The sequence below is a fragment of the Mus caroli genome, unplaced genomic scaffold, assembly GCF_978045245.1.
Source record: "Mus caroli unplaced genomic scaffold, Mus_caroli_1 scaffold_19, whole genome shotgun sequence".
In the NCBI taxonomy this organism is placed as follows: Eukaryota; Metazoa; Chordata; class Mammalia; order Rodentia; family Muridae; genus Mus; species Mus caroli.
The window spans coordinates 64,071,856-64,143,764 of NW_028227274.1; the positions used below are offsets into that span (position 1 = coordinate 64,071,856).

The window sequence follows — 71,909 nt, forward strand, 5'->3', positions numbered from 1 at the left end:
TATGTCTTCATCCAAAGGCTGCTAGTGGAAGACTGACTTCCAGGCAACTAGGGTGAGGATCTTATACCTACACCCACAGTGACACACCCATTCCAACCAGGTCACACCTATTCCAACAAGGCCACACCTTCAGATGGTGCCACTCCCTGGTCCAAGGATATACAAACCATCACACCTCAGTACAGGGGAACGCCAGGGCCAAGAAGTGGGAGTGGGTGGGTAAGGGAGGAGGGCGGGGGGGGGGAAGAGTATAGGGGACTTTTGGGATAGCATTTGAAATATAAATGAAGAAAATATCTAATAAAAAATGAGAAAGCTTAAAAGCTATCATCCACATATAAGAGAAAACATACTATGTTTGTCTTTTGGCGCCTGGATTACATCACTCAGGATGGCCGTTTCTAGTCCCATCCATTTATCTGCAAACCTTACAATCTCATTTTCAGAACAGCTGAATTACAGTCTATTGTGTAATGGACCACAGATCGTTGTTCAGCTATCAGCTGGTGGATGTCTAGGTTGCTCCCAATGTCTGGCTATTATGAATAATGCGGCAATGAATATGGGTAAGCAAATATCTCAGTAGTAAGACACGGAATCCTTGAGATATGCCCGAGAGTGGTATAGCTGGATCTTGAGGTAGATCTATATTCTTGGCTTCCTGAGGAACTGCCACGGTGATTTCCACAGTAGCTGGGCAGTTTTGCCTTCCCCCCAGCAATAAATTAGTGTCCCACCTCTATCTTTTTAAACAAGGAACACTAGTAAGAAACGACTGTAATCCTCTTTAATATCAGGTTTGTGGAAGGCATGCCTTAAACCAGCCGCTACTTTCCCTGTGTTGCAAATAGCGCACAGTGGTTTTTAGAAAACACCACTGTGTACTTAGGAGGGAAGGAAAAAACAAAACACAAGCATCCTAATTATATCACACAATGAATGCCTTTGTCTTATTATGAAAATAGTTTTGACTTTGCAGGTCCCTTGAAAGGCTCCCAGGGGCCTCTGGGGGGTGCTCAGAGCCCACTGAGGAAATCCCTGCTCCAAGCTGATATGCAAACTAACAGAAGAAAAGTCTTGCCTGTGTCCTCTGGATGTGGATGCACCAACTGTGGTCCAGTGGGAGCTTGTATTTCACATCACTGACCGGGATGGAGTATACCGAGAATAACAGAGCACAGGGATTTGACCCGGGAGTCCCTCCGAGAATTAAAAAGAGAGGAGAAATTTTCACTGTATAACACTGAAAATCTCAACGGATGCAAAAGCAGGCAGTGCATAAGTAAGCTACCACGACAGTGTAAGGGAAAGATACAGGGGGAAAAAAAAGCCGGAAGGCAGGCAGCAACAGGCCATAGCTGCCCAGGTGACCACACACACACACTCTTGTTCTAGGGCACTAGAACAAGGGCACTCTCTTGTTCTAGGTCCAGTTTGGAACGGGAAGAATCTTTGTCAGTTTTACCAGTTTACAGTGAGACATTGAGGCCCTGAAAGTTCACGTACTTTCCCTGCTAGTCCTGCATGGGCAGGGCAGTGGAATAAAACAAAGCCCCCTCCCCCAATCCACGTACTCCCCCCCACTTTCTCCCCCCCCCCCCCCAACTTTTCTTACTCTGCCGATTCTCTCATAGTCAAGGCTATGAAAATCAGTAGGTACTCAATGATTTCTCTTAACCTCCTCTGTGCCAAAAACCATGGACAAAACACCTCTGGTTGAAACAGCCGGAGACACATAAAAAGCCTCCCTCCTTTGGAGAGAGAAGTCCTCTCTCTGGGTTCTGAGCCTGTTGGTTTGAATAAAGAAAATAAACAATGTATCGGGAGGCTTCGCAGCATATGCTCAGGCAACCACAAGGGGGCAGCACTTGAGAGGGCATGGAGGACTGCCGGAGCACACCAGCAGTTTTCTAGGATGGTTTGCTAGTCTGGAGTAGAAGAAGGGGCAAAGGGTATGGTGGTTTCCTTTCAGATGGCAACAAGCCTACCTGGACGTGTAGTGTCTGAGGGAGGTCTGCACCCAAGCTTTTTGGAAATACATCTATGGTTTCTAATTCCTTTGTCTTTAGTCTGCCCGTGTTTGCCTTTCTTTTTCTGTGGGTCTTGAAATACAACATTGGGTTTTATTTAGTTCTTGTTTGCTTGCTTGCTTGAGGCACAATTTCACACTGTAGCCCAGGTTGCCTTTGAACTTCTGGCAATCCTCCTGCCTCAGAGTTTTGAATGCTGTAATCACAAGTGTAAGCCACTAGGCCTGGCTAATTTTGTGTATAGGTACGTGTGTGCATGTGTGTGTGTCACAGGGAGGTCAGAGGATTATCTTGGGTATCATGGTGGTTAGGTACCATCTACCTTTGCTTTTTTCATTTATTGTGTCTTTGTGAATGTGTGTATGTGTGCATGAGTATGCACATTAAGGAAGTCAACCTTAGATATTGATTCTCAAGAGTTGTCCACCTTGCTTTTGAGACAGGGTCTCCTGTTGGTGTTGAGCTTGCTGGATCAGGCTAGGCTGGCTGGCCAGTAAGCCCAGCAGAGCCATAAACTGTGTCCACTTCCCCAGTGTAGGGATCTCAAGGGCACGCTACCACACTTGGCTTTTCGATGTGAGTTTTGGGGATCAAATTCAAGTCCTCGTGCTTGTGTGGCAAGACTTTTCCTGACTAAGCTATCTCCCCAGCGTCACCTTGTCTTTTTGAGAAAGGCTCTGCCAATGACCCGGGGCTTACCGAGTAAGCTAGGCTGGCCGGCCACTGAGCCCGTCTCTGCTTCCCCAGGGCTGAGGTTGTGAATAAGTGTAAGCCCACTATGTGCAGCCATTTCTATGTGGACTGTGGGTGTTGAACTTGGGTCCCCATGCTGTCATGGATAGTGCTTTACTGACTTATCCATCTCCCCAGCTCCTTTTTTTTTTTTTTTTTTTTTTTTTTTAATTTTAAGATAAAGTCAGTATCTGGGCTCAGTAGTTCCATCCTGTAGTCCTAGAAGCTCAGGAGACGTTTGAGGACAAGTCCTGGTCCTACCTGGGCTGTAGTTTGAGTTCAAGGCCAACTGGGGTCAAAACAAAAAGGAGAAAGAGGGCTTTGTGTATAGTTATGTGGTTTAGTGTTTGCCTCGTGTGCTCGAGGTGACCCAGGGCTATCTCACCATTTGACTTTATGATACCACACTATCATTTACAAATTTCATGCTCAAGAGCCACACGATTGAGTCACACACACACACACACACACACACACACACACACTCACTCACAAAATAGCCTTGTAATGTTTAAGCATGTGGAATTTATCTTGACTGTACTCCTAGCTACTCTAGGGCACACACAGCTCTTGGGCTACATGTTGGACATGCCTACAAGGCCTTGGTCCCTTGGTTCCATTTCTAGTGCTACAAAAAGGAGAAGGGTAGGGGAAGAGGAAGGGGAAAGACATGAGAACAGCAGATCAGACTTGACCTTGAGGTCCCTGGATTCTTAATGCCCAGTACACCGGTCACATGTCTTCTGTGTTCCTCCCCAGTTCTACCCTTACAACCAGCTGAGGGACAGTGCTCGATGCTTGATGGAGATGTCCCTAGAAGTCCCTAACACTCCTGGATCGTAGCGTGGCTGGAAGAAGTGCTCAGTCCCAGCTTCACCATCATCTTGACTGCAGTCCACATACATCACAAAGCTCTGGACAAACATGAAGTCGGTACTCACTTCTGGAGCTGAGCAAGGCCAGTGTGTCTCCTGGGACTGGCTAGAGATCAGATGCTTAAGTCTTGCCTAGTAGCATCACCAGGCTCTCGGGCTGACTTCCACAGCTCCCGCTGGAAGCTCCCCTGCTGTGTGCTGGGGTCTTGAGTGGGCACACTGGCATTAATAGTGAAGGTCCCGGGGAACTGCTGTGAGTCAAGAATGTAGTGTGATGTGGGTATCATTGGCTAGAGCAGAGTGCAGAGAGAAAGGGTGGTCTAAGCAGGTCATCACTGCTGGTGCAGGCCCACCCCAGAGCTCATAAGAAACCCACCTGAGGACTTATAAGGAAGGTACTTCCTTCAAGCCCTCCACACTGGCGTCCGGGTCCTAGGCTAGGGTTGAGCAATCCCAGGTCATTCTTAAGTCTGGGGTCTGGTAAAGCAGGCCTTGCATTGGGAAGGAAAGGGCTGCTGAACCAGACAAAGTTTGGAGCATACAGAGATGATAAAATGTAGAAAAGAAAGAAAGCAACAGAAAGAGGAAGAAGAAGAAGAAGAAGAAGAAGGAGGAGGAGGAGGAGGAGGAGAAGGAGAAGAAGAAGAAGAAGAAGAAGAAGGAGGAGGAGGAGGAGGAGGAGGAGGAGGAGGAGGAGGAGAAGAAGAAGAAGAAGAAGAAGAAGAAGAAGAAGAAGAAGAAGAAGAAGAAGAAGAAGAAGAAGAAGAAGAAGAAGAAGAAGAAGACAAGCAGACATAGAAAGACCTTCTTTTGCCCCAGCTGGAGGCTGAGAAATGACAGCTATACCCACCTTGAGGTATTAGCCGTTCCCTCTCTGCCGTGTCAAGTTCATCTGGCTAAAAACAACTCTCGTGGCTGTGACCTTTTATCAGCTAAGATTACTCCCCTCAACGCCTCTGGAGCACACAGAAGAGCTGGTGGGCCACTGAGAAGCCTCACCTGCTCCCTACAAAAGCCTTCCCAAACACGGTGGACTTTCTGGACTTTCTTTTTTTATTGGGATTTCAGATGGCTGAAAGGTTATCCATCTCCTGTTCCTTCAGGGATCACAAGGAATCAGAAGGAGAACAGGTTGCGATGTTATCTGGTGTGTACTTTACTTTCTCAGCAGGGTATGCCCATCTGTCACCCGTGAGTGTATCCAAAGGGAGGGGGTGTCCCAAGTCCTTCTAGAAAATAACACCGGAGAAATAAGCTGGAGAGGCTTATGTATGTGCGTTGGGGGGTAGGGTGGAGGGGGCTGAAGGGCAGGGCAGCAGCTTCCCTGAGGGTGAGAGAGCTCTGGCATCTTTCAAAAATGTTTATTTCTCCTGGGTTTGGGTGGCTTGGCTACTAGAACTACAAGGGACTGCCTCATTCCTCAGTTTCCTTTTCTTGGACCTCAGAGCCGGTTATAATGACCCCTCCTACCATCTTTAGTCCTTCTGCCCCCCCCCCCAGCATATATGTTCTTTGGTTTTTTTTTCTGTGCTTCATGCATTTTTATGTTGTTATATATTTTTAAAATTTTCTTTTCGTACAGTAAGCCACTACTTTGCCTACTTGAATTCTTCACACTTACATCTTATAGCAGAGGGGAATTGCAAATCAGGAGACTAGATTTCTTTTTTTATTTCTTATTTTGAGGCATGGTTTCTCTCTGCATAGCTCTGACCGTCTTGAAGCTCATTCTGTAGAGCAGCCTGCCCTCAGAGATCCACCTGCCTCTGCCACCCGAGTGTTGGCGTTAAAGGTGTGCACCACCACACCCATCTTAGATTTTGGTTTTTTTTTTTTTTTTTTTTTTTTTCTTTTTAAGATAGTGTCTCATATAGCCTAGGTTGGCTTAGAACTTGTTATGTATCAGAGAGTAACCTTGGACTTCTGATCTTCTACCCCATAAGTTCTGGGGACATAGACACGTGCCACTGGGCTCCGTTTATGCAAGGCTAGAGATGAAACGCAAGGCTTCCTATGGGCGAGGCAAGCACCCTGCCCACTGGGATACCCGTCCCTGCTCACAGCACTGCATTTTTCATAATTTTATTTGTGAAAACACAACTACAAAGAAGCCACATATATTTAAGTTGTGGAAAAAAAAAGTAAATTGCTTTTTGGCAACAACAAAAGTCCATACGATTAAAGACATTCAGTCTGAATTGTTGCAGGAATGTTTGTTCACAAAGTAGCTACAGTATCTGAACTGACAATCCCGTTCTCTAGGCCGTGCTATGAAAGATGGAAACACAGTTCAATTAACACATTTTTTCAGTTATTTTATCCCTTTCCCTTGGTCTGCCCTAGATAGCGTATTCTGTCTTATGAGTGACACATTAGATAATACGAGTCAGCTAGAACCTGAGGAGACTCGTAAACACCAACCCATTGTTAAAATGTTCCATCTCAATAAAATGAGCCAATAAATGAAGCCTTTAAAAATACATTCGTATCCTATTGGCTTGACAAATGAGCGGCATGTAATACAGCAATCTAGGAATGAGCTAATTTTTTATGAAAATATTTGAAGTGGTTTCTTACATCACCTCTTGTTTCTGTCAGGATTTACTTTATGGTCACTGAAACATTTATTCGATGACAGTGAACATCTGGAATCCATGCCTTAGTCAAGTCGTGGGAGGGATTCATCGATCAGGAAAGCAGATAATTTGAGGTATAGGTATATAAAAACTTCATGGTAGGATACAGAATGATGTGAGCTCAGGGATTAGTGGATATAACATAGACTGAAGGGAAGGAAAGGGGGTGAAAATTGTGTTGTAAAATAAACACTTAGGATTGGGCTCCCTAAGTAGCCTTTTCTGTATATTCTGTATATGTATATGTAGACCCGTCTACTGACATGAAACCTTGTGCTTTTACTATTGAAAAAACTGAATTCTGATAATAAAGAAGACACTGGCTGAAACACACAAAGTGGGGGGTGTTTGTCACAACGTGTAGCAAGCAACTGCACTAGGTATTTCTCTATAGAACGAAGGAAACAGCAATTCGAACATGACCCTAGATGCTCTGCTCTACCAGTGCGGGCCCTGGGCTGCTTCAGCCCTACTGGGTGAGTGCTTAGAGACAAAAGTGCGGGCCAGTGCCTCTCATGAATTCTTAACTGCAGAGTTGGGCTTGAATGCAGCAAATGCTTGCAAAGTTTTCAAGCCACTTGCAAAGTTTTCCGGTCCCCCAAGGGATAAATGTTTGGTTTATAGAAGATGGATCATGAGTAAGAGTGGGGACAGGGCAGAAAGTGTCAGGCTGTACCTTTTTTTTTTTTTTTTAAATCTTTAAGAGAACCACTTGAACTGATGCTCAGTTTCCTGATCTGTGAAGCGCTCACCCTGTTCCAGACAGTACTATCTGGTTTAATCCCCACAGTAACTTAGAAATAGGTAATAAACGATCACTCCTCGGAGTTCATGGTTCTCCCTCATATTTTATAGTTAAGAGAAGTTGTAAAAGACCTGGCAAAAATGAAGATATTCTAAAGGGGAGGCACTGTTGTCTCTCAATTTGACTATTAAACAATGGAAACGCTCCTCAGAAATCTCATGCTGGAAGGAGGGGACGGTATCAGTGAGAGGGGAACTTGTCTCCTTGGAAGAGATTTCAAACAGTTCCAACAGCTCATTAGATGCTGAAAAGAAAGCGCTGAAGCCCAGACAAGGCTGAGTCAGCTGTGGGGTGGGCAGTCCCATGACTGGAGCTGTTTAGATATGCATATCTATTTAAACTTTGATCTTCACACAGTCTTTCTGCTTGGGAAGAGATAGAGTCTCAAAGTCATTTTAATTTTCATTTTATTGATGGCTAAGGATTTGAACACTTGTAAAAAATATTTAGTGGTTTTTTATGTTCTCTCTCTCATTTGAAACATCATCTCACTACACAACTCTGGGAAGTCTACAAATCACTATGTACACCAGGCTGGTCTTAAATTCCCAAAGATCCACCTAGCTCTGCTTCCTGAGTACTGGGACTAAAGTCATACACTACCAAGTCCATGTTTCTCATTTTGAGACCTATTTATTCATTTCAGTATTTCAGTAACTCATTGGCTTTTGGTGCTTAACTTTGCTGGAATTTTATAAATTATGGACATTTAAAAATACTTTAAAATTCTGGATATTAACTGCCTCTCTGAAGTAGTGTTGATCTCACTCCAGGATCCTAAACTGCAGTTCTCAACCTGTGGGTTGTGACCTCACAAGGCTTGCACATCAGATATCCTGCCAATCAGATACTTACATTAAGATTCCTAATAGTACCAAAATTATAGTGGTATGATATGATTATGAAGTAGCAAAAAAATAATTTTATGGTTTGGGCCACAACATGAGGCACTATATTAAAGGGTCACAGCACCCTAGGAAGGTTGAGACCACTTATCCTGAAGATGAACTTTGAGGATTTGCCGGGTCCCTTTGCCCATCTTCCTATTGAGGCCATATTGAATAAATCTCTTTTTTCTGCTTCTCCTTTTGATTTGACTCCTTTAGTTGACTTATTGAGGATAAGTGGCCAGACCTGACTTGAGGCACAGGCTGTGGCCCCCAAGCTCATTAACAAAACAATGTTTAGAAGGATTGAATGAGTTCCTCAGACAGAGCAACCAGCAGACCTGGGGCTCCTGCTAGGCAGTCTGCCCGGAGGCTTTGTCCTCAGAACTAGTTGGTATTAGCTTGGCATTAGTGGTTGGTTCCCTTTCAGAAGGAGTGAGGCAACATATGTAAGAATCTGCCTTGGCTTGAATTGGAAGGTCCTGCACAGACTCAAGGCTCCAATGCATGTTCTCCATCTAATGGCACTAAACCATGGAACAATTAGAAGGTGGGGCCTGGACCCAGAGGTCCTTATGGATGGACCATTGATGGTTCATACCTTGCCCTGGTTTTTACTGCTCCCTCTGCTTCCTGGTGCTTCGTGATGTGAGGTGCCTCCTGCTCTGTGCAAGTTCCAGGACAGCCAAAACTTAGTCACTGAAGGAAGTCACTGAAAACAGAAAGCTGGTGAAGATGTGGTTGAACAAGGGGCCATTTTCCAGCCCCAGCAATCAATAGAACTTGGCAGCTTTAGCTACATGGTTCTGGCTTTAGAGTCAAGAATAGAAGAAAAGCGTTATGGAATTTCCCTCAGTGACTAAGGAAAGTTGCTGATATCAGATGTGTGGCAGGGGTGTCCTTGTAGAGAGGACCCAAGAAACGACACTGTGTGAAGCTGTGAAGGTGAAGCCTAGATTGCCTTGGAGACCCCAAGATGTTAGAGATGCCAGAGCTTGGGATACCTTCCAAGGAAAGCTGTTAGCAGGGAGTGGAACCAGTCCAAGAGAGAGAAATGTGTTGCAGTCAGCAAAGCTGAAATGAGTTGGAGATCTGAAGAGCATTTTGACATCAGACATGAAGATTCAGTGTTTGGAGTTGGCCCAGCTGGTTTTTGGTCTTGCTTTGGTCCAGTGTTTCCTAACGATGTCTCCTTTTTCTATGTTTTGGAATGGTCACATATATTCTGTGCCATTGTATGTTGAAAGTATGTGATCTGGTTTTGGGTCTGATTTTATATGGGATTCCAGCTAAGAGATTGCACGAAAAGACTTAGAACTTCAGACTTTTAAACATTGTTGAGACTATGATAGACTATGGGGACTTTTGGAATTGAACAAAATGCATTTCACATTATGTTATGGCTATGAGCCTACGGGGGCCAGGGAGTAGAATATGGCGGTTTCAGTAGGTATAGCCCCCACAGACTCAAGTGTTTGAATGTTTGGCCCCTAGAGAGTGGCACTATTAGGTGTGGTCTTATTGGAGTAGGAGTGGCCTTGATGAAGAAAATGTGTCACTGTGGAGGTGGGCTTTGAGGTCTCCTATGCTCACGCTGTGCCCAGTGACATAGTCTCTGTCTGCTGCCTGTGTAGAACTCTCGGCTCCTCCAGCACCATGTCTGCCCGCACACTGCCATGCTTTCCACCATGATAAGAATGGACTAGACCTCTGAAACTGTAAGCCAGCCCCAATAGAGTTGGGTAATTTCCCACAGAACTCTCCATCAAAAAGATAAACCTAGTTAACCCTGAAATGACTGCAGCAAGAACACAACAAGTGCACTCTCCAAGGGCCATGGTTCACACATAGAAGTCATAGACAACTTTAAGTGGCATTTCTGGTCTTACCCCTTGTTTAAAGCAGGGTCTGTTGTTCAGTGCAATATACATCAGGGCAAGCAAGCTGGCTGTCGAGATTCTGGGGTGTTGGGGGAGGATTCCCGTGTCTGTTTCTCATCTCAGGATAGGCACACTGGGATTACAAATGCCAGTGACCACATCAGGTTATATGTGGCTTACAGGGACCTGAATTCTGGTCTTCCTACTTACACAACAAGTGCTTTTTCCACTGATCCGTCTCCTCAGCCTCTGGGATAAGTTAATTATAGTTATAAGTCTCTACAGCATCACAGCCTGCCCCCAGATGGTAGTGGAATGAGCTGTCTGTGACTGTAGTGAGAAAGTGGGTCATTCTCAGGCCATCTTGGCCTCCATGTTAGGCTCACCCATTTATAGCTTCTGTTGATGAGTTTGTGCTTCATGTTGGTAAAACTGCTTTCCATTTTTGCCTATCTTAACTTGCCCACACTGTTTACTGAACTTGATAAGGCAAGCTAAATGGAATCTTAAACTAGAAACGGGTGATGGAAGGTGGAAGCTCCCTCCTGCCTTAAAAGATACAGCTTCCTGCCTTCTATGTGTGGGTGGTTTAAGCTTTTTGACAAGTCATGTGTTAGTGACTTTTGCATTGCTATGATAAAGTACCTGACAGAAACAACATATAGGAAAAAGATTTATTTCAGTTCATGGTTTCAGAGGGGTACAGTCCATCATGGTAGGGAAAACATGGGAGATGGGGTTAGTTCATAGCAGTATGTCTCAGTTTGGGTTTTATTGATACGGAGAGACAACATGACCATGGCAACTCTTATAAAGGAAATCATTAATTAGGGCTGGCTTACAGTTTTAGAGGTTCAGTCTGTTATCATCATGGTGGGAAGCATGGCAGTGTGCAGGCAGACATGGAGGAGCCAATAGTTCTACATCTTGATCTACAGGCACCAGAAGGAGACTGTGTGCCACATTGAGCATAACTTGAGCATAGGAGACTTCAGAGCCTATTCCCACAGTGACACACTTTCTCCAACAAGGCCACACTTCCTCCAAAAAGCTACACTTCCTAATAGTGCCACTCCCTAAGGGCCAAGCATTCAAATACTTGAGTCTATGGGGCCATTCCTATTCAAACCACCATATTCCACTCTCTGGCTCCTATAAGCTTGTAGAAGTTGGAGATCAAGTGTCCGTAGAGTTGGTTTTTTCTGATGACTGGAGGGGAGTTTCTGGCATCTCTGGTGCTCCTTGTCTGGCATCTCTGGCGCTCCTTGTTTTGTAGATACAACACTCCAGTCTCTCCCTTTATAATTGTGTGAAACTCATTATGCATTTTCACACCTTTCTTTCTCTGTCTCTGTCTCTGTCTCTCTGTCTCTGTCTTTCTCTCTCTCTCACATACACACACAATTTATTTAGTCATTTATTGATTTTTCTTTCTTTCTTTTCTTTCTTTCTTTCTTTTTTTTTTTTTTTTTAAGAAAGAGGTTTGATATTTAGCCTTGGTTTATCTGGAACTTGTTATATAGATCAGGCTGGTCTCAAACTCATGGAGAACTGATGGGAGCCAGTTCGATCCAAGACTTTCTCAGGGTCTAGTCTGGACTACAGGCACTTCCATCCTACCCCATCCCACACCACATACAAAGAAGAAAACATAGGAACGATTCTTTTGGCTTATGTTTTAGTGGGTTCCATCCATGGCTGCTGTGTGCCTGGGAGGAGAATCGTGGCAATGGGGGTCATGTGGCAGAGGACATATATTCACTTCCTTGCTGACAGGAAATAGAGAGATACAGGAAGGAGCCAGGGGCAAGATAGCCTCCAAGACCTACCTTAATGACTTCCTTTTGGTGGGGCCATACAATTCTAACGTTTTCAGAACTCTCCTAAAAAGAGCACCACCAGTTGGAGACCAAGCATTCAATATATGAACTTATAAGGGACACTTGATAGTCAAAGGTCTCTACCTTACCTAGGGTGCTCTGAAGCTAAACACATCCGCCATGCACTGATTCTAAAGACGGTCACATTCCGTAGTATCGGGGATTTGTAAATGTGACTTTTAGGAGAACACAATCCATCCAGAACACTTTCAAAACTTTAGATTTCTAAGTAAGATGCTTTTAGAGTTTCTTTGAAACAATATTTCCTGCTGCTAAGAGCAGTGAAGAAAAGAAAGTCTTTCTTAAAAAAAAAAAAAAAACAGTGGAAACTACTGTCTATCAGCTAGCTGCCCTTCAAGATGTAAAAGCAGACAATTGCTCCACAAAGCTAGTACTCCCTTGGTTCTATGGGATGGATTGCCAGGCTTGGCATAGGGACTGAAAGTGCCTCCAGGTTCCATCCTGAGGTCTATTATGTTGTAATGAGTCTCAAAGAGGCAGAAGAGACAGCGGCTCTGGTGGGAACCAGGCCCTGCCCTCCTGTCTGCTCTGCTGGAGGCTACACGATGGCAGGAGGAAGGCACTCTGCTCTCCTCCCACACCTATGGACCTACCTCCCTCTTCAGCCTTTCTTGTCTTGAGGGGCAAGCTCTTCCACATGGTATGCTAATTGCTAACCATACGCTGTTGCTGGTCTAAAATGCGAAGTGGCCCCAGGAAAGCCTGTGGCATGGGATGACTGGGGAGACAATGGGAGGGTGGCCCCAAATGGAGGCCAAGAATGACTCAGTTTGATGTACCACACGGTGACTTGAGGATCATGCAGAAGGGACAGGCTGTTGATCCCTAGGCTTTCTACTTGGAAGGGTTAGCATGTGACCTGGTTTGTGGCACTGGTGACATTTCCTTTGGCTCGTCCTGTCAATCACACCACAGGGAATATGAATTTTCTCTTGTATAGTGCTTCTGGCTGACATTTCCCAGTAATGGCCTTTTCTGAAAACTCCAATCAAGGAGCTATGGAGGTGAAAGGAGAGACAGATGGGTAGAGAAAGGACTCCGTGGTGACGGGGGAAGCTCCACTCTGAGTAAGGGCACATGCGCCTGCTCACAGTGACCTTGTGTGGCCCAGGCAGGACCTGGAAATATTAAGGGCCAAAGTGAGGAGTGCAGCCACACCCTGCCCCTGTCCCTGTCTGTTGTGACATGGTCCTAGGATGGAGTCATGTGAGGGGATTTCTGAGTGTTTGTGAGAGAACTCCAAGAAACCAAGACAAGAGTCTTGTTATCCCAGTTTCTTCAAAACCATGGGTTGTTCTTGGTTTGTGTTTTTCCAGCCCCTCCCAGATGATGCAGATAGAGTTACTTTAGCTTATTCTTTATAACTGTCTATTTTTATTTGTTTATATACTTCCATAAAAAAAAAAAACACATTTTGCCACATGTGCCTTGTTCTTGTGACTTTACTATGTGACTCTTAATCCTGAGAATATTAATTGTCTGACTCTCTGAACAAAGTTGGCTGTTGCATGGGACTTTAGTCTGCCTGGTTTTCAGGCTCCATTCTCCCAGGTCCCATTGCCTTTAGAAGTAAACACCTATCTTTGCTTTTTAAAAACAAACAAACAAACAAAAAAACACCAAAAAACCCATCATGTCCAGGTAGATTCAGTGACCTGCTTTTCTCTCTTGTCTTGACCTTGCCCTAAGAAAGTTATACAGAATTCCTCTGGTAGCTAATGGTTTACATTAAGGTTAAGGGCTTCTGAGTTTTAGCTTTCAAGGCTATTCATCTATTCAGTGTTACCTTATATACCTCACTGGAGCTGGATCCAGCTGTCCCCTGGCTTTCTTTCTGCTTATTTCACAATGCTAGAGATGAGACCAAGGGTTTTGTAATACAAAGTAAAAGCTTTGATACTGGGATCCAGCATCAGCCTTTGGATTTTTTTTTTAAATTAAGACAGAGACTCACAATGGAGCCCTAGATGGTCTTGGAATTGCTAGGTAGAGCAGGTTGGCCTTGAACTCACAAAGATCTACCTGTGTCTGCTTCCCATGTGCTGGGATTAAAGGCACACACCACCACATCTGCCTTCCCTGACTTCTTGACTTGCTTCTCCTGAGTCCTGGGCTAAGTCTGACCTGCCTGTTGCTTCTCTTAAGATTCCTCATGGCATTTGCATCCTGTCTCTTTTTCTCCAGTGTCCATGTCTCTTGGTTGGGTCTGCCTCAATCATCTCCCTGGTTTGTGTAAAGCCTCTTTCAATCTAGTCTTTGCTGAGGAAAGGGTCTTTCTTAACTTTACATACAGAAAACCCACACCAAAGTTGAAACACTATGAAGCTGACTGGTTATTAGAGCTTCCCAATTGTACAAGTTGTCTCAGGCCATCTTTAGCCTGCCTACAGTCTGCTTACCACTCACTTCTGTGATCAACCTCATACCCTACCATCAGGCGAAACCTTTGGAAGGCACTCTTAGCAGATTATTAGCTTCTATCAATCCCAAAGCTAAGAATGGCATCAGTCAGCATCTGAGACTTGATATCTTAAGTCTACTTTGCTGCAACCTGCCTATTTGATGTTCCCAGTATATTTGGAAAATGCCTTGATTTATAACTGTCCTTTGTTCTGAAATGGCAAAAGCTTCATGAAACTGCTTCCACATTAGACTAAGTTACTCAGGGCAACTTGGATCTGTGTCCCCAGCTTGTGGTCACTCCTCTCTGGCATAAGAGTAAACTTGCTCCCTTTGAGGTGAGAGCTGTGTTTTGTGTCCATAATATTGACCAAGTGACTGAGGCTAGCAGACAGTCATCCCTGCTCATAGCAGATGTGAGGAGAGGGACTTGAAGGAAGATGGGGATTGAGCATGTCAGGGGGGCCAGGTCAGGTCATGGATGTCCCTGGAACAGACATAAGCAGAAAAGGAAACTGAAGCCAGTGGCGTCTAGAGCTGGGCTTGTGAGAAGCCACATGTGTTGAATTAGGATGTAATTGGTAGCGAGTCTCTTGCTGCAGTTAGGTGTACTAAATCAAGAAGTAGGGTTCACAGGAGGACATAGAATTAGCAGTCACCAAGCCCCAGGGCTTACAGAAGAGCCACAGAGCCTTGCATTTGGAATCGTGACTTCTGGCTATTCTTTTTTCATTATTTATGCCTGATTTAAATAATAAGTCCCAGGAACTTCACATAGTTAGTTTGCAGACATAGTATAGACTCTGAAGATTTCATCTTCTTCAAAACATTTATATTGGCTTTGTGATAGTGTGGAGTCTAATGAGTGATAGGCATGGTCTGGACTTTCCCTTGCCCTGATGAAGTGGAAATTTCTGGTTTCTTTAAAGACTCATTTGTGTCAAGTGATGTTTTTCTGGAAACTGTCTTATGAGAGGATGTTTTGCTAAGAACAGACGCAGGGTGTTTTTCTGGAGACAGCCTGGAAAAGGGGCATGTGACGTTTTGCTAGATCAGATGCTTAAGAGAATACACGATGTTTGGAAAGGATATAATTATAGCCCAATGGATAGTAGATGACACTGGATGGTATTGGTATGCCTTGCCAGTCTTTCCTGGTCATCATTGGGCTTTGCTAACACTGTTCTTCGCTGACAGCGTTGGGTGTTATTGGTTTGCCTTGCCATTCTTTGTTGGTCAATGTTTGTCATGACTTCATAGAGAGAAATGCACCAAAAAGACTTCTGGTGATGTTCGGGCAGCTTCGGGTCACTGGCAGATTCTTGCCGTGTTGAGCCTTGCGGTTTCTTCTGAGTCGACCTGCGGCTGCTGATTCGTGAATGGTGTTTGCAAGCAGCAGCTGCTGCTGCTGATTTTTGTGATCTGAACTGCTGATATCCTGATAATGCAGATTGGATTTGCTCCAAAGAAATATTTCTAAACAGGTCCACAGTCCCCTGCAAACCAGTGACCTCCAGGAGCAAGACTTGGTGCAGCTGATGAGCAGGAGCACGCTGGCGAGGGATGGGGTGACCCTCATTCACATTTCCAAGCAGAGCCTGACAACACAGCATCACCTTCCATATTTTATGTCAGTCCTTTGGCTTTCTCTTCCTTAGAGGAGGAAGGGCTGTGGGAGTGACTCTAAATTCCCCACAAGGCCTCGTGGTCAAGATCACCTGACACTTAGTACCTAGCCAAGATGTGAATGGATTTTGCTTTTTCTGACTTCAAGAGGGACTCATCTAGTGATAGAATAAGAATGTAGAAGACCGGTGAGAGTTTATTGGAAATGACTTTTTCACACTTAGGCTGCAAACAATGATCAAATTCACTGCTCACAGGTGCCCTCATGGAAAGATTGATCTCATTTTATTTTTTAAGTTACATGTATATGTATATGTGTATGTATACATGTGTGTGTGTATGGTATGTGAGTGGGTATGCATGTGCCACAGTGTACTTGTAGAGGTCATATACTTCCTGTGAGAGCTGGGCATTTTCTTCCCCCATGTAGGCTCAGGAGATTAAACTCAGCTCATCAGGTTTAGAGGCTAGCACTTTTACCTGTTGGCTCATCTCCTAGCCCCTAAACTCATAGTTTTATTACTTTTTTGAGATATGGTCACTCTATGTAGCCCTGGCTGCCCTGGAACTTGCTTCGTAGACTCAGTTGGTCTTGAACTCAGAGATCCACCTGTCTCTGCCTCTTGAGTTCTGGGATTAAAGATTTGTGACACCATGCCCAACTTATCTCCTATTTAAGAAATTACATAAACAAGAGTGTAATCTGGGCCTGAGAAACCTGCCCACGTGGCTCACCTGCTGTCGTGACCCAGCTTGTTTCTCCAAAGTTCACACGTTGAAGTTTTAACCCTCAGGAACTCAGACTTTGGTTGTGTTAGACAGGGAGTCACGGAATGTGTATCAGGCAGAGTGGCTCTATTTCAAAAGGCTTGTGTCTTACAAAAGGGGAAGCTTGGGTGCAGGGGCCTGTCTGTACACAGGAGAATGCCTGGTGTCTTAGTCACTTTTCTATTGCTGTGAAGAGACATCATGGCTAGGGCAATGCTTATAAAAGAAGGCATGTAACTGGGGCTGAGTTACAGTTTCAGAGGTGAGTCCATTATCTTTACAGCAAGGATCATGGCAGCAGGTAGGCATAGTGTGGAGCAGAAGGTTAGAGCTATTTCCTGCTTAAGAGCTACTTCCTGTGGGATCCACAGGAAATAGCTCAAAGCCCACCCCCAGTGACACACTTCCTCCAATAAGGCCACACCCCCAATCCTTCTCAAGGAGTGCCACTCTCTGGTGACTAAACATTCAAATATATGAGCCTATTGGGGGCCATTCTTACTTAAACCACCATACCAGAGCTGATTAAAGTAGAAACCAATATAAAATAGTGTCAGCACCCACTCAGGAGCCAGAGGCAGGCCTGGGACCAACTCTTCCCACAATCCCTAGAAGGAACCAGCTCTGCAGATACAACAATCTCAGATTTCTAGTCCCCAGAGCTGTAAGCCACCACATCTGTAACTCAGATCAACCCATTAGTGGTACTGGCGAATTGTAGAGAGAATGAATATCTTGTGTATTGTATGGATGCATCACTGGTCAATTAAAAATCCTGTGGCCTATAGCTTAGGCAGGAAATAGAAGGTGGGACATCTGGGAAAAGGATTCTGGGATAGAGCTAGGCAGGAGATTCACCAGGAAGTTATGACAAGATGGGCGCTTGGTACCTGACACAGGTAGTTTGGTACCTGAACACAGGTAACCAGACACATGGCAAAATGTAGATTAAAATAAATGGGTTATCTTAAGTTATGATTCTAGTCAGAGAAGAGCCTAGCTATATGGCCAAGGAATTTTCTAATATACTTTGAATCTGAATCTTATTTATGGGAGCATGGGGCTGGGAGAAAGAACCAGGGCCCAACTTCTGTAATGAATGAGAAGCCTATCAGAACCATCTCCTTGACCAGAAAGCAAACTAAGGTGGGGTTCCATTGGTCCCCTTCAGAGAGTGAGGTCAAAGTGGCTAATGTTTTCTGGGGAGTGAGGACAGAGCATCAAACAACATTTTGACAGACATCTCTGAGGGATTAGAAGGACTTGAAAGGAGGGAGACAGGTCCACTCAGCCCGAGGGATTCGGTTCCTGTACCTTCTGTTCTCCCAGCACTGGGACATACATGGTGGCTGCAAAGTTTGAAGATATAAGCCAATAGGTGCAGCAGGTATGTGGGCAGTGTCTTCTATATGAAGCACTCCTGAAACACACGCATACTCTAGGTTTCCAGACCAACAAGTCATTGCAATCCGAGTCACAACTGCTTTCTGCCAGCTGGACGTGTTCACTGCTTGCAACAGCTGGTCCGCGTTAACCTGACACTCCACACCAGGCGTGCTCTCCCTTTAACGAACTTCCTGGAGACAAACCGAGTTGGAATGTTGCTGCTCTCTTTGCCAGGTAAATAGATGAAAGGCTGTATTAGTCCAAAGGCGTCCAAGGGGCTAGGAACGTGAGTGAGGGACAACACATTCTTTTACAAATGAAAACAAGGCTAAGCTGGTTAGAGGAAGAGCCACCCCTCTGAGGCCTTGTGTGACTTAGAGCCTTGTTCTAGGGACAGATGCCCTTTCATCATTCAAAGGGAGGTGTCACAAGTCTGTCACAACACATAGCCAGTCTCAGGTAAGGTTGACTGTTAGGATAGAAGAAAAGTATGTTTCTCTCTCACTACTCCCTTCTCTCTCTTCCCCTCCCCTCCCCTCCCCTCCTCTTTTCTTTTTAAGACAGGGACTCCTTGCTATGTAAACCAGGCTCTCTGGAACTCACTCTTTCAGATCTTATTTGACTATAAGATCTCCCTACTTCAGCCTTTTGAATACAGAGATCACAGCTTTGTGACCCATGCCTGGGATAAGTGTTTTCTTAAGGAACCCTACGTCACCAGCAGAGTTCAGAAACAGAGAGCTTAAAATATAGATGGCTGTTTATTTATATACAGCTCATTGGGTAAAAGCAAATCGTTAACATTATCTCCTCAAATAGTTCTGGGGAGCAGAGTATGTGCTGAGGGGGGATATAAACAAACAGATGTTTCCATCTCTGAATTTCATTTAACACTGCCCCTCTGGGAGAGGCTTCTCGATGCATGCAATTTGTTAAGTTTTGATTTTGAATATGTGAACACAGATTTACCAAAAAAAAGCAAATGCAATTAAAATTAATTAAAAAAAAGATTGCCTGTGTATCTAAAATGCACAAACAGTTTCTTATCCCAACATTCTCCTTCCTAGGCTCTTTCCCAGTCAGCCTCTTCCTTCTCTTTGCCCTTCCTGTGTCCAGATGCATCTACTTTCTGGGCTGTGCTAAAGAACGCCAGGCTTCAACTCATCTGGTATCAAATCATTGCTGAACAATGGCCGAAGGCTTAATCCCAAATTAGACGGTGTGATGAATAGGTGAGCGAAGACACAACCATCGCCTGCAGGGTTTATTGAGGCAACACGTAGGCCAAATTACACGAGAATTAATGACGGCAATAAAGAGTTAGCCTTTCCTGACAGGAGGATTTCTCTTTCGTCATGCTTTTCCAGAGGTGAAGTCTCAGCCCTCGCAGTACCTCACACAACAGCAGTGTAGTCTCTGGGCTGTGACTACACTAGAGTCTAATAATGGGATTCAGTTGGATGTTTTGAGCCACACAGCATCAGCTTAACCTGGAGGTGGGGAGGGGGAGGCTGGAGCTGGAGCTGGAGCTCAGCTACTGGGCTGAAAAGGGTATGGTGGAATCCCCATAAAACCTCTGGAATCCAAGCTTGGCAAGCTGGCTTGGTTGACAGTATTTTGTACAGGGTCCCACTTGGAGCTTAGAAATGTCATCCAAGGTCACAAGCTGACAGGGTAAGACCTGGACCAAACACGAGAGGTCACTCCACTGTATCCTACTCCTTGAGCTGGAATATCACTGGGAAAAGCTTGCTTTCTATCAGCTCAGGGTGTGTGTGTGTGTGTGTGTCAGGGTGGGGAGATGGGGGCAGTGGGAATGTTTGGTATACTTTAAAAAAAACCTTTTTATTGATCTTTGTGAATTTCACATTGTGCACCTCAGTCCCGTTCATCCCTTGTCCCTTTGTCTACCTTCCATCCTTCCTCCACCTTCTTCTCAAAAGAAGACAAAACAAAACACAAAAACAACAATGATAACAAAACTACCAAAAAAAAAATCTCAATGTGGAAACTGCAATATGTCATGGTATGTCACACACTAGACCCCTTTGTCCAGCCATCTTTATTTGCAAATGTTCATTGCAATGAGTCCTTGGTCTGGTTCGAGGCCTCTGGCTTTTGCTACACTATCAATACTGGACCCTGGCTGGGATTCCACTCAGATATTTATTATGTTGTTGCCCAGTGTCATGGAGATCCTACAGCTTTGCATCTGTAGGACTGGCCCCTTCATGCTCTCTAGCAGTTCATAGATGGGGGAGACGTTGGGGTGGGCCAACTCAATGCCTGGGTGGTAGTTCAGCTGGTCAGCCTGCCAGTCCCCCACACCCACACCACTGGGGCCGCTCTCCAACTAGCTTACTCAATGCCACTGCTGGTGAGGGGCAGGGCCAGGCCTCCCTCTCAATCTTACACCCTTGGGGCTGGCTCACTTACTTGTACCCATGCCACCAAGGCCAGCTTTATTATGCTACCCTGAGGAGGTACAGGCCACTTTCCTGAGTGCTGCAGCCAGGGAGGGGCAGGGCCAGCTCTGCATTTCTTGGACATCAACATGGACCCAGGCAGCAGCCCAAACCAGGGACATTCTCATGGCCTCTGGTGGTAACATGGATCGGGGACATCAACACAGACCTCTGCTGTGCAGGGCCATGAACCCACATGTGGCCCTCAGTAGCAGCATGGGCTGGGACTTCACCATGACCTCTGGTGGCAGCAGAGGCTACTCACATCAGGCAGTTTCTCACCACCCTTGTGTTTCCAGTTCCTCCTCTCTTCATAGAGTTAAAACTGTTCAGCTTCTTTTTCTCTCCCATCTCTCCAGTACGTACTTTCATGTTGTAGTGGTGCCCACGGGAAGTCATGGAAGGGACCTGGAGGCAGAAACTAAAGCAGACCCCATGGAAGAGTGCTGCTTCCTGGCTTGCTTCTCATGGCTTACTCAGCTATCTTCTTATATGGCTCAGGACCACTTGCCTAGGAGTGACACCGCCCACAGTGGACTGTGCCTTCCCATACCAGTCCTTGTCTTAGTTATGGTTTCTATTGCTGTAATAAAGCACAATGATCAAAAGCATAGCGTGTATGAAAGGGTTTATTTCATCTTACAACTTTCGGGTCACATTCTATCACTGAGGGAAGTCATGGAAGGAACGTAAGACAAGACCCTGGAGGCAAGAAATAACCAGGAGTCGTGGCAGAGCGCTGTTTACTGGCTCGCTTATTCATGGCTTGCTAAATCTACTTTCTTATATATAGGCCATGACCACCTGCCTAGGAGTGACACTGCTTCTGGTGAGCTGGACCCTCTCACATAAGCCACTGATGAAGAATATGTTTCACAGGCTTGCCTACAGGCCAGTCTACCAGAGGCATTTTCTCAATTGGTGGTCCTTCTTCCTAGATGACTTGGGCTGGTGTCAACTTGATCCAAAACTAACCAGCGAGCATAGACATAACTCAGTTTCAAGTTCCACCTTGAAAGGTTTTGCCATTCCTTTTTCCTCTTCCAGGAGACCAGCAGGTCCCTGATAGGAGACAACTCCACAAACTCCACGAAGCCTTCCCATGGTTGAACATATAGCACCAGCAAGACGTGAACTATTGTACAGCACCAACATTTATGACCCTTTTGCTACGACAGCCAACCAGCATCAGCTGACTGATGTACCATCTCTCCTGTCTGCTATCCTTAGCAATAGCATTCTAACCATTTTCACATTGGTTAGAAGATGGCAGAATTATTCCAGTGTTCGTCTTCTGGCACGATGAGATTCGGAGCAAGAGGACAGAACTTCCATTCCAGACAAGAACAAGGGACGTCTCAGGAGACTCCAGTAGAACTTTCTTTCACCATAATGGCTGCCCAGGAAAGATGAAGGAGACCTACATTCTGTTAGAAAAGATGGATGCTAATGGAGGTCGTGGTGCAAATTGATTCCAGGCAGACAGCTAAGGAACATACTGGCCTGCCTGGGCTAAGGGTTGAGATTAATGTGTGTCTCCATAAAGACCCTCTTGGGTTGCCTAATGTTTGTTTCTCTGTGCCCAGTGGCTTGCTCTTCTGCAGTGCTTCAATTATTGGTGATAAGTAACTAAGAAGCCAATAGCCTACCACAGTATGTGCTTGAATTCATTCTTCCTAAAGTTATTTCTTTCTTGACTCAAGAAGAAATAGAAAAGGAAACTGCGTGTTGAATTAGGTGTTTATGTAACTGTCTACTTTCCAGGACAGCGATGTAACTCAGTGATTGGGTTCATCTCTAGAAGGTATGATGATGCTCTGAGTTTGAGCTACAGTAACACACACACACACACACACACACACACACACACACACACACTGAATTGTTTATGGATCTGTCTTAGGTTTTCTATGGCTGTGCTAAAACACCATGACCAAAAGCAACTTGTAGAGGAAAGCATTTATCTCATCTCTCATGCTCTGATCATGGACTTGTCATGAAGGGAAGTCAGAGCAGAAACTCAAGCAGGGCAAGAACCTGGAGGCAGGAGCTGAAGCCGAGGCCATGGAGGAATATTACTAACCGGCTCGCTTTTGATGCCTTGCTCAGCCTGCTTTCTTATTAGAACTCAAGATCACCAGCCTAGGTGGTGCCCGGTCCACAGTGAGCTGGACCCTCTCACACTAATCATCAATCAAGAAAACTTACCACGGGCTTGCCGATAGGCCAATCTAGGGGTGACATTTTTTCAATTAAGATTTCTCTTCCTAAATGATTCTAGCTCATGTCAGGTTGACATAAAGCCAGCCAGCATACGCTCCAATGTACCACTAATTGTCAAACTGTTGTTTGCTTGTTGCTGGAGGGCATAGCTGTGCTGAGAGGACTCAATCTTTCCAGACTGGGGTCTGCTGTGGGCTGGAGAAACACGATCAGACAAGGCACCAGTCCAGCTCTGCCTCTTGTTCTGTACAACAGAAGGAGCCGGCACAGTGGATGCTCGCTTCTGCCCAGAACTGCCTTCAGCCTGCGGGAATGATGGCTCTTTGGGGAATCGATTCTGCTACAGTCCTCCCTCCTGCTCACAGAGCTTTACAAAGGGAGTTCCAGCCTTGGCCACACAGAAGCCACACATACCAAACCAATTAGAACCCGTAAAAGTTCTTAAGTGATGCTTTTCTTTTTAAGGAGTGAAGCCAGAAAGGTGGAGCCCCTGAACTTCTGGCTGCTAGCCACTGGTCCCATGGAGAAACCCAGTGTCACAGATCGAAATAGATGTGTTTGGGACATGAAAGTCAAAGACAGAAGAAGGAATCCTGAGTCCTAAGCATAACCACCCCGTTCTTCTCCTAGAGCAGTGGTTTCAACCTTCCTAATGCTGCAATCCTTTAATACAGTTCTTCATGTTGTAGTGACTCTCCAACTGTAAAGTTATTTAGCTGCTACTTCATAACTGTTATTTTGCTACTGTTTTGAGTCATAGTGTAAATATCAGTTATGAAGGATATCTGATATTTGACCCTGGGCTCACAACACACAAGATGAGAAACACTGCCCTAGACTGTGGTGGGAACCAGAGGATTCTCTCTCCCTTTGTGTTGATCCAGGTACTTGTCACACAAAGATTAGGATAATTCCTAATCTGGATGATTTCCCAAGATGCAAATATGTTCAGCTAGGTGAATGCATGACAAAATTATTGTTAAATGACCCTAAGCTCAGGAATAGGGCTAGTAGAGAGACAGTTGACCCAGAATATATAGCTCTAGCAAAAACAAACAAACAAACAAAGGAACAAACATCATCAATACAGCCAAAGATGGAGAAAAATGGCCCCAGCGAGCATATTTGCTAGTGAGAGAATGAAAAGCCTTGAATCTGGCAGACCATACTCAGACTAGAGTATGAAACCTCAGATGGGAACGGGGCTCCTGCTGCCAAGCCAAAGTGTGTGTGTGTGTGTGTGTGTGTGCGCGTGTGTGCGTGCAAGTATATGTGCATGAACATGTATTGCACATGTGTGAGTGTGTACATGTGTGTACATGCATATGTGTGTGTACATGTGTGTGCACATGCATATCTGTGTGTGTGTGCTTGTGTGTCATGTGTGTGTGAATGTGTGTGTGCGCATAAACGTGTGTTGCATATGTGCAAGTGTGTATATATGTGTGCATGCATATGTGTGTGTGTTTGTGCATGTGAGTTACTTCTCCTGGGAACTTTGAACCCATTACTATTAGTTCATTATAAAGAATAACATTTGCCTCAAAGGACAAGAGGATCGCTATTAATGTAAGAAGATAACTATTTCTCATGGAATCTGTGCAAGGGCAGTGAGCCACTGCTTCACCATCACTGAGTGTAGCTAGGAGGAGAAGGAAAGATTGTCTGGTTCTTGTGAACTGACTACAAAGTGTAGAGGAGGTGGTTCGCTCTTTGTGGAATGAATGGGCATGGATAGTATGGGGTTATGGATGGTATAGGTGTTAAGAGTTCTCCTCCTCCTCCTCCTCTCAGAGACAGGGCTATTCTACGTAGAGCCCTGGCTGTTCTGGGACTCATTAGGAAGACAAGTCTGGGCTCAAACTTAGAGAGATCCACCTGCCTCAGCTTCCCGAGTGCTAGGATTAAAGGGTGTACCACAGTATGTCTGGTTGCAAGGACACTTCTTAAGCCTCCTGGGCTGTCACTCATCAGTAAAAGCTGTTCCTGCAGCACACCCCAGTCAGGATGGGGGTGGGCAGAGGACAGCAGCTCCTGGGACTTGTGCTGGGGAAAACCAGAAGACCATCTGTTAGGTGGCTAGTGACTCTCTCCTGGGCTCATGGGATATTGTTCAATTTTAACAAACACATGGCCCTGATGTGCTGGTACTTCTGGCAAGAACACATTTTGGCAAATAGAAATTTGCTAAAAAAAAAATTAACTCACATTTTGCATTGTGTAGCATCTGTTCCCCAACCCAAGGTACCGGCTCTGAAGTAACTTGGCACTTGTGCATCTTCTCAGGAACCAATTTCTGTGGGTATCCAGACAGGGAGTGCCATAGCCCATCACTTCTGTCTGCTACTGAAGCCAGCATCCTACCCACTTCCATTTTCATGATTCCAAAGAAGACCAACCATTACATCGCATGGATGTTTGGAATTGGTTTCGACTTTCCTGGTAGCCAGTAACAGAAATCGCATCCTGTTGAGCTTAAACCCAAGGTGGACTTCCTTATGGACACCAAGGCACCTTTTCAGAATCCAGGGTAGGAGTGAGTTTGTGCTGGATGACCTAAGGATCATGAAGCACACATGTGGTCAGGGTTCACTCCATCTCCATCTTTGTCCTGTGTGTCCATTCAGGGTCTTTCTCTTGCTTTGTCTCTACAAGCATTGTTTCTTCTCATTTGGAAACATGATTGTAAATAGATAGACTCAGCCACCAAGGGAAAGGCTGCCAGACTCCAAAACAGCTGAAAGATTTACTGTGCAGCTGGGCGTGGTGGCGCACGCCTTTAATCCCAGCACTCGGGAGGCAGAGGCAGGCGGATTTCTGAGTTCGAGGCCAGCCTGGTCTACAAAGTGAGTTCCAGGACAGCCAGGGCTATACAGAGAACAGAGAAACCCTGTCTCGAAAAACCAAAAAAAAAAAAAAAAAAAAAAAAAAAAAAGATTTACTGTGCAAGGTAACATTGTTACCCACTTCTGTCTGGAGTCTTCAAAAGCCGCGAGATAAGCACTACAGACAGCTAGTTGTGGCCAGGCAGTGAGGCCCTGGCTGGCTTCAGGATCCAAGTGTAGTGTGGTGGCTACTCTTGTAGCCATGTCTGGTAAGCAGATGGGCCAGTTATTAAAAAAAGGGCGGGACTGAGGATACAGTCTTAAGGATGTGCATTATACTGTCAGATTGGCCAGCATCCCTGGTCCATCCATGTTCCATTCTGCCTTACTTGCTGAGGGACTGCTCTGTGCTCACTAGCCTCTGTGCATGGTAGTGAGGGAGTGCACTGCACACGGTAGCCATCACCTTCATCAGCAAAGGGGCCACTACTGCAGGAGACCCTCAAGATTGGGCCTGTTGATATTGGTGTTCCCTCATAGAAGGAGGTTATGAAATAGGTCATGGGATCTTCACCTGGAATTTCGTCACTCTCTTCACGACCTTCTGGTCACTTCTATGTGATTCTGCCTTAATTACACATGGCCTCTTTGTCCAGGGAGATGCTAGAGTACACAGCCCATGAAAGGCTGGCTGAAGTGGAGACTGTCTATCTGTGCAGCTACCAGAGAGGGGTAAACCATGCTGGGGTGAGGCTTTCTGGTGCTTTGGCTGCCTTGGTGCTACATGTGGTCCTGCAAGTGGCCCTTCCCCCATGCTTTGTAAATAAGCCCAGAAGCCCATTGTTTTCCCAAGTTGGGCTTTAGGAACAGGCAGCTGCTTGTTTAGATCTTCCCTGTTCCAGGAGGCACTCTCTGCATGCTCCCTCCCCTTTGCTCAACATGCTCTCTAGTCCAACTCTTTCACCAGTTAGGTCTTAGAGGGACAGATACCTGTTGAGTGGGAGGGTCTTGGGAATTCTTCCTGACCTACCCTTTATCACACGTATGGATTCCACCTGTTGTTTCCAGCTTTCTGGGGACCAGGGACGCATCACACTTAACCAGAAACTGCTTTTCTTCTGACTGTGGATTGTTACCTTTATCATCCCTCTGAAGTGACAACGTCTACCTGCATTTTCTGGTTCTTTATTTTGGCATCTATCTTCCCCAACTGGTTTAAGGTAGTCATAATCCAGCCTGACTCCCTCTGGTGCACGAAAGTAGCATCACAGCCGAAGTAGCTCTCACACCTTTTATCCCCTGCCCCTTCCTACTGAGCCATTACATTGCAATCTTCCTGCTCTATTGTCCAAACTTTTCTCTTTCGTGCTGTTATTTTGCCAAGGGTCTCCTTAAAAAGCGGTGCCTGGCACTGGGAAACTTTGCTTTAGGGATCCATTCTCGGCTCTGAGAAGAGGTTCACGACCGACTGCTGATTGTGCAGAGAACACTGCTATTCACGGTTCTCACCTTGTGCCTTTTCCATCCCACTCATGATTACACGCAATTTTCAGTCCGTGAAAATGCCCTGACTGCTATGACTTAGAACTGGGCTCCCTGCATGTCCGCTCAACTTCTTCCTTTCCCAGTTTCTGACTCAGCCTCAGTCCAGGGCGCAGCATCACTTCAGTTAAAGGCAGGAGAAGCCCCATCCTGTGGACTGGTGCCGACTGATCTGGGGCTCAAGTTCTGACTACTGTTTCCTGCCTTAGATCTGAGTTAGCAACTGGTTCCTTAGGTGGGAACCAGTTTAAATTCCTGCTCCCAAATCAATCTCCTAGATCTCTGACAGGCAGATGAATTGCTCCCCTGCTGTACGCGCCTGGTCAACCAGCAACCAGGCCCCCATCACCTTCTTTCATCTTTGTTCTAGCATTGCTTCCTGCTTGGATGCCATACCCCGCCCAAAGCTGTGGTCTCTGGTACGCATCTGCAGTTCTCTCTTCTACCACTAGGGATGCCTATTCTGAACTGCAGTAGTTCCCAAGATCCACGCATAGGGTCTGAAGACTCCAAAAGTGTCCTGCTCCAGCAGGTAGGGTAGATTTATATTCAGATCTAAATCTTCTCCAGTAATATCTATGTTTTCAAAAGCTAAAAATATTAGATGAAATTAAAGAAATAATAATAATAAAAAACGAAAGTGTTTTTAGTACACAGTCTTAGAGCAGTAGTTCTCAACCTTCCTAATGCTGCAACCCTCACCTTGTGGTGGTCCCCAGCCATACTTCACAACTGTAATGTTGCACTATTTTATGACTCCTTATATATATATATATATATAAGTATATATATATATATATATTGTAAGTATATATATACTTATATATATATATAAGTATATATATATATATATATATATATATATATATATATACTTATATATATATATATATATATTGAGATAGAGATTTGCCAAAAGGGTTGCAACCCATAGGTTGAGAACCACTGGGCTAGAGTCTCTTCAATTGATCGTGTTTTATACATGCCTTCACTGTTCCTATACAGGGGAAGAGTCTGTTTTCATATCCCTCGAGCCGAAACTTGATCCCTTATTCTCACGGTACTCTAACTCCTACCCCTGCACCCAGCTTAGTGGAACAGCAATAGCTTTCTATATGTGGTCATAGCCAGTAACAGTCAAATTATCAGAGGCACTTTAAAAGAGCAACTTCATTGACTAGTGTACTGGTTAGTTTTGTGGTGTCAACTTGACACAAGCTGGAGTTATCACCGAGAAAGGAGCCTCCCGTGAGGAAATGCCTCCATGAGATCCAGCGGTAAGTGATCAAGCTGGGAGGGCCCATTGTGGGTGGTGCCATCCCTGGGGCTGGTGGTCCTGGGTTCTGTAAGAAAGCAAGCTGAGCAATTCAGTAAGTAGCATCCTTCCATGGCCTCTGCATTAGCTCCTGCTTCCTGACCTGCTTGAGTTCCAGTCCTGACTTCCTTTGGTGATGAACAGCAATGTGGAAGTGTAAGCTGAATAAACCCTTTCCTCCTCAACTTGCTTCTTGGTTGTGATGTTTTGTGCAGGAATACAAACCCCGACTAAGACAGCTAGTGAGATATCTCAGTGAATAAAATGCTTGTAGTATAAGCCCAATGATGTAAGTCTGATTCCTAGACTCACAGGGTCAGGTGTGGCGGCTCACATCTGTCATCCCGGTACTCCTGCGGCAAGACGGGAGGTGAAGGGAGGGGAATGACACTTCGAGAGTCTCCTGAGCCAGCCAGCCTGGAGCACACTGCCCAGCTGCGACAAAACATATCCTGCCTTGACAGGAGATGGAGAGTGCTGATCTTCCCACGATGTTCTCCACACACTCACTCACCCCTTGAAGTGATAAATCTTCAAGAAGGTTTAAAAAAACAAACTGAGATTACACTTTCAAAGACACTCCCCCACCCCACCCCTACACACATAACGCATTCATACACATGAACACAATATACGAGCAAATGTAATGGTTCTATTGTGTGACTCCACTCACAAACTCAAAAATCTGTGACTCCGCAAACAAACTCACATTTGCTCTGTCATGATGCTCTGAAAATACATCAATAGAACCATCTGACCATGGGCTGACATCTCTGGAACTGGAGCAAAATCAATCTCCTTTCCTTAAGCCATTTTTATGTTAGGCATTTGTCATTGGGATGAAAAACAGGCTACTAGGGCTTCATTTCTCTTAGGTGTCTTAGGGATAGAAACAATGAATCACTATCTCTGTTTAGCCATTTGGTTAGCTGATAGACAGCACCCCAAATGGCTTTGCCATTTTATATTTCCATGTGCAGTGGGCATTTTTCCTGACCCTAGGAGGGCACTCCCCTGCTGTCTCTTTCCTTGATTTCCTCTGGTGAATCTGTCCATGTTAGCATTCATGTTTTGCATGTCTGTAACTCTTAAAAATCCAAGACTCAGTCCTCAGTGCAACAGTCCTGGGGGCAGAGCCTTTGGAGTGATTACATCATAATGGCTCTGTCCTTGTGGATGTGATCGGTGTCCTGACAGGACGGGAGGGAGCCTGCATATTCCATTTTGCTCTCAAAAGTCAATCTTTCCCTCTCACCTTGTAGTGGTCTTGGAAGCACAGAGAACCTGGTTCAGTCCCTCTCTCTGCTGGTGTCTTCATTCGAGACTTCTAAGCTACAGGTGGTTCCATTTTCTTGGCCAGACCCACCTGGAACCTCTCTTCAGTCTAGCTTGAGTGGGGTGCTTTGCTTATGGTCGTCTGTCACATGCTTGTAGCATTCTTACTGAGCTTTGGCAGATTTTCTGGAGTAGATGTTTTTCTTCACTCACTGTGGTCTTTGACAATTCACAGAGACTCTAGTCAGTCATTTAAAATACATCTCATCGGTTTTGCTTTTCTTACTAGGAACTGGACTCCAGACCTCCATATGCTACCGTCTATGCTCTTACACTCCTAGTAAAGACCACAGTCTCAGGGTTTCTCATGACAAGAAATGCAACCCATGGGAAAGTAATGGCTTTTTTGTTTTAGTCCCCAGAAGCTTTGGTTTGAAAAGCAGGCGCCCAGGAACCTTGCCTGCTGTCTCTGCCTGTGTTTCCATTTCCTCCAGACTCACTAGACCGCACTAAACATTGTGCACATGTGTGTGTATGCATGCGCATTTAAGACATTGCACTTTTGATGTAATTTTTTGTTTGTCTTCAGTACTCCTTGGTTTATAAGATTTTCATTTTTAAAGTTGGTATTGGAGTCTAATGCCAAATGGCTTACCATTGGGTATTTTACCACTGGACTCAAACCCATATTCATAGGCTTTTAGAGGGCCAGGGCCATGGAAGGAGTTACAGAGACAAAGTTCGGAGCTGAGACAGAAGGAAGGACCATCCAGAGACTGCACCACCTGGGGAATCCATCCCATATACAACCACCAAACCCAGACACTATTGCAGATGCCAGAAAGATTTTGCTGACAGGACCCTGATATAGCTCTCTCTTGTGAGGCTATGCCAGTGCCTGGCAAATACAGAAGTGGATGCTCACAGTCGTCTATTGGATGGAACACAGGGTCCCTAATGAAGGAGCTAGAGAAAGTACTCAAGAGCTGAAGGGATCTGCAACCCTCTAGGAGGAACAACAATATGAACTAACCAGTACTCCACAGAACTGTTTCTCTAGTTGCATATGCAGCAGAGGATGGCCTAGTCAGCCATCAGTGGGAAGAGAGGCCCTTGGTCTTGCGAAGATCATATGCCCCAGTACAGGGGAATGCCGGGGCTGGGGCCATGAAGCAGGAGTGGGTGGGTTGGGGAGCAGGGCGGGGGGGTATAGGGGGCTTTGGGGATAGCACTTGAAATGTAAATGAAGAAAATATCTAATAAATAAAAGAAAAAAAGAAAGAAACTGTAACCTCTGGAGCTTTCTATAATCTTGTCCTTTGAATAAATAACTGAATAAATTCTGTAAATGACATCTTATTGTCCCTACCTCCCTTCCATCATCTTCATTTTGGAGCATGTAATTTCATCAAAATGCACCGTTCCATCTGATTTCCAATCCACGAGCAATGACTTCGTCCCGTTCGTATGACTTTCCCATCCTTTGTAGATGGCTCCTACGCTGCATCTTCACACTCTAAGGCTCTTTTCCATCTCAGGGCTTTTGTGATTGCTGATCCCCATGCTCAGAAGGTCTTCTCTTAGGGCACAGAATACCAGTCTCTCATCAGTTATAACATTTGAGAGAGTCAAAATGATTTTTTGTTATTATTATATTATTTTGCTTGCTTACTGTCTTCCTACTAGAATTAAACATCATGCAAGCACCCAAATTGCTGAATCCTCAGATTCTAGAACAATTTGAGTGGTGAGGGCACACCTCTATGTTGGGCTTTTTTTTTTTAAAAAAGATTTATTTATTTATGTAAATACATTGTTGCTCTCTTTAGACACACCAGAAGAGGGCATCGGATCCCAATACAAATGGTTGTGAGCCACCATGTGCTGCTAGGAATTGAACTCAGGACCTCTGGAAGAGCAGTCAGCTCTTAACCATTGAGCCATCTCTCCAGCCCCATGTCTGACTCTCTTAATACTGTTATTTGAACCCACTGAAACACTGTCCTAATATTGTCAGCTATACAATATTGTTTCTTTGGGAACACTGGAGTCTTGTGAGGTCTGAGACTCAGGTGGTGAATTTTTGATTTCTAAGGTCAAAGGTGCCATTCAGATGTAAGATTAAAGGGAAGTGGATGAAAAAAAAATACCTAGAATATTCCATTCAAAGCTCTTGTAGTTAAGTCACAAGGAGAGGGGTTGGAGGGACCAGGGAAGGTTACAAGCGCTGTCCTGGCATTCCAGCTGAGCCCCAAAGGTGGAACAAGCTATAAAATACCCGTCCTTTCTCAGACTAATGATTATTTCATGAAAGCGCATCATTCCGACCTGAGTGTGCCCACTGTTCAGCTAGTGTCCCCGAGCACAACAGTGGAGGACAGTATGATATAGCTGGGGTTTGGAAGCTGTCCAAGAAAGTGGCAGACAGAATGGGTCTACTCAAAGAAAGCCAGGGTTTCAGGCAAAGTCACCAGTGATTCTTGTGGGTAGGAGGACCAGATGCCCCAACAGGACTCTAGACACTCCAGAGAGGTAGCAAGGACATAATCCAGTGATTCAGACTCCCGGGGATGAAGTTAAACAGGTTACCCTTCAAAGGACCAGTGGGCACAGCGGAGGCGGATCAGAAGTGCAAATCTGGTACAAAGGGCTCCTGCCCTGGTGCCCTGCCACATCCCTGAACCTCTCTGTCACCTGGGAGAGAGGGCAGGGACAGGAGGAAACTTTAGTGTCATCCCACATGAACCCAGTGTTAGAACTGGCACTCAACTGCACTTGACTGCAGCTACGCAGCCAGCCGACTTGAAGACTCAACTCAGCTACAGGGAATGATGCTAACCTTTGCGTTGGTGGGAGGCCGTGGTTGTGAAACTTGGCCAGAGAGCCTTTGAGACTACAAACTTCTCTCTATAGATAAAGAAACTGAGGCTTAAGTGATAAGGTGGGTAGCTCGAGGCGACTCAAATCTGTATCACATGGGAGGGGACAACGTACGTGTAATATGCCTTGCTCCCTGAGATGCCGCCTTCTAATATCAATCAAATTCATGCAGGAAGTGCTGAGAATCATCAGTGTATCAAGTGTAAGAAAATGCCACGTTGGCATCTTAAAACCGTACACACACACACACACACACACACACACACACACACACACACACCAGAGTATGGCCTTGCAGCAAAAGCTTTTAATCCTAGCACTCAAGGGGCAGAGGCAGGTGGAGCTCCAACCTTGTCTACACAGTGGGTTCCAGGACAGCCAATGCTACAATGTGAGACACTGTGTTTTTTTTAAAGGCATTTTAGGCTTTGATGCCAAGTTGGAAGAGCTTTAGGCCGTTTTATGACCATGAAGTAGCATGGGTCTTTTGTTATTGAATGCCATTTTCTATTCTACACTCACCCCTTGCTACTTCTAACACCTTAAAAAAAAAGTAGTAAAACTCCTTGTAGCAACTCCAAGACAAGATGAGAGGTAATCAGAGCAGTTGGCTGGGGAAGGAGACAGTGGTAATTTGAGTAATGGCTCACTTTGACAAGAACACTTAGGCAGCAGGGTGAAGAGGGGCAGGGGAGGAGGGAGAGGCAGCCCGAATCACTTCTCCCCCTGGTATGACATCTTGGATATCCGTGTATGTCTTCTGGGGCTTATCCTTCTTTAGCAGTAGAAGATGGAGAAGGCAGAGGATGACTCAGAAGGCTGGTGTCTGGCATCATTAGCCAGGTGCCTCTGACTCAGACCTGAGATGACCAACTCCATCCTACTCATTGCTCCGGTCTTTCCACTCAGGCTGACTAACACCCCAGTCACTCATTAGCTGCCATCAGATTAGTGCTCCTTTAAGAATGGATCTCACCTTTCTCCATCAGGCACCAGCAGATCAGGACCCAGAGTTTCTGTTGCTGCTTGCGACCTTCAGCTGCTTCTGCTTCTGCCATTCTCGGTGTGCAGGTGCCAACTTGAACCTGACAACTGGAAGAGGACACTGCCCCCTCACCTCACCCACCCACTGTGTCTACTTAAGTGGTCCCTTGAGTCCCAAAGGGAATAAGAACCGAGAGGGGAGTAGATTAACAGTCAACTTGGATTTGAGTTCAAGTTCTAGCTTTGCTATCTCATAGCCTGCTATGTTGGGGAGGTTGTTGTGAACTCAAAATTATCTGTTATTTAAGATAAATGTATTTTATAAGAATAAAATCGATACTAAATAGAAAGGCACACTTGACTGATACAGAATTGCCCTGCTCAAAAAGCCCACAGGGAGGCGCTCAAGGGTTCTAAACTAGAGGATGTACCTTGATTAAGCCCTACCTACTTACTCTAGTGCTGTGTATGGCAATCATGGCTGCATGCTAGCGATCTGATTGGTTCTGAGAGCTGCCGTTTATCTTTGAATTCTTAGCAGATCATTTAATGCATTAAGGAGAGCTAAACAGCTGTGAGTGAGAGGTTTTTTTTTTTTTTCCTTTTTCTTTTTTTTTTTTTTTTTGAGAGTTCTTTAAGTAATTTCATTTCTGACTATCTCATCTGAGGGGGTCAGGGAATTATTAAAAAAGGGTATGTGGTGTCAGCCTATGTTTGTGGTGTTTAAATGCATGTGCCTATTTCCCCACAGAAAAAAAAGGAGAAATAAATAATATTGTGTTTCAGTTTAAAACCATCAAGTAGCAAGAGGGTATGTGGTGCCTGCTACCTGGCAGAAAACTCAAGAGGTGTGGGTTGTTCTGATGAAACACTCTGAGAGCAAACAGGGGAGGAAAGGATGTATTTGGCTTATTTTTTCAGGTCACAATCCATCATTGGCAAAAGTTATGACAGGATCTGAAGCAGAAGTCATGAAGGAATTCTTCTTGCTGACTTACAGGTTAATGCTCAGCTGGCTTTTACATACAGACAGGACCACCTGTCAGGAATGGTGCCACCCACAGTAGGCAGGGCCCTCTAGCATCAGTTATCCAGCAAGACAATCTCTCACAGACACACCAACAGACGAACCCGATTCTCTTAAATTTACTATTATTTCTTGAGATTTATTTTATGTGTATGGGTGTTTTGCCTGCATATATGACTAAGCACTACAGTGTGTGCCGGATGCCCATGGAAGCCAGGAGAGAACATCAGATTCCCTGACACTGGAGTTAGAGATGGTTGTTCACCACTATGTGCTGGGAACTGAACCCAGGTCCTCTGCGAAAGCAGCCAGTGCTTTCAACTATTGAGACATCTCTTTTGGCCCAGAAACTTGATTATCTTTGATGCCTCAACTAAGACTTTTTTCTTCCAGGAGATTCTAGGTTGTGTTGGGCTGAGGTTGTCAAACAGGACAGGTAGAGAGAGGAGACTGCCCACTGGGGTGCCAGTGTGACTCACCAAGAAGCCAGTTGCGGTACTGATAAAATTCAGTGCAGGCAGTCTATGGAATCATTATGCCATTATAACTTGCCTGGTGTGAGCAGGACACAGACTTCTGCCTGCCACTGGTTCTATACCACAGGAACAAAAACTAAACAAGTTCTCACTAAAAGGAGAGGAATCGCTTTCATCCTTCTGCTGGTGGCTGCACTGTGCCAGCTAGCAAAGGAGAAACGTTCCCAGGGCTCAGATCTTTATCACGCAGCAGGGCAAGTAAGAGTAGATTTGGAAAGATGACATAAACTGATAACAGGCCCAAGTCACTGGTTTACCTCCTTGGGCTCAGAGTGTTTACACTTGAACGTTTAGACAAAAATTGGGCAACCTTGCACTTCTAAATAAGAAGACACAACTGGGCTTTGCCTGAGGGCTGTTCCTACTTCCTCCCAAATGAGGACACTTACAGTGTGTGGGTGCACACATGTGTCTGTATGTGTGGGTTGTGGTAAGCATTTACTGAAAGCAGCAGACAGATTGAAAGCAAACTTAAACAAGAAATATCCCGTACATGGTGGAAGCAACCTGTAGACACAGGCTGGTAACATCGGTTTGCGCTTTTGACTGCTCTTCGGGGTCAGCTGAGGGTCAGTAAAGTTAACTTTTTCCCTTGTTAAAGATTCCTGTAAAAATAAATATAGAGCAACACTCGCTTTCAGGGTCAGTCAACGGGGTCAGGCATCAGACACATACAAAAGGCCAACAGCAGGCAGGCCACAGAGCACAAACTACAGCCAGAAGGAAGGCAGAGGAAGAGAAGTGGAGAATTCAAATTTGGGTTCATTCTTGGCCTAAACTACTGTAAGAGGGAGTCTTCTTCTTCATTCCATAATGTGACATTGACACCCTGTAATTTCAGTTAATCTTTTCTTTTGATCACAGACGAATTAAAAGGCACCCCAGATGCCTTCATACATAGTCATCTTTAGTCCCATTATGCAGCAGCAATCCCGGATTTTCTGTTGGTAATCAGAGCCAATTATTCCAGCCATTTTGATACGTTCTAGTTTGGAGGTAGAAGGAACAACAGGAACTAGACGGCTACTTCATCTTCTGTGTGCTCTTTGGAAGCATTCCTCTTTGAGGGACAAGATCTCCAAACAGTGGAGCTTGAGCTATCAGAACAAGAAGCAAAACTACTGAGAGTACATTATTGGGTTTAAGGGTGAGAAAGGACAGTCATTTTAATTTCTGGGCCATAGTTTCAGGCTGCAGACAGCATCATGCAACAGTCATCCAAGTAAACATTCCATGCTGGTGTAGAATCTCTCAAAAAACTTTGTTTTGAGCCATGGTCTTGCTATGTAGCTCAGATTAGCACTGAACTTACAATCCTGCCTCAGCCTCTTGAATGTGCTGATGATAGGTGTGTGCCAGCACACCCAGCCTTCCATCCGCCTTTATCTTCAGCCCAGTTGCTCATGAATGATGGGGCATGTAGTAAAAAGTGGTTTTCTGCACAGGCATGAACTGGTTTCTGTATGTCCTATTATATTAGATCTACCCCCTTGATCAGAAGCAACACTGATGTAGTATGGAGAGCCAGGACAGCAAGGCACACCGTGAGCCTACAGGTGGTGGGGCTGGCAGAAGCATCAGGGACAGGAAGGCAAATCCATAAGCAGATCATATGACGATATCTGGGAGCACAAATCTCTGCTCTGTCCACAATAGTATATCCAGTATAGTTGATCTGAGGGTAGGTGGCTGCCTAGTTCAACCAGAGAACCACCAGATCGGGGCTCATTGTTGGTCCCTATGGTTTTCAGACTAGGCAATCTCCAGTAGTGTTATTCAGGTCTGTTATGGAGGGAAGAAAAGCCCATGTTGTTAGCCAGTGTATAACCTCTGTCTCTCCACTGTGCCCACCTAAGTTATGGGAATATCGAGCAAGCACTGGAACAAGAGGAGAAATGGCTGGTATTCATGGATAATTTAGTTTTGTGGTTATATGTTTCTGGTATGAGACAGATGTAGCTGTTCACTTGGGATAGGCATATATTTGAGACCTTGTCTATTTTGGAAACACATGCCTTTCCCCAAACCTTGTCTCTGTTTATCAGTTTTCCCATCCCGATCCTTCCCATTCTCATCAGTCAGTCTGCAGATCACTGTAGCCTCAGGTGTCAGCCTCAGGCATTTCTTCTGTCCAGGGACCTACAGTTCTGCTAAGAGGGAAGAATTTCCTCTCGGATGTCTACATGGGGCTATGGTTGACCAGCTGTCTCTTTTTAGATAGTGATCTTGACTGAGCTGTTTTTTGTTTGTTTGTTTTGTTTGTTTCAGAGGTGCACTTAAAAGAGGGACTTGGAGGGAAATGAAGGTGTGCACTGAAGGAAAGGAGGCACTCATTAAAGAAGCCAGAGTCATCTGCTCATGCAAGACACCTGTTCCCTCTGGAGCTGCCTGGATGTGGTTCCTCACATAACATTTCTACTCCAGGACACTTAGCTGCTGTATCCATCCAAGCTAAGGACCACATGGGACATTAAACAGTCCCTGATAGGGAGCTCGGGTTGCATGGTAATCTGAGGTCCTACTATGTGAAGGACTCTAAAAGGCCCAAGCAGGGCAAACATGAAGCTACAGTTTCTCCCAGTGTCCTAAAAGCCTGCCTTCATTTGATGCTTGGTCGTTTTCATAGCTTTCCTATCTGCTAGAACACTTTGAGATGATGTTGCATCTTGAGGTCAAAATGCAGATTCTGTATAGTTTAGCTATATCTACCGCAGTAGAACCTAAGTTTTAACAGGGCAACTGTCTTTGCTTGTTTTCTTTATCAATGTTTCTCAGATACCTAGAGTACCACCAGGCCCATTGTAGCTGTTTGGTAAAACAAAGGATAAGCAAGTGAGTGAATGAGTAAATCTGAGATAACCTAGGCTCAGAACTGTGGAAATTCTGGACTTGGAATTTGAGGTCTATTCTATACTCCACAACTTAACCATGGCTATGGCACACACCCTTTCTGGGCCTGTCCTTCATCATGTATATAATAAGATGGTTACTTACTCATTCGGTGACTATCCGCTTTGATTAACATCTATAGTCGCCTCGGCTCACAGATTGCTCCATTGCAATTGTTTCAAGAGCTACTCTTTCACTGTGCAGAACCTCAGTTTCAAAACTCCCGCCCTTCACAGGCCCCACCCACCCAGCACGCCCATCTTTAGGCCCCGCCCCGATTCCTCACACTCCGCCTGCAGGGCAGAAGCCCCGCCTTCCCTAGCTGCAGTCATCCAATGGCTGAGATACACGGCTAGGTGAAAGCGAGGGTGCTTTAGGTGTCCGGCTGGCGCCTGACCAGAGTCTTAGAGTTCTGTTCTTCTTAAGCAGTCACTTCCTCGAGTTTCTACCTAGACACGAGGCTCACCAGCTACCTTACAATTTCCTAGAAGGGTCAGCTGAGGCTTCACAGCCCGCTCGCCACGCTTCCCAGGAGCCCTGGGTCTTCACTGGCCGAGGCTCTTTGCTCGAAGCATTCTGGAAGTTGTAGTTCTTCTTCTCTCGGTTTCTCCAGGTCCTGTGGGGGAGGCGACCCCACGAGACTACAATTCCCAGAAGCCCACGCAAGACCATGGTCACGTGGCCTCCAGGATGCGGGCTGGTGGGCGGGGCCGGCCGGTGCTCCGCAGCTGAGTGTGACAGACAGAGCCGGCCGGCCGCCTGGGCCCCCAGAGACCCCGCCATGGTTCGTGCGGGCGCCGTGGGGACGCATCTCCCCACGTCCAGCCTGGACATCTTTGGGGACCTGAGGAAGATGAACAAACGACAGGTAACAGAGGCTCTGGTGGGGGGCGCGTCCTGTGCACCGGGACCTGCTGCGGCTGCAGGAGTTGGGGCTTCCCTGGTGAAGCTCTGTAGGGCAAGGACAGTTCCATGTGACCAGAGCTCCCAGTCACCCAGAGGCCCTAGGTTCAGATCTTCCCAGACCCACGTGTGGGCAAGTGATTGCCTTCCTGCATGGACAAGAGGAAATTGGGGAGGGGGTGCGGGAAGGGGAGCGCAATGGATGTCATATGCGCTTGCGGAAGTGAAGGGAGATGACTGGAGCGCGAGTGACAGCTGTCTGCGCGTTTTGAGGGCCACTCACTGTAGAGGGAGCAGCTTTCCCTGTGGCGCTCCAAAGGCCTGGCTGCGCACTGTTGCAAGTGGCTAAGAGGCTGACCGAGGGGAAGGGAAGAACTTTCTTACTGTGGAGCTGTTCATGGAGACCTCCCAAAGGGGTTTCTTCTGAGTTGGGGGGGAGGTGGGGGAGCTGGTTTTCTTGTTGCGTTCATTGGGACTCAGTGTTGTTCCTGCATCCTAGGTGGTGCCCAGTCATCATAGACCGAATTAACATTCATAAAAGGATTTCAAAAGTTTCCTCTAACTTTCCGAATCCACCCTTCTTGCAGCACTGTCTGTAGAGAAGGCCATTAGGGCTAGGGGGTCCCTGGACAGCCTGGCTTCATTTTTCACTGCTCTGTAAGAAGCCCGCTGAGGCAAAGTTTCTCCCCCGCCCTCCTTACTGTGCACCATCATTTCCTCCATCGTCCCGGAAAAGTATGATCGGGTAAGCTTCTAGGGACTGTAGTTTCTTGACAGATAGCCATTCTTCTTTTACCAATGATGACACACTGCGGTTAGAAAAGTAAGGTCTTTCTTGAAGAGGGTTTGAATGTTTTTGAACATGGTGTTTTCATGATCTGGATGGCACCTAGAGATAGTTGTTCCACTATGTAGATATGGGAACTTTGGGAATGAGAGCATATATCTCCCCCTCCCTCCCTCAGCCTACCTCCTTTGTCTTTCTCATCTTCTTTTCCTCTCTTCCCCTCTTCTTCTATTTATTGCCCCACATCCCCCTCCCCCCCCCTTTTTTTTTCTGTAGAATTTCAGAAACAGGCAGCCATATGGGACAGTTTGGTGATTTGAATTTCTTGAAATGATTAAGATCTGGCTGTGGCCAGCTGTGTTGATGAACTTCCGTGGTCTGTGTGGTTAAGAAGAGGTTTAGTAGGGCATATCACTTGGCCTGGAACAGCAAAGAAGAATGCCCCCTGCTTGTAGACACTGTTCACCGGAAGTACAGCTTCATTTTAAATTTAGATTATTGGATAAAGTTTTTAAATGTTTGGTCCTGGTTACTAATGGCCGCCATGGCTAACTAGCAGGTGCGTGTGTGTCAGTCCCTCACATGGTCCGCCCATTGCGTCACTTGGGTCAGTAGCTTGTTGTGTGGCTTGTTCTGCTGGTCTACCAATTAAAATATAGAAGCTCAATTTCTGCCCTGCCTTTTTTATGGTTGGAAAGAAAATCCTTTTGTCCTTTTTTTATTTTTTTGCTTGCTTGCTTCTTATTCTTTTCCTCTCATAACCGGATCCTGTGATGCCTTGTCAGGCTTTGAAGCAGGACCCCCTTCCTCTACTGCCACCACTTACTAAATAAGAGCCACATGCAAGACAAGGGCTCTTTGTCTCTGCAGTGAGGAAAAGAGGAAGTAATACAGTGAATGGTGTTTTTGCTGCTCTGTGGCCAGAGTATCTGGCCCGAAATGGTTGCTTAAAACTCCTTGGAGCTTGCTGATTTCAGTGACTGGGTGTGGGCTTACTTTAAAGCTCACTTGGGGCCGTTATTTGATGAGCCAAAATGAGGAACAACACAAAGCGCCATGCTAATGTGATCAGGGTATATTTGGAAGGAGTCCAGCCTGTCTGTAGTTTGGTTAAAATTACATTTCCTGGTTGCCAAACCTGCACTCAGGTTTGTGGACATTTTAAAGGTAGGGTTTCAGAAGTATGGCCCGTGGGCAGTCCTGCCAGTTGTTAGGTTTTTGTGTGTTTGGCTTCCTCTTTAGCCCATATCAAAGGGAAGTGTTATTAAGGAATTGACTCTTACCTCACAATGATTTGTTTTCAAGCACAGAGAATCAGACTGGAAAATGTGGTTTTTGTTTGTTTCTTTGCTTTTGTTTGTTGTTGTTGTTTTTTGTTTGTTTTTGTTTTTTGTTTTTTTTAGAGACAGGGTTTTTCTGTATAGCCCTGGTTGTCCTGGAATTCACTTTGTAGACCAGGCTGGCCTCGAACTCAGAAATCTGCCTGCCTCTGCCTCCCAAGTGCTGGGATTAAAGACGTGCGCCACCAAGCCCGGCTGGAAAATGTGTTTTTAACTCAAGAGTTTTATTCAATAAGTGGTAAGAGCCTGTAACTTGGTTTTTGGCAAGAGAGACTGGTGGTCTGAAAACCTATTTAAAAAAAAATTAGCAGTCCTCATTTAAAAATTACGGTTTGGGACTTTCCCAACCAGATCTGTAGTCGATAATGAAACAGCCGTTGTTTTCACACACTGCCCTCTAAGTCAAGCAGAGCAGGTGGAGAGGGTTGGTAGCGAATGACATCTGCTGTAGAATCTCTTTTTTTCATTGTTTTATTTCGTTTTTGCTCTTCTGGGAATACTGTGATCATGCTTCCTAATGAGAAAATGGATACGATAGCCAAGTAGATAAACATGGCATGTGGCTTGAGTATCGAATCGTAGTTCTTTTTCTACTTTCATATCGACTGCACCACGTTGGAACAGTTCCAAGGATGGAGTTGTGTGAGAATTCTGAGTGCTTGTGAGAAAACTCCAACAAGACAAGCGTCTTGTGACCTCGGTGGTTTTTTTTTTTTTCGAAACACAGACTTGTGCTGGTATTGTTATGCTCTGCCCAGGTGCAGCAGATAGGAGTGACTTTACTTCAGCTGTTCTTATTCATGTGTCTTTCTGCTTCTGCAACATTGGACTTGGCCCTGTGATAGAACACATTACTTACATGATTCTCTTTAACCCTGGAATATAAATTGCCTGATGCTCTGAGTAAAGTTGGCTATTACATGGGACTTTAGTTCGTCTCATTTTTAGGTCCCACTCTTTCAGGTTCACGCCGCCAACTAGAGAGTGATATACAGCATCAAAACACCAAGGTTACTTTAAACTTCTTTTTAGGTCCTCCTTTCAGTTGAAAATTATGATCGCTTCAAGTCCCCTCTTTCCACCAGGTACTAATATTGGCATTTCCTTTGTTACATCATCTCAATGCATTTCCAGGTCTTACTGCTCCTCAAAGTGATTGCTTTAATGGTCACATATAAGATTCTGGAATCAGTCCCATGCTCACCGTAGGGATTTTGAAGAATTGCTTTAGTGTTTCTTTTGTTGTGATGCAACACCTTGATCCAAAGCAGCTTGAGGAGGGAAAGGGTTTATCTCATCTCACAACTTGTAGTGCATCGTACAGGAAGACAGGGTAGACACTCGGAAGCGGGAACCATGGAGGGATCCTGTGTACTGGCTTGCTGCTGCTGACTTTCTCAGCCTCCTTCTTTTAAACCACCCAGGACCACCCTCCTAAGGGTAGCACTACCCATAGTGAGCTGGGTCACCTCCCCCACATCGATCATCAATGAGGAAAATTCACCACAGGCTTGCCCACAGGCCAGTCTGATGGAAGTACTTTCTCAATCGATGTTCCTTCCTTCCTAATGACACTCCAGCCTGTGTCAAGTTGACATAAAACTAGCCAGCACAGGAAGAAAATCAAAGCTTGGGCCTGAAAAGATGGCTCCGTCTGGAAACTGCCAGCTTTACTGGGTTCCACCCCCGTTCTCCAGAAATCCATGGGGGAAAAAAAAAAAAAAAAAAGAGCCAGTGTGTTTTAATTTTAGGGCTGGGGAAGTAGATACTAGGCAGATCCCTGAAGCTCAAGTCAGCCTACCCCAGGCTAGTAAACAACCTTGTCTCAAAAAAAAAATCAAGATGGATGGTGTCTTAGTTAGGGTTCTTATTGCTGTGAAAAGACACCATGACCATAGCAACTCTATTTATAAATATTTACTTGGGCTGCTTTACAGTTTTATGGCTGGAAGCATGGCAGCACTCAGGCAGACATAGTGCTGGAGAGGTAGCCAAGAATTCCACATCTGGATTGGTAGGCAGCAGGAAGAGAGAGTGCCACTGGGCCTGGCTTGAGCATTCAAAACCTCAAAGCCCTGTGCTCCCCCCTCCCCCCGCCTGTGACATACTTCCTCCAACAAGATCACACCTGCTCCAACAAAGCCTCAGCTTTCTTAATAGTGCCACTCCCTATGACCCTGTGTGGTCCATTATCATCATCATCACACACACACACACACACACACACACACACACACACACACACACACGAGAGAGAGAGAGAGAGAGAGAGAGAGAGAGAGAGAGAGAGAGAGAGAGAGAGAATATGACTTGTAACTATGCTATCCTAAGATCACCTTTGGACCACCTCCTGTGCTTATAGTTTGCCAAAGGTCTTCTTGCAGTTGACATCTTCTCACTCAACATGCTTAATATTTGATACTAAAGTTGTTTACTCGCTATTTGAAATAGTGGAGTGTAATCTGCCATTTTCTACCTTTTCCTCATTATTGGAAATAAGACTAGTATAAATATCTGTGGACTCCCAATTTCCTATCTGTCGCTGTTTCTGATGAATTCTTGGAACAGGAACCCTGGGCTGATAGTAATCTGTTGATATTAATGTCAGTTGAGGGTGCTTACAGCAACTTGTATTCTTACACAGTGTAACCTTTGGTTCTATTCCTGGGTCTTAGCATTGAAGAAACTGAAACTTTAAGTTTCCTGGGAAGGTGAGAGGATTATGGAGTTGAGCCTTCCAAATGTTCACTCGCTGCTTATATTTTCTCACTGGAAAATTAGAGCTTTAAAGTCTTACCTGCTGTTGGCACGCTGGTTTCCTTATAGCTGGTTTGTTGGCGTTCAGTGTGTGTTAAAGTCATTCGTCATTATTTAACAAATGTAATGCTGACTGTTGCCAGACCTGTGTTGAATATCGAGAATGCAGTTCTGAACAAGGTGTGGAATGATCTCTGCCACTGTGAAATTCACAGTCTAGTGTGAAGACAAGTGAGTGAGTGTGTGCATGGCTGGTGGTGGTAGATGCTGCGAGGAGACGCGGGCTGCAGAGAACAGGAAGCGGGAAGGCGAGCTGCCCTGCGGCAGAGACTGGCAAGCTCCAGTGCTCTGCCAGCTTTTATAAAATTCTCTTGGCACATAGCCGTGCAAATCCTTTTAGATGTTGTCTGTGGCTACTTTCCCAATCCAACAGCAGGGCTAAGTGGCTTTGATCATTACTCTGTGGCTTATAAACCTAAACTATTTACTATCCGGCCCTTTAAATAGAAAGTTTGGTGACTCTTTGTTTCCCACGTCGGGGAAGGCTTCCCATGGGCACTGGTGTTAAAAGAGGGACTTGAGAACCAGTGACTTTTGGATATGCCAAGAGTCTAGGGAAGGAACTTTCTGGGCAGAGCAAGCCACTGGGTGAAGGGCTTGAAGAAAGGCACATGTACTGTTTGAAGAACTGATAGATGCTATACGTGTGGCTGGGCATGGTGAGTTTCACTAGGCAAAGCTGGAGAGTGGGGTATCTGTCAGGCAGGGCATCTGAGGCCATATTGAGAGAGCAGGCAGCAGCTGAAGGGGTTATGCATAGCACAGAGGTGGCCAGATGACACTGAAAGCAAGCCTAAGTGTGGAGTGGATTAGAAGACCTGTAGGAGGCTCTTACCCAGTGGGGCTCTGTTAATGACTTTGATGAGACTTATAGCAATGAGATTACTTTGGCTATTAGAAAAGGTAAAGTCAGCTGTGACTTGAAGCATTTCGGTTACCTTTAAAGATTCACTGAATTCCAGCACTGGGAAGAGTTAGCCTGATGGTACTGATGGCAGCGTTTGGAGGTTCAGGTGGGGGAGGAGGAACTGTCAGGAGGATAAGGTATCCAGAGAGTGGATGGAGTTTCTACCTGGAGCAGTGGCTCCTTTGAGACCTTTGGTGTGGAGGAGAAGGGATGTCAAACGTGGAGGGAGGCATACCATGGAGGAAGAGTTCATGGTGGAGTGTCTTAAGCTGACTGGATGGGAAAGGTGTGGGACGGTGGCCAGCTCCGACCCACTCATTCCCCCACCCACCCACCAGAATCTCTCAGCTAAGGTCCAGGGAACATGGATGCTGGTGTTTCCTGCCATGGATTCAGTTGAACTGCTTTCCTGAGCATTCCCGTGTGATTCCAGTGTGCAGCAGAACACAATGGCCCTTGAATTGTGGTCACAAGCCAGCAGCTTCAGTGTCACCTGGGAGCTTGTTTGAAATGCACTTCTCGGGCCTGCCAAATGATTGCAGTATGTGTCTGAAAGCTACAGCTGTGAAGGATGATACATGCTCAGATGTCAGGACCCTGTTAAGCCACCCAGCACTTCCCTGCTAGGTGTCCCTGACTGTCCTTGGCTGCATTTCTGCAGGCCAAGTGTATTTTGAAAAACGGTACTTTGATGTATATGAAAAATTTACACTTATTTTACTGTGTAGCTTTATGGGATACAGTGTGAAGTTTCAGTCATGTTTACATTGTATAATGATCAAACACAGTGATTAGCATCATTGTCACCTCAAACATTTATCAGTTGTCTGTAGTGGAGCTTTAAATACCTTGTCATCTCAGTGTATACAGGACACCCTACTGTGCTAGAACACCAAAAATCAAAACCAGTCTAGTCTGTTTCAGTTAAATATTGAATATTCGAGGAGGTACATGATCTGGCTCCTGTTCCAAACTCCAAAAGGAAGTGTGCAAGGCTGATAGATACTTAAGGTGGGCTCTAACTAGGCTAATTTTACTTCTGAAACACACTAAAAGATGTTTAGTCACCAACTATTTCAAGATAGGGAGTCCAGGCAAGGAAACAAGATTACCCAGGTTCTAGAAGCTGGAAGACAGAGTTAAAAATGGTAACTGAAGTAGCCTGAGAAGTAGAAATGCTGAGAGACTCCAGGGAAGCTCTGGAAAGATGCTACCCAGTGACATGGAATCCTTTGAGACTCAGTTGTAGCAGATACCTTTAGGGATGGAGAGAAAAGAGGACAGGCTGAAGTACATCTTCTTTGTCTGAAAGTTGAGATGTGTGAGGTCCCCACTCCTCCCCAGTCCTACCCACTCCACTGACTGGGGTTTCTTCTCCCAGATGGAAGACTAAAAAGATAAATAGGAAGTATGTGGAGTAAAGGCTGCCAGACCTGTGGAAGGTGTGGACACAATACTGTGCGAATGCTGCCTGCCAGGGGATTAGAAGCTAAGGTGAGGGGCAAATGTCCTGAAAGTTCCTGAAAGTGCTGCCCTCGCCTGTCAGCTTCTCCAGACATCTAAAGGATATGAGGCAGGGGAGAAGGGACCACATGGCCTTGGAGTAGTTTCCATTCCAGGATAGATGGTCCAGGGGAAGGGACGAAGGTTGCTGGAGCAGAGTTCATGTGGTTCTGCAAATTATCCTGACAATTGCAGGGCTTAGGGGAGGAAGGCAAAGGCAGATAGGTGCCAAAGGCAGGGCTTAGGGGAGGAAGGCAGAGGCAGATAGGTACCAAAGGCAGGTGCCTTCTTGCCTTGTGGGAAGGAAGGGCAGGACCTGAAGAATTCATCTCTTGGGTAGTGTTAACAAAGGTAACTTCAGACTCCCTAGGTGCTGTTGGAAGGGAGTTGGGATGTCTATCTGTGCTGATTTTCCCTTTAGTCCCCAGGGATTGGCAGGTATAGCAGGCAGCCGAGGCAAGGGAGTCTGTCTCTCCGCACATGTGCACATGTGCAGCAGCAAAGGAGCCAGGTGAGCCCTGTGGGTTGGAGGGAATTTCTGAGGTAGGGCTGGAAAGCTCAGAACCTTACTCACCGCTAACAGCAGCCACGTCTGTTGGCTTCTGGGACTCCTCTACTTGTGTTCTTAACCAAATATTTCCTCCTCCTCCTCCTCCTCCTCCTCCTCCTCTTCCTCCTCCTCCTCTTCTCTTCTTCTTCTTCTTCTTCTTCTTCTTCTTCTTCTTCTTCTTCTTCTTCTTCTTCTTCTTCTTCTTCTTCTTCTTCTTCTTCTTCTTCTTCTTCTTCATTTAATGTATTATTGATCATTTAAACATCCAGGCATTTTAATGCTTTGTTTCTAAACTTTTAACAGGTAAGTGTTGTTTTGTTTTGTTTGCAGAGGCCTACTGGTTAAGCCCTACAGTACTGTTTAGCTTCCATTTGAGGTCACCTTTAGTTGTGGGCTAGCGTGCAGTGTAGGTGAAGTTACTTTAGATGTATCAGAGTTCCAGGGTGAGAGCATGGGGCTGACAACTAGCTGATACTAAGCTGATGCTAAGCTGCATCTGTACAAGGCTGGAATGGAAGCTGCCAGTGGCTGAATTCTGGAAGGGAAACGCTTAGGTTTTGAAGTGCTGGGGAACCCCAGAGCTATGACTAGCTTTGTTGGGGAAAATCCCCAGTTCATATTTGAGAGACAGCAAGCAGGAATTTAGGATGCTCAAAATGCTGGATGCAGCATTTCTGGGGTCATTAAGCCCCACAACCCCCTTGTTATACAGGGGTATTTGAGGGCAAAGAGGCTGTAGCAGTCATGGCTGATCAATCCCACAGATAGGTGCTTCCTCCTCTTTTTCTCACTGACTGTGAGGTGATATTTGGAAGGCATACCCTGTGGATAAAAGTTGAAAGACTACCTGCCCTAGAATCACATCTTGTTTAAGTTATGTAAGCATCTCCGAGCCTTACCGTGTGAGTATTGACTATTTGGCCATCAGTTTTCACTTTGGGTTTGACCTGTTTTTGTTCCAGCTCTACTACCAGGTTTTAAACTTTGCCATGATCGTGTCTTCTGCGCTCATGATCTGGAAAGGCCTGATTGTTCTCACGGGCAGCGAGAGTCCCATCGTGGTGGTACTCAGGTAGGTCCTGATCCCAGCCCTCATCCTGCTTTCCCCTGAGATCCAGGAGGAAGGGTGCCTGGTGTGACAGCCATGAGGTTAAGACTGTCATTGGATAAACTATTCGAGACTCTTTATTGATGGCTCTCGAGAGTGTTTCGTTAATTGAAAAATGCTGTCTTTTTAAATGCTGTTTTAGAGCAGTGGCTCTCAGCCTTCCTAATGCTTCCACCCTTTAATACAGTTCCTCATATTGTGGTGACCCCCAACCATAGAATTACTTTTGTTGCTATTCCATAACTGTAATTTTGTTACTGTTAAGAATCATAATGTATATATCTGTTTTCCCGATGGTCTTAGGTGACCCGTATGAAGGGTTTGTTGGACCCCCAAATGTGTTGTGACCCACAGGTTGAGAACCACCATTTCAGAGCTTGTAGATGCTGGTGCTTTTAGTGTTCTAGGACAACAGTCCAGCAAAGTGAGATAATGTCATCTGTACACAAATTGGCCTTTATACCTAACTAATTTAAAATGTTAAGCCATACCTAGTAGATGGGGGGGGGTGTCCCTCCAGTGCCCGGCAAGTGTCACGAGATGTCAATGGCCACTACCTCCTGTTGTGCTTATGAAACTGTATCTGCTTTAGCAGAGTGGATATTGTCAACTTCATGCAACCATAAGTTATTCAGGGAGAAACCTTCAGTCCATTTGAAGCCAAATGAGCCTGCTTGGAGCCAGCAGGTGCACCAGGGTGCTTTGTCCGGTGTGTCTGACATCATGAAGTCCCATTGTTGGTAGCAATAGAGCCTCTTTGTTGTATGGGGGCAGAAGGGGAGCTATTGTAGTCACTTGATCAGAGTCATAGCTGACCAGTCCAGGAGCCAAAGCCACAGTGCAGGGCTTTTGCTATTTCCAAACTAGTGCCTTTCCTTGTACTGGGCTCTGCCGACAGATCACGAGGCTGCAGCTGTGTCTGCATTTCCCCAGCTACCTTTGTGAGACTAACCAAGGGGTGGCCTTGCAGTTTCCATAAATGTAGATGTCTGAGGACGTGTAGTTCACAGAGGAGTGTGTGTGTGTGTGTGTGTGTGTGTGTGTGTGTGTGTAAGAGAGAGAGACACACACACAGACAGACACACTTCAGGAGTGTCCTGGAATCCTGTGGTGCATTAGGAATGAGGAGGGCACCAGGCTCCTGGGTCCTGGACACCATGATCCTGCTTCAATTGCAGTAACTCCACTTTTGCATGTAGGTGGGTATAGTGCTCAGACGCTGTTTGAGGAAATGATTTTGTTTTGAAGGCTTGGGATGTCATTCTATGGTAAATCAAGTGCAGAGCACATTCAAGGGCCTGAGTTTTATCCTGAGCAAGGGAACAGGAGGGAAGGAAGAAAACAAACAAACAAACAAACAAACACGCTTTTTGGAAGAAGACCTAGGGATGTATGTCACTGGCAGAGTGTATTTGTAGTGTAGTTGGAGCATGTGTAAGGCATTGGGTCCCATCTTCAATGCAAGAGGGAGAGGATCTGGGTGTGTCCCAGACCTGGGTGTGCCCGCTCATGCACAGTCCAAGGCACACTGAGATTATCATGAACGCTTCAAGATTACCTTTGGTAGAACAACCCTGGATCTAAGATCACTAGGCTCCCTTCTCATCACACATGCGTACACAGGCATTTCTATGAAATTGCAATACCCAGGGACTTAAACAATCCTTTATAGTTTTAAAGCAGTCTGATTTAAGTCATGAGCTGGTAAAGTCCCTCAGTTGCTTGGGGGTTCCCAGCCATGATAGAAGAGACCTACAAGTTGATGCTACTGGACTTGGAGAGTTGCCGGATTTCGGTGCCCCCTCTCAGCCCTGGGACTTTTGGAGGATTATCTTTTGTCACCGCAGTCTGTTGTCACAAGAGTTTTCTGACACTGATTCCCAGACTGGTGGCTTTGGGAAATTCACTGAAGGAACGAAGATGAAGCCATCAATGGAGAAACAGGCATTTTAGCTGTTGTTCTGTACAAGAGAATAAAGTCGGAGGCGCAGCTCATCTTAAGAGGGGGCACAGTAGGGGCCCATTTTGGGGACCAAACTTGTTTGAACTTAGTTCTGTCATCAGCCCATTCCCCTTCTCAGTCAGCTTTCCTGGTTAGCATGCCAGGTCTGATCCTGCACTCAGAATTCGGGGTTCACTGTAACACAGAGCCCTTGCACATGCTTAGCGATAGGCCAACTTAGCCACACATCTCTTTCCTGCCTTCTGCCTGCTGGGAAGCTGGTGCAGTACCAGAACTGAAAGGCCCCAGAGCTTCAGCCTGCTCCTTCCTCCTTCCTGATAAACAGATATTACCAGCTCACCTTTGGTTCCGAGCTCCCACGCAGTCGACTTTGTAACTCTTATTCCTTTCCTATGTATTACATTTTAGCTTTCAAGTCCCCATAGCTTGCTGTTTACTTCGAATACATCAGAGATTTTGGCATAGATTTGAACTATTACCGTGAAGATTTCCTTATCCATCTTCTACACCAATAATACTTGTTGGCATTGGGCTCCTGTAGAACATGGTCAAAAAGTTGCCGCTGTAAGAGGCAAGACCTGGGTTCAGATTTTATCCCAGCTGTCAGCATGCTTCATGACAGGGCCTGCTAGCTAACTCTCTTCATTTGTTTTCTTCCCTTGAAAGCATCCTGCAGCATTGTGGGTGCTAAGGCTGTGCCATGAAGCGAAGAGATGGCTCTAGATGTTAACCAGAACTAACAGTGCGCAGCTCCGAATGAAATGCATCTGTGGACGCAGGCCTTCTTTTTTTTAAGGCCATAAGTAGGCAGCGTTTACCTCAGAGCGGACACTGTTCTTGCTTCAGCTCCAGTGCAGTACATTGTTCAAGGAGTGAGAAGGAGACGGTGGAGGGACGGGCTGAGAGAGGGAGCCCCTGGTGCTTTTCCAGGCATAAGCCTCACCAGCCATGTCCTCATCTGAGCTGGAGGGAAGCCCTCCAGGTCTGTGTGCAGTGCCTTTGCCAACATGGACTCAAGGGTGGCTAGGAGTTTGCTTGTACCACCCGATGGATCCTGGGACCCACTGACTCTGACTGTGTTTCTTTGCAGTGGCAGTATGGAGCCGGCCTTCCACAGGGGAGATCTGCTGTTCCTCACAAATTTCCGGGAGGACCCCATCAGAGCTGGTGAAATAGTTGTTTTTAAGGTTGAAGGAAGAGACATTCCGATAGTTCACAGAGTAATCAAGGTTCATGAAAAGTAAAGAAGTCTTACTTGCTTTCACTTTGGTACTGTAAAGTTTGCTAGATGCTGTTAAAGATCAGTGAGAAGTCACAGAGCCAGACTTGCTCTCCTTGGCACCAGTGACCTGACTTGGTCTGGAAACCAGGAGTTGACAGTATTTTTTTACTCACGATAACTCACAGGGTGATTATGAGGGGTAAGGGAGATAATGTTTACTAAAATGTGTAAGAAAGCCAAATGAAAACAAACCCAGACTGCTGCGCAAGAGCAAGGGGTCGGTTATCGTAACTGTTCAGAGGAGTCTCAAAGAGTCCCTCTAACCCCAGACTGACTGCTCTGAAACCAGGATCTCCTTCTGACATATGATAAAGCTAGCTGTTCTCTGTGTGACTTTAGCCAAAGGGGCGTTTTAAGCAGTGACTTCAGCCCTTACTGAGTAAAACCTCCTTCCATAACATGTCCTGCACTAGTCCTTCCCTGACAGCCAGACTTGCCTTCCCCTTAGGTAGCAGTGATGATGCAAGACCTTAATAATGTCTGGTTTTTGGAACAAAAACTTTAAATTCTAGCTCAGATCCAGAAAGCTTCCATGTGAGAGTGGGGCCTTTACATTTTATATATTCAGTGTGTACCCTTATCTTTGTGTAGCTTTTATAATAGCATTTTGTGTCCACAGTTTTATACAATTAAATTTGGATCTGTAGATCTGTCTTTTAAAAGAGGGTGGATTTTTTACCATGGGTTGGAGGAGGGAGAAGGATGAGGAGGGACTGAGGGTTTGATTCCTGGTATAGGACACTCAGGCCTTTCCCTGTTCCCAGGTCTACTTAAAACACTCACCTTATTACACTGGCTTTTACACTAATCCAGATTCTGTACACACTGCTCACAAACAGGCACTGTTGAGTGTTCACGTGCCCTCTGCTTGCCAGCCTCCTGAGCAAGCCGCAGGGAGGGCCTGACACGCAGCTTTCACCTCTGAAAGTTGTTTCTAAGCAAGGCGATGTGTTCAGAGCTGAGGCTGTGGTGGCTTTGTGCTGTAACTTCCATAAACTGTGACAGAGGGTGCTGCCCTCTGGAGTCTACACAAGCGCAGAGCAACCTGCTCCTTTAGACACGGGTTCCGATGCTTGCAGGCTTCGAGCCCCATTCTAAGGGGGCCTGAAAGATTCCCCTTCTCTGAAAGATCCCCTCTTCATAACTCTGTAGAGCTTCTGAGCTCTGTTTGTGTTCTCGGTGCCACCTTCACAAGTGACTGTCCTGGTAAGTCCCACCTGCCAGCTGACTATATCTGTCTTATGCCATTGATGACTATTTCCCTGAAAATGGGACTTTGCATCATGCTCATAGTGGTGAAGGAAGTGAAGAATTGGCAGTTCTGCACTTGGTAAGCCCGAGGGCAGTCACAAAGCATGGCCACAGTGCCTTATCCATACCAGTTCCTGTGGAGACTGAGGAAGAGTAAGCTCCATCCTACCAGACTTTCCCCTGACAACTGAGAAAGGATGAGAGCAGCGCAGGTCATTCATTCAGCCCCGCCTGATTTTTGACCGAGTCAGACTTGAGGGAAGCAACTGAGGCGTAAGTTCACTGCCTCTTTCGTTCTGGAGTGCTGTGAACCTGGACAGGACCTATTCCCATGATCCTGCCCATTAATGAGTGACACTGATACTCTTATTTTTTGATTAAAAACCAAGTTAAGGATTAGCTCTGTTTTTACAGAGGATGCCTGAGTGAGGAGCGATGCTGTGTACCAGTCGTTGCCTTCCCATTGCCTGGGGTTGCTTTGTGTTTTGGTTGCCAGGGTTACTTGAGTGTTTTGGAGTTTTCAGTCTAAGAAATTGTCATTAGATCTGTGCTTCAGCGGGGTGGTTATCTGTAAGCAATCAACTTAGTCCAAAGAGAGGTCAAGCCTTCCTCAACTGCTTTCTAAATGCTTGTGTCTGGCTGTAATGTCTGGGTTAAACTAATACGTTTTTAATGATGCTGTCCTGAAAATGATTTCTGAGAGGATGTCATTTTGCTTTCCAGAGATAATGGTGACATCAAGTTTCTGACTAAAGGAGATAATAATGAAGTTGATGATAGAGGCTTGTACAAAGAAGGCCAGAACTGGCTGGAGAAGAAGGACGTGGTAGGAAGAGCTCGAGGGTGAGTGTGAACTTGTACTAATCAGAAGGTTCAGAAACCAGGAAAACTCTAAAAGATGAAGGCGCTTGTAAGAGAATAGAGTCGTTTGTCACATGACACATCAGAAGTGCTGTAAGCAGGTCCAGACTGTGCTTTGAGACCAGTTAAATCTAAGCCTGGGCTAAGCAGTGAGACCCTGCTGTCTTCAACAAAACACTGTTTAGAACACTGGCTGCTTTCCCAGGGGACCCAGGTTCGATTCCTAGCACTTACGCGGCAACTTCAGTCCTGTGGATCTGATGCCCTCTTCTGGCCTCTTCTGGCACTGTGAACACTGGCACAGACATACAAACAGGCCAAACACCTGTACATATAAAATAAATACTATCTTTTAAATGAAAACTTAATGATATCCAAGGATCTAAAAGCTATAACTGAACTAGAATATATTACCTATACACTGTGTTTAATTCTGTTCTAAAACACACCTTCACCTAAAGATTAGTTATTGGGGGGTTTAAACACCAATGGCTAGAAACCCTCCCAGAGATGGCCTCTGCTTAACATTTCAGTGACGTCTGGACACTCTACTGATAGCCATGTGCACACATAACACACAGTTGTAGCTGGAAGGACGGAGTCTTTATATCCAGCAGTAAGTAGAGGTAGCTTTTTGTGTGTCAAATCTACATTTTTACCCTTTTAATGGCTAAATGCTGTTTGGTTGGCACCCATAATTTCATATGCAACCATCTCGGAAGACTTTTTGTAATCTACCTTTGGATTATTTTCTGTTTGCCTCTCATAACTAGAAAGCTTTATGGAAAATTTTTAAATGAATGATTATTTCAAGGATTAATTATGATTGACACCGCGCAGAATGTATCCTCATTTAAAAACTTAGCAAAGGAGATGTTTTCCTCCCTCAGTGGCTAGTTCATAAATGCTAGTCATAGAGTTTAAGACTCCTGTTAGAAACGTCACCTGTCTCAGCCACACGCAGCAGGGCAGATAGCTCCTGTGTGTAAGGTTATCTTTATTAATCGGGTGGTGACACGTGGGCTTCACACATGGGTGACACATGGTGACACCAAGCCTTCACCCTCTCCCCTCGACTGCACTCCCACTCGAGTGTCTGCAGGGAGGCAAGCCAGTCCTGTATTTCTAGTGCCTGTGGAGGCCTCTGACGGGAGGGAGACAGAAGCCACTGTGCACATGGCACCTGCTTCTCATTAGCATAGATAATGCTGCTGGCGCTCACCATTTACACATTGATGCTGACCCTGCGGCTAATCACTCGCTCTGAACTGTCCTCTCTGGGACCAGTGGTCGTATCTGAGTCTGTTAAGGGTGCACATTTGTGTTCATTCCTCAGGGAACTCATTTGTTAACTTGAAAAGCACTGACATGAAAATCATGACAATTGTTTAAGTTCTGGCCAATTTTCTGTGTGCTTTATTTGTTGTCTGGTTTCATTTCGGGTCGTGCAAATCTTATGCGTTTATTGTTGAAGCTTTTTCTGGGAGCTGTTTTTATATAGGCCACCTGAAAATACTTTCTTCCTAAAAACAAAACCAACTTAGGTTTTTGAAAGTTGCTTATCGTACTTGAGCAAATGGTTCAACTAGTTATTTCAAGGGTACCAAGTACAGCTAGATAGCTTTGCTGCTCAAAAACCATGCACCCACTTAAAACTGCCCAGCCTTTAGTGTTTGTTCGTATACTTCGCTGACAAGCCTTGAGAAAGGAGTGAGCCCTGACCTTGGGCAATGCTGTGCCCTAGGAAGACTGGTGTCCTGAGGTGTCGAGCAGTAAGTGTTGTGTCAACATACAGTAAACAAAGGTTATATTTTGTGCTTTCCATTCCTACATTTTAGGTTCTTACCTTATGTTGGCATGGTCACCATCATAATGAATGACTATCCAAAATTCAAGGTAGGAATTTCTGTGTGTGTATGTTTACTTAAGTTTTAAATATCGGAGCTTTGACCTGCGCAGTTGTACATAGGGAGTCATCATAAACTGTTTTGCCATCGATTTTCTGTGGAGCATTTGTAATGGCCTATAAATTAACTTAACAACCTAACTTATTAATATTTAAATTAGTTATTTAAAACAGCTTCTTTTACCTTTCACATTAGCCGGGTTCTGAAACGGTGTTTACAAAGTTGTTGATTATTATGGAAAAATTTTAGCATAATCTGAAGCAAAAGCCTGGTCATATTTATCAACCAACTTCAGTAGAAATGGCATTTCTATTTTTAAGCAGGCAGTAGGGAATGTACAAAGGAGTAAGCACCACATTAGCCGTGTCTGCCAGGTATTTGATCCCCAGTCATCAGTATATTTTTGGGTCTTTATTCAGTGTGCATTGAACGGCTAATTTAGAGAACAAGGCCGGGGGGAGAGAGGTCATCTTTTGAGCCTGTTCTCAGTCTAGCATTGAGCAGGCTTCATCTGAATACATTTATAAGCCCGAGTTCATTTGTTGACCTCGCAATGCTTTCTCACTGTGCTTTCTTTACAGTATGCTCTTTTGGCTGTGATGGGTGCATATGTGTTACTAAAACGTGAATCCTAACATGAGAAGCAGTTCCTGGGACCAGACCGAAGTAAATTCTGTTGAAAAAGAGAAAAGCTAATATATTTGAAATGTTCCACTTTCTGTATAAAGAGAAACCAGGTGGGGATGTTTTTGTCTTATCTAAATAAATGATTCACCAGTAAAGATGGCTTCCTTTTGTGGTCTTTGATTGGAGTCTGCCCAGTCTCTGCTGCTGGAGGCAGTGGCTCCTACAGAACATGGGGTCAGCAGAACTTCAGACACTGGGCCATGGGTTTGGGCCTGGCCTGTAGGAGGGGGCATGGCACAGCCCACATGCTACAGTCACAGTAGCTAGCTTCACAAATAAAGTTCCTAGCTTACTATGATGCATCTGAGGGAGACAAGCTCTTCAAAGAGCAGGACTTTTTATTCATTCAAGTGTAATCTGATAAACAAATGAAGTCTAAAGCTTTTTAGAAGGAACAGATGCAATCTGCTTTGTTTTTGTGATATATTTTGGGATGGTTTGTGCAGTTATTTAAAGTATTCAGTAAATTATAAAGACAGTGTGGAAGCTGGAGAGATAGCTCCATAGTTAGGAGAGCTTATTGCTTTAGCAGAGGACCTGGTTCCTAGCATCCACGTCAGACAGTTCATGCCCTCTGGCTTTCTCAGGGACCTGCACACACACACACACACACACACACACACACACACACACACACACACACGGTGCACATACATTCACATGGCAGATATGCATACACATAATAGATACATGAATACATATAAAACAATGCAAAACCTTTGAGAAGTGTTAGAATTCAGAAGTCAAAGGAAGTCATCCTTTCTCTCGCCCCTTTCCAACTCTTAGGGATCTCTTTGGTGGAACTGGCTCTTTCTACTCTAAATGGCCCTGCTTCAAAATCAGTCTCTCAGTGAAGTACTGAGCAAGTACCGAGACTCCTGCCACTGTCTAAGGTGCTGGAGACACACAGCCCGAGTCTTGATGGAGGTTCTGGTGTAGTCGCTGGAAGAGAGAAACAAATCCGGGGTTTCAGGTGGTGATCATCACTGTGATTAAGGATTTAGCAGGAGACACTAATGGACGTTATCAGAAGTTACTGTTAGACGGGGAGGGGATGCTAGCTCAGGCCCATAAGGACCAGAGTTTGATCCCTGGGCATGGATGTTCCTACACCAGTGTTAGCACAGGAGAGACAGAGACAGATGCGTCCCTGGGGCTTGCTGATGGAACAGCCTAGCTTGCTTGGAGAGATCCAGACCAGTGAGAGACCTTGTCTCCAAAAAGAACAAAAGAAAAGAAAAAAATGGTGGAAAATGCCCTTGTCTGAGGAACAAACACACCCGACAGACTGGAAGGCTCAAAGAGCAAGCTGGGCAACACCTGAGGTGGTCCTCTGGCCTTCACACACACACACACACACACACACACACACACACACACACACACACACGCATGTGCACCTACACATAGACACATCTACTCTGTATGTACAAACACATACACATATAAGAGAAGTTGCTGCTCACATGGAAAACAGGGAAGCTGCATTGATGTAACATTAAAGAAAGAAAAAAAAAAAAAGAGTGGTTTGAACCAAGATGGAGTCCAAATCTGAACTTTCCACTTCTCTCCATGTATCTTCTGTCAGTCTATAGTTTGTGGTCTCTGGGTTGTTTGTCATGTGTGTTAGTTCCTGTCCCTAACAAAGGGCTTAACTCTGTGTTTTATTCATCAGCACAGAAAAGATGGTGTGGGAAAGAAATAAAAGGAGTCCTCACAGAAATCTTTAACAAGGATGTTTTTACCAGGAAAGCGCTTACCTTACTGACCCGAGCTGATCAAGAATAGCACCCCCAACCACACACTCTCTCAAGCTATACCACTGTCTTCTTCCAACATTGTTTGTTTGTTGTTTGAGGTTGCTTTCAACTTGGCTGCTTTCAGCAAATGATTACCACAACCCACACCTACACCTATGCCTACACATGTACATTATTCTGGGTCTGGGACATGGAGAAATACATAATTAAAGCTATGCACTTAGGTTAAAGCTGATTACATGGGAGGTACAAGCCATAGCAAGGTTGGTTACATAACGAGAGAATGCTTAACGGCCAGTTAAAATTGAATCAGGCAGAGCACACAGTAGGACACCAGATTGAGTACATAATCTAAAATCAAGTACATAATCAAGGCATAGTTTTAATTTAACTGCACGGTCTGGCCAAAGTTGCCTCTTTGAAGGTGAGGGGTGGGGGGGCGTCTCTGCAAACACCATAGCCAGCAGTATCCATCTGAGAGAGACAAGAAGGCAGTTCGTTCAACATGACTCAGTAGCTGGTGTTGGTGTTCAATCTTTGAAAGTCTAACTTTGAGTAGTTTATTTCAGGCACATTTGAGCAGAGTTTCATCGTGATTATTTACTCAATTCCATGTGTACAGCAAAACTCAAGACATGACCACTTCAAAATGTTGTAATTTGACATCTTCCATAAAGATAGGTTCTATAGATTGAGAAACCAGTCTCAAGGGTCTGGGAGACCTGGCCACACAGATAGCACAAAGTCACCAAGCTATTATCCATGTCTGTTCCTAGCCGTCTGGGCAGATAATAGGTTATACATCTTTTCCTTTGAAAAGACATTCCTGTGTGTTTGACAGGACTGGTTCAGTTGGTGCTTATCTGTGAGTACAAGGGGCTACATGTCTCCTACATGAAGGCAAGAGGGATTTCCCAAAAGATATTACTGCAGCAAGCACAGGAGTCCTGGGGAAGAGCACTCCAGCATACAGGAACGGAAATTACAAAGCAGGCAGGCTAGTTCATCTCTTCTCAAGCTTGCTGGAGCCTGCAGGTCTCTGGCTGTGCTGATAGATTCTGGCTCAGGAAGTCTGGGGTCCTACTGTAACATGCTCCTGGCAGGGGATGCTGAGGTGCCCAGGCCACAGACTGCACAGCCAGTGTCACAGGAATGAAAAGAGCCTGTGGTGTTTGGATATACACCACTGTTTTCTGAGCACTGTGACATCCATGTCTAGGTGGGGATTCAATCAATCGCTTTCTTTCGCTCTTTGAGAATTCCTTCCATTCTGATCTAAGACTTTAAAATCTCTGAAAGCTCATTGGTTACCTTCATGGCCTTAGGCAAATTACTTAACTCCCCTCAGCTACAGATGGAAGATAACAAGCTGCTCTTAAATAAAGTAGGCCACCATAAATGAAGCTATAGGAGGGTGCTGACATGTACAAACTACACACTCGCCAAGTGCTGTCCTTTTGTCACTGGGGATGGAGACGGGGGAGGGTGGGTGATGGAGGCTGCAAGCCAGAGTCACAGCTCAGGCTTAGTTCATTGCCTTTTATGACTGTCTTCTCAGATGGTAAGAGGCTTTCCACCACATTCCAAGGAGAGGGACCCCCTTTCTTCCCAGTCCTCATGACTTTCCCTCTTTCTGGCCTGCCTTACATTGGCACTTCCCTTTCAGTGTGAGCCTGTACCTTGTTATACACCACTCCAGCCCTTTCTCCTGCAGGGACTCCTGACTTGTTGAAGACCAGCAGGGGTGCTCTGTTCACGGGGCCACCTGCCTTCCCATCCTGTTAAATATGTTGTTGCAACAATAATGAGGCTCATCCTGTTAAAATCAGCCAATTTAAAGGAAAAAACAGTGTTTACAGAATGCTTCCCAAAGATATTGTTTTCCTGTGCCTTTTAATAAAATGATGAAGGAAAAAAAAATCAAGTTTTCTCTCCTTACCGAAAATAGAAATTTAAAATGGTGGGCCAACACTTGGTAATTTTAGCATCTTCTTGGGACTCTAGTTGGTTACTACAACCTCTCTTATGATTGAAATACTAGGAGTTAGACAGATCCCTGGCAGGCAGGCAGACAGACAGAGAGAAGAGGCATTTCTCCAAGATAAAGACATGACAAGCTTTTTCCTACCAGAAAAAAAAGAAAAAACAAAACAAAACAACCCCCAAAAACAAAACAAAAAAACCCCAAAACCAAAAAACCAAACCAATCCAAACCAAACCAAACAACAACAACAACAACAAAAACCCAAAAAGACTATTTATTGGAATTGTCATGAGGGAGGATCTTGTGGTGGGAGTCAACCAGCCTCCTTCCCTTTATCTGAGGGGAGAAGAGATCTCATCACATCCTCAAAGATATGTAAAAATTCTGGCTCTGCCAGACAAAATCGGATTTCCAGTTCTGAATGCCCCCAAAACCTCAACCCTCAGCCTTGAATGCCAATGAGGGAATCCTCCTGCCTCTAACCTCCTTAAGCAAACATTATCAAATCTCACTTTCTTTAAAAAAAAAAAAATTACACAGATGTTGGGGATTGAAATCAGTCTTCATGCTTGCAGGGCAAGCCCAATCCTCACAGCCTCAGCTCTGTCAGGACTCTGCTGTGCTGTTGGGTCTGATCAAATGGAAGTAATGAGATTTTGTTCCTATTAGATTGAAATTTTTTTAACTTTGGGGCATTTTGGTTCCAGTTTCAATACCTGGAACACACCAATAAGCATTAGAACTCTCTAAGGCGGTCCTTATCCCTCAGGGAGATCTCCTGGCAGCTCTTTGATGGCATGTGACAGATTTCTCTTATAACCGGATGGACTGGGAAGTATCTCAGAGACAGCAAAGTAACATATAGGGCTGGCAAGACGGCTCGGCAAGTTAAGGTGCTTGCCACAGGCCTGGAAAACTTCAATCCCAGGACCCACATGTGGTAGAGGAGAGACCTGACTTCTTCAAGTTGTCCTCTGACCTCTGCAGTCAAGTGTGACTATAGTTTTAAAAAAAAAAAAGTTTTAATACCCACCACGAGGGAGGAAATGAAGTATAAAATCCAGGCACTAGATCACCTTCTATAGGCCAGTCCCCCAGGGCTCGAGGTTCCATTATGCATTTATATCATTTGTACACTGTGCTTAAGGTCAATTTAGATTTTTCACCCAAACTGTGCAAATCTACCGTGGAGCAAGCTTCTGGTTGTCCAAGAGGTTAGTGTGAGACTGTTCCCAACCCACAGGCCACAGCTGTGCCCCTCAAACCCTCCCACTTCAACACTCTCTGTGTTAATCTTATGCAAACTCCAGACAATGACTGAAGTGTGTGCTTGCATATACAGGCCAATGCCAGATTGCAGATACTGAATTCCTCTATTAAAAGTTTGGACGTATTGTGTCTCAACAAACCCAGGCAAATGAACCGTTGTGACAAAGAGGAATTTTGACCTTTAATATTTTTAATGTATCTGTATGTTGTGGGGGAAAGAATGCACACACCACAGCACATGTATGAAGGTCAGAGAACTCTGTGGGTGTTGGCCCTTGCTCTCCATCCTGTTTGACTCAGGGTCCCTTGTTTGCAACTGTGTGTGCTCCAGGCTCGTGGGCCGCTGAGCATCTGGAGTCAGTTGTTTCTCCTTCCCACCCTGCTGAAGGGAGATTGGAATTACAGATGAGCACTACCACATCTGGTTTTATGTGGTTCCTGGTGATTTTAACTCACGTCCTCACACCTGTGTGACAAGTGCTTTACTGAGCCATCTTCTTAGCTCAATTCTGGACCTTCCTTTCAAATATAGAATTTCATTTTATGTGTATGGATGTCTTGCCATCCTGTACGTGTCTGTGTAGCATGTGTGTGCAGGTACCCACAGAGGTCAGAAGAGGGTGTTGGCTCCAGTGGATATGGAGCTACAGATGTGGATGCTGAGAATCAAAACCAGGTCCTCTGGAAGAACAACAACAAGTGCCCTTAACTGCTGAGCCATCTCTCCAGCCTAGTGACCTTTCTAAATGCACCAAGTATGAGAATCTTTGGGCGAGGGGAAGCAAGCCTGGGCACAGGCTCCTGAAAACCCATCCCTAGGTGGCTTCTGTGCAGGACTGAGAACCAGGAAAACCAAACTTCTGCACATATTGGGAATAAATGGGCTTAAGTCACTTGGCTGTTCAGACCTTCCTTCTGGTCTTCATGAAGACATTTTAAGGTTGCCTGAGAGGAAGAAAAGGTAGATAGATACATTGTATCTCTCTCACCATATCTCCACCCAAGACAATGCTAACCTCACTATTAGGGATCATTCATTCAGTTTGCATTTGAGCATCACGTCTTACAGAGTAGCTTTTGGCCCAGTGCCTTAGCCAATCAGTTTATTCTCATTCTGGAATTCCGGGCAGAGAGCCATCCTTCACCATGCTCTGGGTTTAACTGGTTTCCTCTGTTTCAAATGAGACAAATGGTGGAGTGTAGGAGTGCGTAGAGAGAAAGAGGGCTCTTGGGTCACAACATAGGATCACAACATGACCTCTATTTACCACTGAGCAGTTGGTAACAACCAACTTGGCCCCAGTCCTTGTCTCCGGAATTAGGATCAGGGCCAAGAACAGATTAAGCATGTAGACTGTAGCAAAGCTGTACTCCTTTGAGACCCTCTGGAATATTCTTCTTTTTTTTTTTTTTTTTTTTTTTTTTTGGTTTTTCGAGACAGGGTTTCTCTGTGTAGCCCTGGCTGTCCTGGAACTCACTTTGTAGACCAGGCTGGCCTCGAACTCAGAAATCCGCCTGCCTCTGCCTCCCGAGTGCTGGGACTAAAGGCGTGCGCCACCACGCCCGGCGGAATATTCTTAAGTATTATCTTCGGTCATAAAAATTCCACTTATATTTTCTCTGAATGTTTTGCTTGCTTGTTTAGGTTTATTTGTGTTTTTAGTTGTGGGGGCTATGTGCCCAGGAACGCAGGTGCCTGTGGAGGTTAGAGGTTCGGGATCTGCCTGTTCAGGCTGTAAGACACCTAGTGTGGGTGCTGGAAACTGAACTCAGGACATTTAACTAGGGCTGACTTATAGTTCAGAGGTTTAGTTCATTATCATCATGGCAGGAAGCATGGCAACATGCAGGCAGACATGGTGCTGGAGAAGGAGCTGAGAGTTCTACGACTTGACCCTCAGGGTGCAGAAAAGGCTGAGCCACGCAAGGAGGATCTGAGATCTCTAACCCCACCCCCACAGTGACACACTTCCTCCAACAAGGCCACACCTCCTAATAATGCCACTCTCTATGGGCTAAACATTCAAACACTTGAGTCCATTTCTATTCAAACTACCACCCTGACCAATAGTAACTTATAGGATACTGGTTTATTTTGGTTCAGGAGTCCAGGCTCCAGCACATCATCACAGGGATGTAACTGTGGCAGGTTGAGTGTGAATGTGTGCGAATGTATACATAGATGCTCACCTCCTTGCTTGCTTATACTTGGCTTTATTTCTCATCTCTTATCCTGTTCAGGACTCCTGGCCTAGAGGACATACCCTAGGACATATCTTTCAAGTCTTTGCCCTTAACCCAATAATGCTTTAGGGTGCCATGAAAAACCACAACCTCTCCTGCCCAGCTGTGTGTCCTTTGGAGAAATGGGGTGCTGCTTCTGTGTGATTTCTAAGACCGGGTGTTAGACGTTAGGATTTCTTCAAGGCTTTCCGCCTCTTCCCTCTACTATCTGCCTCTTTTTAGGCTTTATGATTTCCTTACAAGGGTGTGGCCTCTCCAATACTGCAGAATTTTGTTTCTTCAATAAGGATTATTTTTAGAGCAGTTTTAAATTCATAACAAAATTTAGTGGGAACTACGAAGGCTTCCCACATACTCTGTGCATGCATGACATCTCATAGCAACATGCCCTGTCACCATGGCACACATACCACCCACAGTCAGTGAGTTTATATGATCTGCCATCAACCAAAGTCCACAGTTCATTCACATTAGAATCTTGAACATTCTGTGGGCTTTTTAATATATATGGAAAGATGGGTTAGGGCTGGCAAGATGGCTCTATGGGTGAAGGTGGTTGCTGGGTAAGCAAGTTGACCTAGTTTGATCCAGGAACCTGCTTATAGGTACAAGGAGAGAATGGATTCCATAAAGTTGTCCCCTGACCCCAACATGTGTACCATGTCACATGAATACAGGTACACATCATGTTTACACACAATGATAATAAATGAAAAATTCAAAAAGATGTATCTGTCATTAATCTCCTACAGTATTTTCACTGTGCTAAAGATGCCCACTCTACCTCCAACTCCTGGAAAATATTGATCACTTTGCTGTCCCCATAGTTTCCCCTTCCACAGAAATGCAATCACACGCAGTGAAGCTGACCTGCCTTGCTAGACAGGCTCCCTTCACTAATGCCACTCAGTTAAATCTCCTTCATGTCTTTTCGGTGGTTGGCAGCTCATTTATCTCTAAGTGCTGAATAATGTTCTGTCATCTGAATATTGCACAGTTTCTCTGGTCACACTCAGGAGGATAGGTTAGCTGTGGCTAAAGCTGCTACAAACATCATGCAGGGCTTTGTAGGGTGCAAGTTGTCAGTCCAAGGATGCGATTACTCGAGCCTATGCTAAGAGCGCATTTCATTTTCTAAGAAACTGTCAAGCTCTCTTTATAAACAGAGGCATTTTCTCTCAGTCCATATCTTTATCAACACTGGCTTTTTAGTGTCTTGGATTTTGAGTGCTCTAATAGCTAAGCAGTGGGTGTCTTGTATGTATGTAGTGTGTGTGTTCCATGCACATGTCTCTGTGTGTGTGTGTTGAGGCACGTGTACCCATCCTTGTATACATGGAGGCCAGGGAAAGATGTCAGCTGCCCTGCTCAAGCATTGCTCCACCTTAATTCCCCAACACAGGGCCTCTCACTAACCTTAGCAATGAACTGGAAGCCAACAAGCCCCTGTCTCAGCTCCCTTCTCCTTGGTAAGGCTGGGGTTACAAGCATGTATGTAGCCACATTCAGCATTTTATGTGGGTTAAGCGCCTATCCTCTGAGCCAGCACCTTGGCCCATTAAACAATCTTGATTTCTGATATCATATCGGGCATGCTTGTGTATTTATTACTCATCTAGATATTCTGTGGGGAAGTGTTCTGGTGGTTTGCTCATCTTAAATTACTTTCTTACTGCTAAGAGCCTTTTTACAATATTTTGATTGTCCTTTAAACAGAATTCTCTTTTGCAAGTATTTTCTCCCAGTCTCTTTTATTCTCTTGACATTGCCTTTAATTGTTATGAATTTTAATGACGCCCAGCTTACTCCCTTTAGGCCATCTCTAAACCTTCATCACTGCATCCAAGGCCATCTCCATATTCTTCTGTGTTGGCTTCTAGGGGTCGTACAGTTTTGCAGACTTCAGTGTGCGATTCATTCTAGTTAGCTTTCTTAGATGGTAAGAGAGGTGTGTGGATGCTTGTGTGGATATTTACTTTTCTTTTTTTTCACACACATGGAGATTATCCTCTCTTGACTGTTTTACCTTTCTGCCTTTGCCAGAGGTCAATTGGCCAAATTTGTGTGCTTCTATTTCTCCATTCTGTTCTATTGATCAGTTTTGGTTTACTTTCCCAGTGTCTCCGGGTGTGCGCATGTGTGTGCTTGCATGCATACATGTGTATATGTGCATGCGTGAGCCATGTGCACATGTATGTGTGTGTTTGTGGGGTGTGTGTGCATGTGTGGGTACGGAGGCCAGAGGCTGAGATCAGGTATCCCTCTTAATGCCTGTCTACCTTATTTTTTGAGATGGCTCTCTTATAGAATCTGGGGCTATGGATTCAGTTAGACTGACTGGCTAATGAGCTATCAAGATCTGCCCATCTCTAAGCCACCCACCACCTTACCCAGCACTAGTGTTACTGGTGCACACTACCGCTGGGTTCTGAACTCAGGTCCTTAAGCTTTGGCACTGGTACTTCCACAACTGAGCCAAAGCCTCAGCCCCTCCTGGTCTTGGTTTTCAATTGTTAAAATCCAGTACTATGTGTCCTCCAACTTTGTTCTTTTACCTTTAGTGCTGTGTTGGCCCCCTTGGGTCTTTGGGCACTCCGTATAAACTTTAGAGTCTGTTTACTGATGTTCAAACTGTTGAGTTTTTTTTTTGCTAAGAATTTGTTTGGGAGAACACAGCCTTCCATCGCCTTACTGTTGCAGGTTTTATTCTTTGAACTCATCTGTGAGGCAGAATTTTCCCTTTCACTGGAACTGGAGTTGATTTCATCTCCTTTCCCTGATTTGCCCACTGATATGGAAACATCTGATCTCTTCCTCCCTGGTAATTACTGAGAATTTCCTCTGTAATTTTTCTGATTCACCGTGACTTGCCTGCCATATTTTCCCAGCATCCGGTTTCTCTATTATGCTAGGTAGACGTCCCCCGCCTCCTTAGTGATCAGTTTCAAGCCCTTGTGATTAGATCAGTGGACTTAAAGTCAGATAGATTGATTCCATCTTCTCACTAGGGGAGGAAACGGTTCCTAACAGAATCAGCCCACTACTTAGCGCTTCTACCTGTGGCACTGAGTAGTCAGTTGGAGCTCAAGAGTGAATTAAAGACCTGAAGGGAGCCTGGTGAGTCACTCTCCAATCTAGCAATCATCCTGGAGATGGGATATTTCAGTCCCTGCCAGGGCAAAGCTACGTTATATGGTCCCACGTCATGCAGATACTGCGCAGTCCAGATGCCTTTTCAACCAACATGGGGGAACAGAAACGGAAAAGAGCGTTGAGAGACTATCTTTCACATCTGTCTAATTAAATGTCATGCTTTCGACTTTTTAATGTTTAACGTCTACAGATAAACCATGGTGAGAGAGATCTTTGAAATGGAACAAAATATCAGTAAAAATGTCTCTTTGTACGCATGTGGTCATGGTGTGCCAAGCAAACACTGGCTTGTTACTGGTTCTCTAGTTCAAAAGGAAGAAGGGAGCTTGCTGCATTCAAAGGTGTCAGAAGGAGCCTTGTCTAGGAAACTAAATGGAAGGACTGTGGATATAGCTTTATGGTAGGAGGCTTGCCTAGAAGGAGGGCTCTGTGTTCAATCCCCAGAAACACACACACTAAAATGGAGTAGAAATCAAATATAGTAATTGGAGGAAGTTGGTTCTCATAGAAAACATTCTCTGTGGTTTTAATTCTAATTCCAAAGAGCCTGTTGAAGCAGTCACTATGCTGGTAATTTTTCTAGCATGTTCAGCTCGTGAGGCGGTCATTTTCAGGACTCAGTTAGATCTCCCATGATACCCCACCCTCCGCCAGCCAAGTACTCTGGCTGAGATTCCAGAGGTGAAAGTTTTAGACAAAAGTGCCTTAACTCGGTCCATAGCAGTGGTAGGAACCATGAAGAGTCGTGAAACCTGGCACTTTCTCACTTCCAAAGTACATTCTGACGTGGAGAGAGTAGGTTCCATCAGCACAACCACGCACGGGATCCCCTGGAAGCATTCGCCTGGAGTGCGAGCTCACCTACTTCACAGTAAGTTCACTGTTTTCCAGACATGAAGACAACAAAACCCTGGACAGCAACTGCATTGAGAAGGTGAGTGGAAAATTCCATGGAGGAGCAGAGACCCCTGGACTGACTGGAAGAATAAAGGAGCAAAGGCTGATTGGGGGAGGTTCAGGGAGAGAGAGAGAGAGAGAGAGAGAGAGAGAGAGAGAGAGAGAGAGAGAGAGAGAGAGAGAGAGAGAGTAGAGCATAGTCATTGGCAGCCACAAAGGTGAGTGGAAACAGGAAAACATTTGCTAGGTTCTTATTGGTTGGGTAAGAGTTGATGTAATAAAGTCACGAGACAAAGATCATCATGTTTCAGTGGTTGAAGGGAAAATAGGCCAGAGGTCCCACAGTAGAAAAGCTTTATTGTGTGTTATATGCAGGGGTTAAATGAGCAAAGAAGCAATATTTCCAGTGTCCAGTCCAAGTTATTACTCCCACATACTTATTCCATTCATTCATCCATTCATCCCTCCCTCCCTCCATGAATTCATCCATCATCCATCCATCTATCTATCCATCCATCCATGGCCCCGCTCCATCAGTACACCTGGAATAATGACTTTAGCCCTAAACCTTGTACTGTGGCATTAAGGGATTCAGGATTTGGAGGACAGACCAAATGCAGCCACCTCAGCATGGCTCATCTGAAGACCACACTTCCTTTCCTCTTTTCTTCAAGCCACATGAAGGAATTTCCTCACTTAAGACTGTAAGGGTCATCCCTTGGAAGCTGTGGCCCATCTAGGAATGAATGACCAACTGTGGCCCATCTGTGAGTGAACAGCTGTGGCCCATCTGTGAATGGCAATGCTCATGGAAGAGTGATCCAAGCACACTTTCTTCTTCACACTTTATATTCCTGAATCTACATCTAATATTTTGAGGATTGCATTGACTTGAAGCAGGTTTTCCCTGGGCATCCTCGGAAGGCTTTTGGAAGAGGTGTCTCTGGGATCCCAGATGACCACATGGTTGAGGGAAGATGGCTATCATTGTTTGGGTTCGATTGGCCTCCACAGATTTCAGTCTCAGGTTGGTGGTGTTGTGGGAGGCTATGGAACCTTTCCTTGTTAGAGGAAGTATGTCACTGGAGCTGGGCTTTGGAGTTTTATAGTCTGAGCCCATTCCTTGTTTTCTCTGCTTCCAATGTGGGGATAAATGTGATCATTCCGCTTCTTGCGTTCATGGCATCCCACCTTGACCTCTTTTTCTGGACCTATAAGCCAAAATAAACCCTTTCTCCCCTCACTTGCTTGATCAGGGCATGCTATCACAGCAACAGGAAAGCAATACACTGACCTGTGTATACCTTTGACCTTGAGTCCAGCATCCTCTTGCTAATGGAGACTAGGGGATTTCGACTTAAGGTTGCCCCTGCCCCTCTCTCCCATGACATTTCCTAAGACAGTTAAGCTACCCTGATCAGGAGGCCTCGATTCTCAGGCCCACTAAAAGGCCATATATATGGATAGGGGATTTTGAGCTTCCCCAGGTAGTCACAGTAAGTGTCAAAGGCTAAGCCTGAAGCACAAGGAGCTGAGAAAGTCAGGGTGCATCTGTGTAGGGCTCTGCACACAGAGGCTGTGGCACTGACTTTTGTCATTTCATCTGAGGATTGGATGCAGTTGTCATTTATTTTTGATTTTTTTTCCTCCTCTCCCCTCAGCTTCTCAATACTTTGTGAGAGCTGTGGACGTTTATTGAGAGTCAGCCCTAAACATACAATAAAAAACCCCACTAAACTGAAGAGAAAATAGTTGAATATTCTCTCTATTCCCTGCCTGAGTGCATTTTGGGTCTTCTTGGACTCTCTACAGCTTTATAGTCTGCATGCACCTCTCATGAACAAATAAGCAAGATATAGCAAATGATGAAGGTTTAATGCCTACCCATCTCAGCAGAAGAGAGGAGGAGGGGAGGAGGAAGGGAGGGAGGGAGGGAGGGAGGGAGAGAGAGAACTTTCAATCATGGGAGTTTACAATAAAGAGGTCATTGCAGATATCTGGAGATCTGAGGCAGGGGAATTTGGGGTGTGGAAGCCTGTAAAGTCTTCATCTACAGAGTCCCTCATTTGTTTCCATTCACCAAAAGTAATTCCAGCCACCGAGGTGAATCTTAAAGGCTCTTCTGGATAGGCACACATATCTGTAGGCTCTGCTTCCTATTGTAGTGCCAAGGAAGTGTTAGTGAACCTTAAAAGACCAGACAGGAACTGATCCGATGCTGCGCATGAGGATCTTTACTTACAAGCTCGAGCTTGGGCTCAGCTCACCACCGACCCATAGTAGGATGGTTTTGGTGGAGAAGAGCCCTGAACACTTACTGGGTCAAGGTTGTATAGAAAGTGGCAAGAGAGGGGTGAGTGTTTCTAGCCTTTCAAGCAACTAATTGGAGAGCTACTGAGGTCTTTAGCAGAATAGACTGGTGCTGGGAGTCCTACCATAAACTTAACTTCTGCTCCCCTCTGCATTAGTAGTCGTTAGTCAGGGGCAGGCTTGTAACCTGGGGTGTGTGTATGTGTATGCAGATTTGTTGGGGTTAACCTGAAAATGCTGGATTTGTTGGGAGGAGATTAATCTGGTGATGCAGATCTTGTTGGGGTTAGCCTAGAAACTGGAGCTAAGCTCTGGTTTTGTTGGGGGGTAACTTGGAAACTAACACTAGGTACCGGTTTACCTGAGTTCAAACTTAGTTTAGGTTCATCTAAAATGGAGACTGAACTTAGAAGAGTTGGTCTTTCTCTATAGCCACCCAAAATTAACTGATGAAAAACATCTCAAAGCCTATGCTTCTTGCCACTATCACCTGTGGGTGTACACATGGGTGGGTATGTAAGTCGTTTTGAGGCATAGGTTAGTTTGAAATTTGGGCCCAAACTTGTCCAAAAATTAAAATAGCAAAAATTTATTTTATTTATTTATTTTTATTTTTGGTTTTTCAAGACAGGGTTTCTCTGTGTATCCCTGGCTGTCCTGGAACTCAGTCTGTAGACCAGGCTGGCCTCAAACTCAGAAATCCACCTGCCTCTGCCTCCCAAGTGCTGGGATTAAAGGCGTGTGCCACCACTGCCTGGAAAGCATCTGATAGGAACTTACAAAAGAAAGAAAGAAAGAAAGAAAGAAAGAAAGAAAGAAAGAAAGAAAGAAAGAAAGAAAAGAAGGAAGGAAGGAAGAGAGAGAGAGAGAGAGAGAGAGAGAGAGAGAGAGAGAGAGAGAGAGAAAGAAAGAAAGAAAGAAAGAAAGGAAGAAAGAAAGAAAGAAAGGAAGAAAAGAAGAAAGGAAGGAAGGAAGAAAGAAAGAAAGAGAGAGAAAGAAAGAAAGAAAGAAAGAAAGAAAGAAAGAAAGAAAGGAAGAAAAGAAGAAAGGAAGGAAGGAAGAAAGAAAGAAAGAGAGAGAGAAAGAAAGAAAGAAAGAAAGAAAGAAAGAAAGAAAGAAAGAAAGAAAGAAAGAAAGAAAGAAACTGCAGTAAGGAGCGTGACAGGTGAGATGTATGTTGGGAACTGAGTGATTTGAGAGGAAATTTGAAAACCAAATAGGCGACAGTAGAAAGATAAGGGACGGACTGCGTGGGCCAGAAGTCCCAGGCAGTCAGCAATTCTTACCGGCAGTAAGCTGAACATCCGGCAGTTCTGGAGAGATCTAAACTCCCAGAGCCTCCGCTATGCTGGGGCTACGTAGCTCTCCCTTATTTTTTGCCATATTCATTTGTTATCCGAGTGGGGCATGGGAAAAGGGAAGGGTTAGTAGCTGCCCCGTAAACCACCATCCACTTCTCACAGATGTGGAGCTGGCAAAGTCCAAGATCAAGGTGCTGGCAGATCCAGTGTCTGGCAAGGGCACTCTTGGATTTATAGACAGCCATCTTGTGGCTGTGTGTTTCTCACACAGCAGAAAGGGACTAGAGAGCCATCTGTATTCCTTTATGAAGCCATAATCCCATTGCCCCTAAAGCAATACTTCTCACAACGTCTCTGTGCACACAGAACCTGGTGAAGTATAAGAGCATTTGGGATGGGGTCTGAGATTCTGTGATCTCTAACAAGCTCCCAGCACGTGCAGCTGCGGCCACTGGTGGTCAGTCGGAGTAGCAAGACCCTAGGACACTGGAGTCTTCCAATCCCTTTCTTTAATGCTTGGGGATTAAGTTTGAAGCTACTGGGTAGTGTTAGCTAAGCCTACCAGGAGTGGGAGAAACCTACAGTCCTTGCCTGGAGAAGGATACCTCTGCGTTGCTGATTCTGTTCTTATCACTCTGAGGCTAGTGCTAGGTTGCAAGGCACAAGGTTTATCAGCAGAAAATCATCCTGGATTTCAACATAACAGGGAAGCTAGACTTCCTTTGTTATTCCCCAGTCTGCTCTGGCCACATCACTCAAGGCCACGCCCTCTCCATCCAGGCTGACCTGCCTTGATGGGTACCATCTTGCAACAGCCTTTGCTTTGTGTCTTCAGGGGGCCAAGAGTCTGAGACTCCACCACTGGAATTATACATCATAGATCACCATCAAACTACAAAGCAGATCCCCCTTGTGCTGCAAACCCTTCTGAGATGGCTACCACAGGTCTTCTGTGCTGCAAACCCTTCTGAGATGGCTACCACAGGTCTTCTGTGCTGCAAACCCTTCTGAGATGGCTACCACAGGTCTTCTGTGCTGCAAACCCTTCTGAGATGGCTACCACAGGTCTTCTGTGCTGCAAACCCTTCTGAGATGGCTACCACAGGTCTTCGCTTTCATTTCTTCACAAAACCCTGCCTTTCCTCAGTGTGGGTTTCCAACCTCTTGTCCTTTGTTCCATTTGTCCATCCAAACAAAGCCTCTTCCCCACAAAGGGCTTAGGCAGGGCCAAGTAACCC

General features: G+C 45.3%; 1 protein-coding gene across 1 annotated transcript; it reads left to right on the plus strand.

Moving 5' to 3' along the window:
- The first annotated feature begins 38,564 nt into the window (after positions 1–38,564).
- On the plus strand, positions 38,565–55,848 carry Sec11c (SEC11 homolog C, signal peptidase complex subunit). Its single transcript, XM_021150711.3, has 6 exons — positions 38,565–38,755; positions 47,657–47,766; positions 50,856–51,005; positions 53,022–53,141; positions 54,998–55,055; positions 55,648–55,848. Exons 1-6 carry the CDS (start codon positions 38,669–38,671, stop codon positions 55,699–55,701), a joined length of 579 nt encoding a protein of 192 aa, XP_021006370.1. The 5' UTR covers positions 38,565–38,668; the 3' UTR covers positions 55,702–55,848.
- Positions 55,849–71,909: the final 16,061 nt, after the last annotated feature.

What these genes read in the sequence shown, in the direction of transcription:
- Sec11c (XM_021150711.3), top strand. Translation starts at nt 38,669, where the DNA reads ATGGTTCGTGCGGGCGCCGTGGGGACGCATCTCCCCACGTCCAGCCTG. An exon ending in GTAATCAAGGTTCATGAAAA is followed by an intron (nt 51,006 to 53,021) that starts GTAAAGAAGTCT and finishes TTTGCTTTCCAG; the next exon opens with AGATAATGGTGACATCAAGT. An exon ending in ATGACTATCCAAAATTCAAG is followed by an intron (nt 55,056 to 55,647) that starts GTAGGAATTTCT and finishes CTTTCTTTACAG; the next exon opens with TATGCTCTTTTGGCTGTGAT.